The sequence below is a fragment of the Adiantum capillus-veneris genome, chromosome 6 (assembly GCF_014529385.1).
Source record: "Adiantum capillus-veneris isolate H3 chromosome 6, ASM1452938v2, whole genome shotgun sequence".
Classification (NCBI taxonomy): domain Eukaryota; kingdom Viridiplantae; phylum Streptophyta; class Polypodiopsida; order Polypodiales; family Pteridaceae; genus Adiantum; species Adiantum capillus-veneris.
In genome coordinates, this window is record NC_140936.1 from 152,534,162 (window position 1) to 152,606,250 (window position 72,089).

At 43.8% G+C, this 72,089-nt stretch overlaps 2 protein-coding genes across 2 annotated transcripts; one reads left to right on the forward strand and one right to left on the reverse strand.

Moving 5' to 3' along the window:
• The first annotated feature begins 2,495 nt into the window (after window positions 1–2,495).
• On the forward strand, window positions 2,496–48,653 carry LOC147456498 (uncharacterized). Its single transcript, XM_086514958.1, has 10 exons — window positions 2,496–2,738; window positions 28,792–29,094; window positions 35,641–35,713; window positions 46,815–46,927; window positions 47,033–47,117; window positions 47,293–47,365; window positions 47,440–47,495; window positions 47,570–47,635; window positions 47,960–48,025; window positions 48,128–48,653. The coding sequence occupies exons 1-10, from the start codon at window positions 2,527–2,529 to the stop codon at window positions 48,248–48,250; spliced, it is 1,170 nt and encodes a 389-aa protein (XP_086371084.1). The 5' UTR covers window positions 2,496–2,526; the 3' UTR covers window positions 48,251–48,653.
• LOC147456499 (uncharacterized) lies at window positions 24,677–26,001 on the reverse strand. Its single transcript, XM_086515491.1, has one exon. It carries the CDS (start codon window positions 25,979–25,981, stop codon window positions 25,112–25,114), a length of 870 nt encoding a protein of 289 aa, XP_086371617.1. The 5' UTR covers window positions 25,982–26,001; the 3' UTR covers window positions 24,677–25,111.
• Window positions 48,654–72,089: the final 23,436 nt, after the last annotated feature.

Consider the following 72,089-nt stretch of genomic DNA (forward strand, 5'->3'; position numbering starts at 1 on the left):
CCGTTGAATTTTTCTATTCCCTTGTCCCCCATTTGTGCTGATAGAGGGGTCTTAGCTTAGGAGACTCTCCTAGCCAGTGTCTTCCTCTTTACACGGTGCACCAATTTACAAAAAACGATATTTATTTGCAAGTTATTGTGCTTGGCTGCAAGATTTCAATTTTAATGTCTTCTTAATAAAACTCTCTTAATGTGAAGTACCTCTTCACTTGAGGTGAAGTCACCCTTCACAGCCTTGAGTTCTTCTTTGATGAATGGAATGAGCCTTTGAAGTTGGCTTTGGATACCTTTGGAGGCTTTGAAAGCTTTGGTTTTATTTGCCTTGGAGAAGCCCTTGAAGCTTGGCAGGGTGCTTTGCTGTAGCTTGGTGGGAGCAAGCCCTTAAAGAGCCTCGGAGGCTTGAGGCAGCAAGCTCGTGAGACTGCCCCCTTGAGGGAGTTGGAAGTTGGCCGCGGGAAGGTGAGCTTGATTGGAGCTCTTGAGGCGCAGGAGCAGCGCGGGAAGGGGGCCCCAAGAAGGGCGGACCCGAAAATGGTATCAAAGGGTTGTTTGGCGCCTCGGTTGCGGTCCGCGATTGGACAGTGGGGGGCAGGCGCTTGCGGCCAGTTGCTGGTGAGCAGTCAACAAGGACCGTCGGACGGATGCATGCAGCCATCGGGTTTAGGCTTTGCAGCCGGCCGGTGGCGGACCCGCCTTCAAAAAGAAGTTTGGAATTTACCTCCTGCCAAGAATCCGCCGGCCTTGCTCTTTTGAAGAAGCCCTCGTTGAACCCACAACCCTCCAAAGCCACACCAAATATTGTGTTTAAGCTAAGCCAAGGGGCCCGTTGGGCTCCACATGAGTAATAGACCAAAAGGAGGATATTTGAAGCTCAGTTCCGCAGGGCTTCTCCCACAAAATACACACACACACACACACACACACACACACACACACACACCTTATTTTAGTAAGGTTTTAGGGGATGAGGCTTAGGGGGTTCTCGAGCTCGGATTTGAGTGCTTGAAAGCTCTATGAAAAGCTTGAAATGAGCACTTCGGGATGAGGTGAGCAATGCGAAAATAAAATGAGTTCAACGAATTTAATTGAAGAGGCAAATGACACAAAAATTGACACAAAAGGGTAATCTAAAATGCAATACAAAAGGATGCTAATCCTCTCCCTAATCAAGTCTACCTAGCCATGGAGGGTAGTGGCCTCTTGGGTGTGCCAAGGACATGCCCACACATAGCTAGATTAGTGCTTAATTAGTGAGAGATGCAACTAGTTATGAAAAAATCAATGGGCCGTAACAATAATTATGAAATGCTAATCAATCTAATGGTGATGCTAATAATTAACACACACTAATGCATAATGACAAATCTAGCTAGCATAACCTAAAGCTATGATACCAAATGTTGGGAATGGGATCGAGTTAGCTATGGTGGATGAAAGAGAAACATAGTGTCAATGTGTGTGTAAGCAAGGTTATCACTCAAGTGAATTAGGTTCCAAGATAGAATTAGCTTAGACTCATAAACATAATCTTGAGTATTGACTTAGCTTAGCACAAGCTCACCATAGACAAACATGTAGTGCAAAATAGAGTCGTGTTTATTCATTCATGAAATGAGCTTTAAGTAGCTCTACATCCTTGCTCCACAGCATGTGGGATAAATCCACTCTCCTCTCCTTGACTCACACTTTAGGACAAAGCTCACACTTTACAGTTGGTAGGTGTGCATGCATGAGAGAGAGAGAGAGAGAGAGAGAGAGAGAGAGAGAGGCCTTGGGTTACTCACCCAACACAAACACTTGTGCCCAACTGCCAATATGAGAAACACGGGAAAGAGAGAGAGAGAAGAAGAAGAAGAAGAAGAAGAATTTTAACGTCATAGGAAGCTATCCCAAGAGACCTCAAAGATCTATCCGACGAGAGAGAGAGATGTGGTCTTTCCATATTTAAAGAGTGTCACCCAACGCTTTCAATGTGATGTCCTTCATTTGAGAAATATCCAAAGTAGTATGATTTTTGATTGGTTAGTTCACAAAAGCAAAGATAATACTCACTTTTTTGTGAGTATGTAATGGTATCACTACAATTTAGGGTTTTGTTCCCTTGAATTTGCTCAAAAAAAAGCAATGAGTGTGACTGGGGTAAAGGGGCTAATAAAAAATCGGGTCCGTGTAAAGGGATCCCTAGCCGCCTAGCTTTATAAGCTTAAAAGTCCAAATTTGAGACACAAGAAGCCTCTTGGTGGCGTGGTTAGCTGAGTGCAACGTGCACTCTATGCCATTCGACAAGAGGTCAAACCTCGATGGCCGCAATGTCACATTACAACCCCTTGGTGTGGCCCTGGAGGATTCATGACCACTTTTATTACACGCAAATATTTTGTCGTCATCGTGTGTCGCCATTGGAGCTCTGTTCACAGCGTGGTGCTGGTCCAAAAACAATGTAGCGTGCAATTTGCCACCCAGTGGCCCTTAAGTTGGCCCGTTTAGTAGCACCGTTTCAATTAATCTCACTAATACTACAAATGTCATGCGGGACTCGGATCTTACTTGTGGTGGCAGTTTTGCTGGCGAATCGACCATGGCTGCTCCTTCGCCTTCGCTGGCATGGCACGAGGCACCTCTTCGTAGCAGCCGCCTCTGTTTCTCAAACTCAGCTATGGAGTGGAAGCTGAGCTCATTGAGATGGCATCACGTGCATCAACCCCCCTTAGTCATTCGCTTTGCTGTTCAGCATTCACGGTATGGAGGGAGAGAGAGAGAGAGAGAGAGAGAGAGAGAGAGAGAGAGATGCGTGTAGCTGATGGGTTTTCCTCTCTGAAAAGCGTGCGAGGTCCCACATTGAAAGGCTGGTATCGTCTATCTGTGTAACATTTTGCCCGGTCAAATGGCTCCCATTTGTTTCGATGAACTTGGGTTGGATGAGCTCGTGCGTGCTTTGAAGAGTTTGTGCTGGATGATACTTTCTCTCTTCTCTCTATTATCAAGCTCTGATCAGAAGCAACTAGAGCAGAATTACTAAACAACACGACTGGCTGTCTTTCATGTCTTGACTTCATCAGCTCTCATCCTGAGAACAATTTGGTGATGGTCATATAAACTTTGCAATTGCATACCTTCGAGGTACAGGGTCTCTGGGCAAAGGATCTCCACCGTTGAATCAGCTTCATGATTGTCCGGAAATTCGCAGAGGAGCCGGTGGATCATTGCCACCTCAGTATGCAGAATGTACAATTGCTCTGGCTGTGACACATCAGCACTCGGAATGGAAATGGTGTGTCCCAGGTTCGCCATCACAGGTTCGCCACCATTGGCACCCTTCAGCTTTTGCTCAGCTGTCGACACGTAAGCACTCGTAATAAAAAAATTGGCCCAGCTCCCCTGTACCTTGACGGTTGGGAATGGCCCCTCAGTGGCCATTCCGTGTAAAACTTCGCTCCCAGCATTGGCTCCCGGCCTCCGCCGGTCACCCAGCTGGTCGCAAGTTTTACATGGAATGGCCACTTAGGGACCATTCCCTACAGCTTATGCTCCTCACTCTCTACCTCCTCTGCACATTGTCTGTAAATCCTTTCTGCTCTCAGAGCGTGCAGCAGTCAGTCTCAATCTCTAACCTGTGTGATCAGATTTTAAGCTGTCTAATCATCACCCCACCCTGACACTATGTGACATCATTATCATAAAGTATATCATGGATTGAAGCACGTGAGATCTCCTCACCCGCGCCATCGGGGTGAAGGACGTACCTTGCAACCTCATCAATATAGAGACCAAAGAATGATGGGGATAGTGTGCATCGTTACTTCACACCTATGGCGCTAATAATATGTTTTGAATAAAATGTGGCTAGTCACGTGCACGTAGAGGGTATAGAATAGATGTCTTACACTGAGGGTGGGAAGGCCCGGGAAGAGTCTCTCACGGAGCTGTGGATAGGCACAATGGTGTCCATTGTCCACTCTTGTCATTGGCCTTGTGCAAGTGCTTTGTTGAATATATGTGCAATGAAAGGGGCTAGAGTGTTGATGACTTTCAAATTCACATGACCTCTCAGGTGCACCAAGACAAAATGCTGCAGACTTTTCATCTTAAACACATACTTAGACAATAGACATTATCCACTCTTGTCATAGGCCTTGTGCAAGTGCTTTGTTGAATGTATGTGCAATGAAATGGGCTAGAATGTTGGTGACTTTCAAATTCACATGACCTCTCAGGTGCACCAAGACAAAATGCTGCAGACATTTCATCTTAAACACATACTCAGTCAATAGACAAATGTAATTGTACATGAATTTCAAAAGCTACCGGGTTTCTTTCTTGTTTTAGAACTGGGCCAATGCATTTTCTGGAGGCATCACATTGTGCTTTAAATGGTTTTCGTAAGTCGGGAACAATTAATATAGGTCCATATGACTCCCGTATATAAAAGATATTGCTTTCTTAGTTAGGTCATGTAGAGGAGCAACTATATGAGGAACGGATTGGATAAAGCACTTGTAATAGGAACAAAGTCCTGAAAATCTTCGTACATCATGCATTGCAATGGGTTGTGGCTAATCCTTGATGGCTTGGACTTTGGCGGAATCCATTCTCACTTGATTGTGAGAGACAATTTGACCCAAGTAATGAATTTTAGAAATGAAAAATTCACTCTTCTTTGAATTATTTGAAGCTCTTCAAAAACAACTTGTAAGTGATGTCAATGTTCTTCTGTTGTCAGTTAGAAGACTAGGATGTCGTCAAAGAAGACCTCTGTAAAATTTCTATATGGCTGAAAGATTTGATCTATCATTTGATTAAAGGTTTCTCAAGCATTAGTAAGACCAAAAGGCATTACTAAAACTCATATCGTTGTTCGAAAGTCTATTTTATGGACATCTTTTGGAGCAATTCCTATCTCAAGCTAACCACTCTTAAGATCGATACGGCTGAAAATTTGTGCTTCTCGTAGTTTGTCTAAGATATCATCAATATGAGGGATTGGGAATCTTTTCTTGATTGTAATCTTATTCAAAGATCGGTAATCTATGCACATTTGAAAAGTGCCATCCTTTGTTAAGAACAAGCAATACTGACAAACTTTAAAGAGAAGTGCTAGGATCCTTTTCAAAAGTTCGTTAATTTGTTGCTTTAAGATCTTTTCCTGTTGTGCTAAGCTTACGCTACAAGGGAGCTGATTTGGAGGAGAGTTTCCAAGAATTAGATCAATCTTATGACCTTCAGGCCTCTCTGGAGGTAGCTTGTCAGTAGAGAGTCAATGAAGCAATCATGATAGTGCGCAAGAAACGACAAGCGACCTTTATCTAAGTTAGATAAAGAAATTTCATCACACATTTCTCTCTCTTGCCAAGATTAAGTAAGCAGAAACACACTTTTGCATTTCTTTCTTTACATTAATATGACTAGCAATGGGAACCAGCCATTGATCAGCTTCAGTATCTGTTTTGCCTTTATGCCTAAAGGTTATAGTTTTCTTTACATAGTCTAGGATTGGATGTATTTTGTAGTGTCACAAAGTGATGACGTGGTTGCCCGAAACCCTAACCCTAAAATCAGAAACCCTAATTCTGCTTGAAACCCTAATTCTATTGACACCCTAACCCTAAAATCACAAACCCTAATTTTGCCCTAACCCTAACCCTAACCCTGATTTGCTGACGTGGCGGGCTGACACGTGGCCTACCGTACGAACACCAACGTGATTTACGGAAAGCTGGGTAGATTTTGGCATTGCTTTCGCTTTTTGGCGCGGACTGTTTTTGTGTCCTATGCAAATGAAGCTTGTGAGAGAGAGAGAGAGAGAGAGAGAGAGAGAGAGAGAGAGAGAGAGAGAGAGAGAGAGTTAAAAAGCCCTGCTTTATTTATTAAAGAAAAGAGATAGAAAGAACTTTTGCTTTATTGCAAAAGCTTTTACTTGAAGCTTTTGATTTCAGCTTTTGGGACTCTGCTTTTGGCATCCCTTTACCTTTAAATTTGTGAGCAGGCCTCTCACAACTCAGAGCATCTGGACACAGAGTCTGAGTGTGAGCGCATGCCTGCACTCTTGTACTTTGAACTCAAATTAATACAAAAAGAATTACCGAAAGGGGCTCCAGTCTATTGGGCCAATATCTTGAGGCACGGAACTCCGTTGGCCAGTGTCGAATAAATTGTGAACTGTGAACTGTCTTGAAGTGGTTATTTGGTGCTGTCATAGTAGATTCTTGACTCGGAGTGTCCAAGTCTGTTACAGTGGTATCAGAGCACGGCCGATTTCTCTTCTACGGGAAATTCGATCCCTAATTTTTTTCCGCGGCACCTATGGCTTCAGGCAAAGATCAGTCGACTGTAACTATGTCAGACTTTGTAAATAATTAATGTATTTACAAGAAAAAGAATTATCTAATTAGTTGTGTACACATTAGAATAGATCTAGCAGTTCTGGGGCCTCAAGTTTGGGCCAGAGCACCTCAGGGAAACCCTAGCAGAAAATACCCTGAAGCCCTAGTGATTGGGAAATCGGGTCTTCAATGAAGGGGTAGATAGTAGCCTCAGATTTCAGACTCAGAAAATTATGCGATCTAGTGCAAGCACAGGAATGAGATGGGGTCCTTAGAACAACAGTAACCCTAAGGCCTGAAGTATTTTTACGGCCTTAGGATAAGTCAATTAAATTATTTTCTATTGTCTATGCTGGACCAAATGGCCGGACAAGTGCGAACAGGTAATGCCAGAGCAGTGCTGGTACGGCAATGCGTTGGGGAGTAGCTAACATTTTCATTTGTTGCATCTATGTGTGCAGTTGTGCACTTAATTGCACATTTTATTAATTAGCATAGGACTTTTGAAGTCAAAAGTTGAATTGTTTTTAAATTATTAAGTAAGTGTGCCACTTGGCACACTTACCCATGCAATCTCTCTCTCTCTCTCTCACACACACACACACACACACACACACACACACACACACACACTCCCTCTCTTCATGCTAGCGTCCCCTCTTCTGGTTGGCTATATGAGAGCAGTCCATCCCCCTCTTGCCAGGTTGGCAGTGCACTACCCCCCCAAGTTGATCATCCTCTACGCAGTGAAGCTCTCCATTGAAGCTTGAGAGCAGCACCTTGTGGTGTATGTGGAGCCTATGAGCACCCATCACCTAGAACAAGGCCTCTCATGGTTATAGGCAGCTGTGGGAGAAGTTTCATCGCGTAAAGTAGTAGAAAACTCTCTTTCTCCCTCGTCTAGCTGCTGCAAATTCTATGGTTTGAGCCCCTAATCACCTGTATTAGGATGAATTTCAGCAAAGTCTTAATAGAATCTTATTCCCCACTACCTACTCTACACATACACAAACTTTGGAGCGTTTCCATCGCGAAAAGGACCTCCATTTTGGCATTGGAACGCGCTCAGGTAACAATTTCTGGTTATGTGCAGAAAATTACAGCAAGCGTGTGTGCGTGTGTTTTGCATGTTTCTTTCGTGGGTTGATTGCAGGAATGATTATGTCCAAACTTCAAAGAGACACAGTTAGCGGAAGATAGACTCTCATTTGTGAGAGCTTCCGATGAGTTTTGTGGAATGTAAGACTCTCGCCTACGAGAGCTTTCCAAAATCTTACAGAAGAGGAAAGATCCTCTCAATAGTCAGAAGCAGAAAAAGGACAAGAAAGAATAGAGGACGGGCTTTTGCCCAGTTCATGTGCTTGTAAAGATTCTCCCTTAGTAATAAAGATATTCTCTTTATGGGGGGGGACCAGCCCATCTTCTGGTCCCCAATGTTGTGTCAAGCTTTCTCTCTTTCTCTCCAAAGTCTCTTGAGTATATAAATTGCATTTAACAGTCAGCTTTCATTTCCGTATTTTTGTGACAGTGGTATCAGAGCAAGGTCATCTCTCTCTTCCTTAAGGGATTGACGACTCTTGGCAGACTGTAGAAATGGGAGGACGCGAGATAGAGTTCACTCTCCATCAATAGCAGGTGGTAGAGTTGCAAAAAGCTCTCTCCCATCCAGAAGTCCAAAAGATTCTCCATACTCTTGAGAAAGGGAAGGAGAAAGTGCCGATGGGGTCGGGATAAATCCTGCAGAACCCAAAGGCGCCAGAACCAAGGAAAGATCCTTTAATTGGAACCTCCCGCATGCACGAGAGACAGAGGAAACCTCCAGAACGTCATGTGCGGTTTAACCCAAAGGTTCAAGAGCAGGATCCTCCTGATTCTCCTCAGTTTTCTTTCATGAAGGATCTGGATGACATAGTCGCTCCAAAAGAAATGTTTCTTGACGATCCGTCGCAGCAAGAAGTGCATTCGAGGGAAAGGAGTCAGGACTCGTGTACACAAGGAGTCTAAGCATAGAAAGAAGGAGCACCATAAGAAGAAGCACCACAGGCAGAAAACATTCAAGTCGGGAGACAAAAATGTAAAATTCGACACCTACAATGGACGGCGTGATAATGACAAAGCTTTGGCTTTCATCCGCCAATTTGAAGTTGCATTTGCATAAGGGAACTTTAAAGAAAGATCCAAGCTTCGCCACGTCAGTATGCACCTGAAAGGCACCGCCAGCAGTTGGTGGTTAACCCTGATCTTGGAAAATTGCAAACCCCAAGATTGGACTATTTTCAAGGAGTTCTACGCACAGTTCCTTCCTCCAGACTATGAGGAAGAGGTAAAAAAAGAATGGGATCAACTCTCACAGTCAGAGAACGAAACTGTTCCACGCTATGTGGATAGGTTTTGGGACATTCTCTTGAAAGTCACTCCATTCAAGAAGATTGACCATTCGGAGAAGATGCGCAAGTTTGAAGCAGGATTGCATGAAGCCTTGCAAAAGGCTATGAAGCTTTACCCCTTGGGGTAACTTGCAGATACTAATGGAATCAGATCGCATAGCTAATGGAATACATGACAAGGGTACTCCCAGGAAGATGGAGCAAAGCACCTATCATGTGAAGCAGAACGCTCTCCATGAGCAGCCTACCTCTACTTCTTCTTCTCAAAAGAAGAAAAGAACCGCCTCCGAAGCAGAAGCAAAGCCAAATCAGCCCAAGAAAGGGAAATATCTCTCTCCTGCTGAATTGAGAACCTACATCAGCGAAGGAAGATGCTTCAAGTGTGGATAAATTGGACATATGAAGGGTGATTGTCCTACCAAAACTTCGCAACCACCCTCTTCCAATGCAGTCCCAGATGTGCCGGGGAATACAACCAAGGATGGAAAAGAAAGAGCTCTTCTCAAAGCATGGGGTAGCATCAACAACCAACGGGCTCTTATTCTGTTTGATTTTGGCAGTACATACAACTTCATCTCTACAAAGTTAGCCGATGATCTGAATTTACAGCCCAACCGTTTTGGAGTTTCTATTCAAGCACAATCTGCTTTCAAAGGGTAGAACTCTAACTCTACTCCAATCATAGGGAAGCTGAATTTAAAGGTCGACAACTAACTACAAAGATCAAGAGTCTTTCTTACTAGCCTCACTTGAAGGGTGTGATATTATCTTGAGAATGCCTTGGCACTACAAGATGCATCCCATTCCTGACTATGTTCAAAAAACTTTATCCTTTGATCATAAAGGAAAGGAATATCTTGTACTTGCAGATGCAGGTGATTGGCGCATCCATATCGCCAATCACATTGCCATCAAGAAAGTAATGAAAAGTGTGTTTTAGCGAACTTGATTTTTGCAAGAGAGAGAGATGTGTCTGCTTCACAACTTTCTTCCTCTTTAGAGCAAAAAAGACTTAAGTCATTAGAAACTTTTAAAGATTGTTTTGCAGATGAACTTCCAAATGAACTCCCACCTCCTCGACCTGAGGATCATACAATTGATTTGATCCCGGGAAGTTCTCCTCCAAATCAGCCCCCTTATCGAGTTAGTCTAATGCAGCAAGAGGAAATTCTCAAGCAGGTTAACGAACTTTTGGACAAGGGCTTAATAAGGCCTAGTACTTCTCCATATTGTTCACCTGTCTTGCTAGTACAGAAAAAGGATGGCACATTCTGCATGTGCATAGACTATAGATCTCTAAACAAGATCACAATCAAGAATCGATTTCCAATCCCTCGGATTGATGACATTCTTGACAAGTTACAAGGAGCAAGTGTCTTTAGTCGTATAGACTTGAAGAGCGGTTATCATCAAATCCGCATAGCTCCTCAGGATGTGCATAAGACTTCATTTAGAACAACCTTCGGGTTGTATGAATTCCTAGTGATGCCTTTTGGACTCACTAATGCACCAGCCACATTCAACAGAATGATGGATAGAATCTTCCACTCATATAGAAGCTTTACAGGCGTTTTCTTTGATGACGGAAGACGAACACTATAAGCATCTCGCATTAGTGTTTGAAGAATTACACAAACACAAATTATTTGTGAATGCTAAGAAGAGTGAGTTCTTTCTAAAAGAAATCCACTATTTGGGCCATATAGTATCTCACAATCAGGTGAGGATGGACCTGATAAGATTCAAGCAGTTGTAAAATGACCTACGCCAACTACAATACATGATGTACGAAGTTTCCTTGGCCTCTGTTCCTATTATCGGCGTTTCATTAGAGCCTTTGCCACGATAGCAGGTCCCCTCCATGATCTGTTCCGAATGGGAACAGTACTTACCGGTAGTTGAGTTTGCGTATAATAATACCATCCATTCCTCAACTGGTAAAGCTCCCTTCGAAATTATTTACGGGAAGCCACTTTTACTTCCTATTATGGTTACCAAAGAAAACATCTTCGCCGCAAATGAATTTGTGCGCAATATTGATATTGCCTATCAACAAGTAAAGCAAGCGATTCTTCGTACTCGAGAGCAACAGAAGAGAAAAGCAGACAGGCACAGAAGGAATTTCAATCTTGAAAAAGGACAATATATCCTGCTTCGGTTTGAGAAAGCTAGATTGAAAAAGCGGGTCAGGAAAGGGAGAGTTGTAAAACTTTCCCATAGATTTTACGGCCCTTTCAAAATTACAGATAAAGTCAATGACGTGACTTTCAGATTGGATTCACTGACGCAGCCATAATGCTTTTCATGTAAGTCTCCTCCGACCATATGTTGGACCTCCTCCAGTGGCGCCTGAACAAGAAGATCCTCCAGAAGTTGAAGAGATTGAGGAAATCCTTAAACCTGAATAGATAATACACCACTCTGAGAGACAACTAAAGTCGGGGAGCCTACATCGAAAGTATTTAGTCAAGTTCAAGAATTACACCCCTTTAGATGCAAAATGGACGACTGAGTCCGATCTCAAGGACTACCCAGACATCTTGCATAGTTATGTTGACGCTCTACAGTTGAGGTCAACTATTTAGAACCAAGAGGGATGTAACTATGTCAGACTTTGTAAATAATTAATGTACTTACGAGAAAAAGAATTATCTAATTAGTTGAGTACACATCAAAATAGATCTAGCAGTTCTGGGGCCTCAGGTGCACCTAAGTTTGGACCAGAGCACCTCAGGGAGACCCTAGCAGAAAATACTCTGAAGCCCTAGTGATTGGGAAATCGGGTCTTCAATGAAGGGGTAGATAGTAGCTTTAGATTTCAGGCTCAGAAAATTACGCGCGCTAGTGCAAGCACAGGAATGAGATGGGGTCCTTAGAATAACAGTAACCCTAAGGCCTGAAGTATTTTTACAGCCTTAGAATAAGTCAATTAAATTATTTTCTATTGTCTATGCTGGACCAAATGGTTGGACAAGTGCGAACAAGTAATGCCAGAGCAGTGCTGGTACGGCAATGCGCTGGGGAGCAGATAACATTTTCATTGTTGCATCTATGTGTGCAATTGTGCACCTAATTGAACATTTCATTAATTAGCATAGGACTTTTAAAGTCAAAAGTTGAATGGTTTTTAAATTATTAAGTAAGTGTGCCACTTGGCACACTTAACCATGCAATCTCTCTCTCTCTCTCTCTCTCTCTCTTCATGCTAGCTCCCCCTTTTTTGGTTGGCTATATGAGAGCAGCCCCTCCCTCTCTTGCCAGGTTGGCAGTGCACTACCCCCCCAAGTTGATCATCCTCTACGCAGTGAAGCTCTCCATTGAAGCTTGAGAGCAGCACCTTGTGGTGTATGTGGAGCCTCTGAGCACCCATCACCTAGAACAAGGCCTCTCATGGTTGTAGGCAGCTGTGGGAGAAGTTTCATCGTGTAAAGCAGTAGAAAACTCTCTTTCTCCCTCGTCTAACTGTTGCAAATTCTATGTTTTCAGCCCCTAATCACCTGTATTAGGGTGAATTTCAGCAAAGTCTTAATAGAATCTTATTCCCCACTACCTACTCTACACATACACAGTTTGGAGCGTTTCCATCGCGAAAAGGACCGACATTTTTGCATTGGAACGCGCTCAGGTAACAATGTCTGGTTATGTGCAGAAAATTACAGCAAGCGTATGTGTCACAAGACGGGCACCACATGCCAATAGAAAAGAACAGACTGAACAAACTTTTAGCACTTCAATAACAACTGAACTGAAAGAGAGAGAGACGACACGTGACACGGAGTGGCGGAATTCCACCCGAGAGAGTATTGGCCCCAAACCTTGGCGCCCCTTTCGGTATTTCTTTATATTACTGCCGATTCACAAAGTTCAACAGCCGAGGAGCACCTGCTCTGCAATCTGCCCGCTAAAAAGTGCCAGAGAGGGCCCCCAAGGCTCAAATTTAAAGGCCCAAAGCCTAAAAGCATCAAATATGAAAAGCTGACCCCAAAAAATCACTTTCCTAAAATTTCGGGATTTTCCTAAAAATCCGCCGCGAATGCCGGGACGTCCGTACAGGTGCCACATCATCATATTTTGATGTGCAAAGTCTTTTGAGTGTGTTCTGCTTTATTTTCAATGCCTTTATGTCACTTGGGGCCCCATCGGACGGGCTCCCCATAAGTTGGTAGGACTTCTTCTTTTGTTACTTGTTCTTCTTAGGGTTTCCAGAATTAGGGTTTGCAGGTTTTAGGGTTAGGGTTTTTAAAATTAGGGTTTCAACAGTTAGGGTTTTTGGTAAAAATTAGGGTTAGGGTTTTTGCTCTCAGGTAGCCACATCATCTGTAAGTTGGCTCCATTCTTTAGGCTGACACGTCAGCAGTTTGTTGCATCTTCCCTTCTTGAAAGAGAGTAATCGTCCGCGATTACAGCATATCTGTAAAACAACTCAAGTTAGCTCAAAAATTTCCGAGGGTCATTTCGAGGGACATTCCAAGGGACAATTAGTTTGCTCTTTTTATTTAGGAGTTAACTTCTCCTTTCTGCTCTTTTGATCAAGGAGTTAGCTGCTCCTATTGGTTGTTTTGATCAAGGAGTTAGCTTCTCCTTTCGTCCAGATCGGAACTCTTGATATTTCGGCGTAGTAAAATTAGCCATCACACCCAGACCGTACTGATCTTCCATGGGTGTCTTGATGCACTAAAATTACATACCCAAGCAATCTCATCCAATTAGGAATATTCAGTGGTTGGTACATCACAATGCAACACAAATGCTCACATATGCATGTTACAAGACATAGAAACATAAAGCCGCCGATGAACACTCCCCCCGCAAATAACCATCCAGGTGCGGGCCATGAGCTGTCCAACGACTCCCTCATCACTCCTCCCGCAAATAACCTAAAAAGGTTGGAGGTGCTGAGAGTAACCACTGCTCAGACTTCTTAATACTCCTCCCGCATAACCATCCAGGTCCGGGCCATGAGTAACAACAACAATACTCCCCCCATAAATAACCACAAGGGTCCGGGCCATGAGTAAAACAAAACAGCACTTTTCAATCATTCAATACTCCCCCTGTAAATAACCACAAGGATCCGGGCCATGAGTATGAACAAGCATTCTCAAACATCATTTCTCACTTCTCCACTCGGGAGTAAAATCACCAATAATTGAAACCAGTATCAAACCAGAGTCAAACAATTCAATTTGGCACCAAAACAGGTTCAAAACAGATACCATCCATTTCAAACAAATTCCAAATAGGATCACCAAACAAGATCAAACAGAATTCAAACAAAAAGCAATCTCGACATTAATCGAGCTCGAAAAGTCGACCGACTTTCCATCTTGAAACCTGCACCAGAAATTAGGGTTAGGTTCCTTCCATGAGGTCGTAGCTGAGCACAGCATGGTTCAACAACTCTTGGACAGACAATGTTTCTTTGGCGGCGATGGTAGTCCCAAGAAATAGCAATCACACCGAACCTCCAAGGTCATCTGCTCGTGAAGAGATATCTACTGGGAGATGGTCGAGAAACTTCAAGTTATAATCTGCTAGGGTTTCCATGGCAAGCATTTCAGGATACTCCACTCTGCCAGAAGCTGCACTCCGAAGGAAGATGTCAGAAACCATATAACTTCGGGCAAAAATTTTCTTGAAAGCTTGCCAAGTACTTGGAGTATGCTGCTTGATAGCTGTAGACATCAACATCTGCATGGCACTGCTTCTGAGAAAAACAGTGACTTGAAACAAATCTGGATCCTTCTCTTGCAAGGGATCTTAATTGGCTTATGCCCTGTAAGACATGAGCAGTGAAGACGGGAGCGCGCCCGATGCGCGATGAAGTAAGGGTGGGAGTGGCTAACAAGATCCCTCAAATAAAATTCCAATGATCCCTTGAATTTAATTCCAATAGCTCTGTCTGCTCTTTTGTAGGACCGGTATGCTTTCAGAAAAGCACACGCCTGATGCTCTGATATCACTGTCACAAGACGGGCACCACGTGCCAATAGAAAAGAACAGATTGAACAAACTTTTAGCACTTCAATAACAACTGAACTGAAAGAGAGAGACGACACGCGGCACGGAGTGGCGGAATTCCACCCCAGAGAGTATTGGCCCCAAACCTTGGCGCCCCTTTCGGTATTTCTTTATATTACTGCCGATTCACAAAGTACAACAGCCGAGGAGCACCTGCTCTGCAATCTGTGCGCTAAAAAGTGCCAGAGAGGGCCCCCAAGGCTCATATTTAAAGGCCCAAAGCCTAAAAGCATCAAATATGAAAAGCTGACCCCAAAAAATCACTTTTCTAAAATTTCGGGATTTTCCTAAAAATCCGCCGCGAATTCCGGGGCGCCCGTACAGGTGCCACATTATCATATTTTGATGTGCAAAGTCTTTTGAGTGTGTTCTGCTTTATTTTCAATGCCTTTATGTCACTTGGGGCCCCATCGGACGGGGTCCCCATAAGTTTGTAGGACTTCTTCTGTTACTTGTTCTTCTTAGGGTTTCTAAAATTAGGGTTTGCAGGTTTTAGGGTTAGAGTTTCCAGAATTAGGGTTTGCAAGTTTTAGGGTTAGGGTTTCCAAAATTAGGGTTTCAGCAGTTAGGGTTTTTGGCAAAAATTAGGGTTAGGGTTTCTGCTCTCGGGCAGCCACATCATCTGTAAGTTGGCTCCATTCTTTAGGCTTTGACACGTCAGCAGTTTGTTACAGTGTGTGCGTGTGTTTTGCATGTTTCTTTCGTGGGTTGATTGCAAGAATGATTATGTCCAAAGAGACACATTTAGCGGAAGATAGACTCTCATTTGTGAGAGCTTCCGATGAGTTTTGTGGAAGGTTGACTCTCGCCTACAAGAGCTTCCCAAAATCTCACAGAAGAGAAAAGATCCTCTCAGTAGTCAGAAGCAAAAAAAGGACAAGAAAGAATAGAGGACGGGATTTTGCCGCGTTCCTATGCTTGTAAAGATTCTCCCTTAGTAATAAAGATATTCTCTTTATGAGGGGGGACCAACCAACTTCTGGTCCCCAATGTTGTGTCAAGCTTTCTCTCTTTCTCTCCAAAGTCTCTTGAGGATATAAATTGCATTTAACAGTCAGCTTTCACTTCCGTATTGTTGTGACAAGACTCCCTCTGCATTCGGAGATGCGGGGAGGGATCACAATGAAGATTCCGGCAAGGAGTATGGCCCGCCTCGGCCTACTCAGGTGGAGCGTCGAGAGATGGAGCGTCGTTAATTGATTGGCGATGCAACAAAGATGATGCTCAATTTTGCGAAGGACCCAAAGTTTGCAAAATATATGAGCGAGACATCTTTCCAGGAAGTGCATGCGCAGTGGCAGAAAACCATACCACCACCCCCAAAACCCACTCTCAAGAAACCTCCTACTCCCAAGAAGTATACAGAGAAGGAATTAGAAGAGGTGGTTGATGCACGAATTGCTCAGCTTTTTGACGCACAAAACAAAGCTAAAAAGCACGGCAAAAAGCAGAAGAAGGGCACTGACTTCCCGGGTTATTTGGGTCGTCAGTCTACTTTTGAAAAGGCAAGAAAGCAGAAGAAGCGTGTTTGATTTGAAGGAGTACCCTGTTCTTCTTCTTCTTCTTCTTCTTCTTCTAGCTCATCTAACTCGAGCGAAGAAGACCGAAAAGGCAAAAAGCTGAGCAAGAAATAATGCTACGGAAAGGGCAAGAAAAATGCAAAGAAGTCTAAATCTCGCCCAATGACGGTTCTACAGAGGAATCGTCTACAGACAGTTCAGACTCTGATGAGAGCAACTTTTATGCAAAGAAGAAGAATTTTCACAAAGCCAACCAGTATGACTTTCTGGAAGACAAAAGCAAGAAAGTCGGAGAGTTTAAAGAAAGTGGACAATCAATCAAATTTGGCACGTTTTCGGGATGTAGAATGCTTCGAAGGCTTTGTCTTTTATACAGCAGTTTGACATCGCTTTCGCGGGAGGATGTTACTCAGAGCACTCTAAGATTCGGAGAGCTGCCTCTTACCTTGAAGGGAATGCTCGAACTTGGTGGTCCACGCTTCTATTAAGCAAGACTGCGCTAGTTAAATGACTGAAATTCAAGAGGCTTTATATTTCTTCTTGGTTGACTCGAGAGTAAGAACGGGATATTCGAACTGCTTGGAACCATCTTTGAATGACCAAGAAAGATACAGTGGACGCTTATTGCGAGAGATTCTGGAGCTCTTTTCTACCCGCCTCTTCATTCAAGAAGATCTCGTTCAAGGAACAAAATGAGCGGTTTACCTTGGGTCTACCTACAGAGATCCGAGATCACTGCTTGGAACAGAAGTGAGCTTCTATTTGGGAGTTGATGAGTCATGCGAAACGGGGTTGTGCCATCCACTTAGGCAGTCTGACTTACCCCACCGATGAGATCATGACACAAAGAGCTGAACAGACTTCGGAAAATGAAAGTAGAAAGAGAAAGAGCAACCCAGAACAGAAAGAAAAGGATGCACGACCCAAGCTTACTCCTCAAGAGAGGGTTCTCTACATAAAGGAGGGGAAGTGCTTTGAATGCGAGGAAACTGGGCATATCTCCGCGAAGTGCCCTAACAAGGCACGGAATGAACAGGATGAAGAAAGGCCAGAAAGTTCTACAGCAGCTGAGAGACGTGGCAGAAAAGGCAGATAAAAAGCAGAATTGGTGCCACATTGCGTGGGGCCTGAACCGAATCAAATGAATGAAAGTACAAACTTTGTCGGGCAAAGGGAAAGATCAGGAAGCTCTTTTGAAGGAGCCAAGGCAAACTTCTTGAATTGGCGGCTCGATTTGGAATTACGCCCGACAGGCTGAGGCCACAAGCGGAGGTAGTTCGAGTGGCACCCGGACGGGATGTTGCCATTACACCGAGCATTGGCAAACTTCGTTTGCAATGACAGGGGTGTTTAGGGCACGCGGAGTTTTACGTAATTGCCTTGGAAGGTTGTGACGTTCAACTCGAAATCCCTTGGTACCACAAGAACAACGCTGTGGTTGACTACCGGGCCGAGAAAGCGACTTTGTTACAGCCTTTACCCATACCCACCCGCCCTTGGGAAAGTATTACAATGGATTTCATCTCTCGAGAATACAGCGTGGGCACGATTGTTTATTGCCCAAGTCTTCAGATTACATGGCATGCCTGAGACGATTGTCTCTGACAGGACCCCGGGTTCACGAGTTTGTTTCGGACGGCTATTTGGGAGAACATAGGCACGCGGTTGTAGTTCTCGTTATCGTTCCACGCGCAGACTGATGGGCAATCAGAGATTGCTAATTCAGTGAAACACGATTAACTCTTTGATGGGGAAGGTGCCATTTGAGATTCGTGAATTTGCTACGAAGGTTTCACCCTTCCTTAGCATGAAAGATAAGATTTTTCTTTGAAGCCGACTAGTTCACGAGGGACTTGGTCCGGAAGGCTTTGCAGAAATTTCAGGAAAGACAGAAAAAGGTAGCAGATCCCCATCGTCGTGATTTGAAATTGAAGGAGAATGATTGGGTGCTCTAACATTATGGGAAGGCACGCTCGAGAAAGAAAACAAAAGGGAAAGGAGCGGCTTCTTTGTAAGCTTAGTATGACATAGTGTGGACCTTTCTAGGTTTTCCGAAAAGATAAATGATATCTCCTTTGGACTGAAGCTACCAGAATACTTGGAGGATTTACATTGTTTTTCATGTGAGTCTCTTGAAGCCTTTTGAAGGCGATGTGCCTGTTGATGAACGACCCAAAATGGACGAAAATGAGCAGATACTTGTTCCAAAACAGACATTGGCACAGAAAGAAAGAAAGACGGTAAAGCGAATTGACGGTTCTTGGATTAATTCAAGACCTACTTCGCCTTGGATGCGAAGCGAATGGAGGAGGAAGACCTAGCAGATATTCCTCGGAATGAGAATCTTTACCTTGAAGCTTTTGGTTTAGCATAGTCTATTCCAAATGGAACCCAAAATTCAGCTTGGCCGGAGATCTGGTGCAGTGGGTTTGCACAAGAGGGGAGTTACTCCGCTCCTTTGTCAACAGATGCCTCGATTTTTTGAATACTAGAGTCACTGATGTCTTTTTGAGCTTCAGGGATACTGAGAGCTGACAGTATTCTACTGGATGACTTTATGAAATGGAATTCCTGAATATGAAACTGATTTGTTCTTGACTTGTTTTAAGTGCAGGAACTGATAAACGAAATGACTGCAGCATTTTGGTCTAATTGATCTCGAATAGACATGGTTGCAATAGGGGTTAGTCAATCGGGCATCGATGAGGTCTCGACTGGATCTAGATGCGATTGCTAGCTACATTGGCGATAAATCATGGTCTAAGATCCGAATGAATGTTGAATGTCATGTGATGTCCTGTGAGGTCGTATGATGTGACTGTCGATTGGTACATGTGCTAGATGTGTGTTCCTAGTACGTAGGTACTAACAGTCAGTGTCTGCTAAGACGGTTTATGGCCTCTGTTTGTTTTGTAGGCGTAATCGAGGGCGATTACAATATTTTCAAGAGGGGGTATGTCACAAAGTGATGATGTGGCTGCCCGAAACCCTAATTCTGTTGAAACCCTAACCCTAAAATAAAAAACCCTAATTTTATTGAAACCCTAATCCTAAAATCAAAAACCCTAATTCTGTCCTAACTCTAACCGTAAACCTAACCTTGATTTGCTGACATGGCGGTCTGACACGTGGTCTGCTGTACGGACACCAGCGTGATTTACGGAAAGTTAAGGCAGATTTTGGCATTGCTTTTGCTTTTTGGCGTGGGCTGTTTTTGCGGCAGATTTGGGTTGTTTTCCTACGCAAATGAAGCTTGTGAGAGAGAGAGAGTTAAAAAGCCTTGCTTTATTTATTAAAGAAAAGAGATAGAAAGAACTTTTGCTTTATTGCCAAAGCTTTTACTTGAAGCTTTTGAGGCTTTTGATTTCAGCTTTTGGGGCTCTGCTTTTGGCATCCCTTGTACCTTTAAATTTGTGAGCCGGCCTCTCACAACTCAGAGCATCTGGACACAAAGTCTGAGTGTGAGCGCCTGTCCGCACTCTTGTACTTTGAACTCAGATTAATACAAAAAGAAATACCGAAAGGGGCGCCAGTCTTTGGGGCCAATATCTCTAGGCACGGAACTCCGCCGGGCGAGTGTCGAATAAATTGTGAACTATGAATTGTTTTGAAGTGGTTATTTGGTGCTGTCATGGTAGATTCTTGACTTGGAGTGTCCAAGTCTCTTACATGTAGTGCCACGGCATCCCCAAAATAACATCGCAACATGAAATGGGAGCCATAAGAAAAGGTTCTTTATCAGAGTATTTTTCAATCCTTAAATTTAATTCTCCTTGAACGGGGGTTAAATTTGTCGTCAATCCTTCAAAAGCCAATTTTGAATCAATTGGAGTACCCAATTGTTGAGAGTAAGATTAAGTCTTTCTACAGTGTGGAGAGAGAGAAAGTCATTGGTGGAGCTTGGATCATAGAGAATGAGGACTCCTTGTCTGTTCGAGGCTTCCCAACCCTTAATTAATTGCCGCTTCTGTGACAATTTGATGACATGGCAGCCCTGTACAGAATTTCGAAAATCGTGGCGGATTTTAAGGGATATTGACGTGGCAGATTTTTATGTCCTATTTTTTTTATTAGAAGCGTTTTGTATCAAATGCTTTTCGGCCAGTGGCCTTTTTATAAGAGCCTTGGGGAGGCTTTTCTCAATCTTGTAGTTGCAGATTTGAGAGTGCTCCTCCTGGCAATTGTACTCTATATTGAAGATAAACATAAAAGAATGTAATGTGCAGCGAAAGTGATTGATGGTGAATGCTCAGGATGAGTGCTTAGTGCGTACTCAAGGTTCCTTTTACTGAATGAGAGTTCCTTTCATGAATGAGAGATGTGCAAAGACTAGAGAGAGAAGAGAATGATACTGTAAATGAATGTTCTATGAGTGAAGGGAGAAGAGGAGACTAACACCAGATGGGGTCCCAAACCCCCTCCAAGGGCTGCCCTCTCCCCTCTCTATCGCTAGAGAGGTATGTTCTTTAGATTGCACAAATGCTAATACAATGGTCCTAGATGTTGGTGGGATCTTACTCTAGAATCTTGGATCTGCAAGGCTAAGGGTTGAAATGCAAAAACATTGGGGGAATTGATGGGATCTGCAAGTGTTGAGGAGGCTATGTGCTGAAAACTGAAAAACGCTGGCTGATCTGACGGCTGATTCTGAAAACGTTGGGACTATGGCTGAAATCCGCAATCTCTGAAAACGCTACGGCTGAAAACTGATGGCGATGCAAATGTGCTATTGTAGTCTATCATGACCTTGCTCTTCCTCAAGTTCACTGTCAATCCTCTGTGCGTACAAAACTCATCCAAGGCGCTAAAATGGCTCTGTAAGCCCTCTAGTGACGCTGAAATCAGAACAATGTTATCAACATATAGCATAATGTGGACTATAGAGAGAGAGAGAGAGAAAAGAAAGAAAGAAAGAAAGAAAGATTTTTAACGTCTATGTCAGGCCGAAATCGGCCTATGAGACAAATCAAATGTACATTGTGTGTATGTCATCCGTCTATCGGAAAGACAAATGAAACAAAATTGATACAAAACTGAACTGAATGTAGGTAGTGGAGTATCTGAGGAGGGATGGAGCTCTATCTCTAGGGGTATATGCATGTCTGTATGCTCAAGGTAGTACAATCATGAGAATGCATCAAGCTATCTAGCTCCATCCTGTACTAATGGGGGGATGTAAGATGTGGTACATGGGTGGGTCTGGTGCCAAGGCTACCCGGATGAAAGGTGTCGGGTCAGCCCTCATCTGAGCCACTCGCTCCTCAGTGGAACGGCGCTCCCGGGCTCGGATCTCCTCGATCTGTCAGTGGTGGGAGCTCGCGCCCCTGTAGCCTGTGACTCGTGGTCGTCGTCTAGCTCGGTTCACCTCCGCCTGTGGGAGTGTCACTCCCCTCTGAGTGTCTGGTGAGGGGGGGGCGGAAATCCTCTGAAAGAAGTCTGTGAGCTGCGACTGTCTCCCCTTTGTCTGTGTAGCTGTGTGTGGCTGTAGTAGTGTGTCCCGATGGCTCTGTATCTCTAGTAAGAAACGTCCGAGCTGTCTCTGATCTCGAGATTCCATGATCTCTCGGAGAGTGGGCTGTCCTCTAAATAGTGCCTCATACCTGCCTCTGATCTCAGTGTATGCTCTGCATCTACATACAAAGTGCTCCTCACTCTCCACCTCCTCTGTGCAGGCTCTGCAGATTCGCTCCCCCCTGGGAACACCAGTATGTCTCCCGATCTCAATCTCTAACCTGTGTGAAGCCACTCTCAGCTGACCAATCGCCACCCGTGAGCTATGTGGCATATATGTGTCCATGTAGCGTGGTCTCTGTATGAACCCCCCAGACAATATGGTGAGAAACTGGTCTCTGTAATCTGACATCCTCGTCCCCAAGCTAGGTGCCTCCCAGACTCTCCTAGTGTATAGCTGCCACAGATCCTGTCTCAATACCAAGTTCCTCTTACTGCGAGAGAGGTGAACATATGGTGAGTGGGGGTCGTACTGGAATGGTGGTAGGCTCTCCATGTCAAGACCGTGTCCCTCAAACCATGCTCTGACCTGTGAGTACCATGCTCTCTCATGCCCGCTCTCTGATAGCTGTATAGCTGCCTCAAATGCTCTACGGGTAAGTCTGTCAGGAGGTAGCTCTCTCATCCTCTGGATGAAGCAAACTGTCTGGAATAGTGCCTCTACAACCATAGGTGGTGTGGCGAGCTCGGCTCTAATAATGTCGTGTGGCACTGTCTTCTTGCTGCGGAGCAAGCGTGAGATCATATATACCTGTGGTCTCTCAAGTTGTGTCCACTGGTCAGCTGTCAATCATGGTGCCCATACTGCCGCCGAGTACATCAAGGCCGGGGTGACTAAGGTGTCGAAAAGCCACCCCTTCGTGCGGGGCTCCTGAAAGTGTGCCTGGTGGCACCTCCGCTCTAGCATGGCCAGAGCTGCGTATCCTCGGGTGAGCCTGTCAACAGCAGCCTGCCTCATAGTGAAGGGTCCTGGTAGGCTGGTGAATGTGATGCCAAGGTAGACATAGGAGGTGACTACATCAACCTGTCCTCCTGCTGCTGTGAAGGTGGCGGCGCTCCTCACTGCACTGGATGTGTGAAAGATCATAACCTTGGTTTTGCCAAGGTTCACAGTCAACCCCCTGTGTGTGCTGAATTCGTCCAAGGCCTCAAGATGGCGTTGCAAGCCCTCGGGTGACTCTGAAATCAACACAATATCATCAGCATATAACATGATGTGGACCGGAGTACCTGCCAAGTCGCTCCCCTCTCCCCCTGCTCGCAGTATGTAGTCGGAGATCTCGTCGATGTATAGCCCAAAGAGTGTCGGGGAGAGTGGGCATCCTTGCTTAACACCAATGGTGCTAGCAATGGTCTCTGAAAAACCGCCTGGGCAACGAACCCGACCCGTCACCCTCTCATAGAGAGCATATATGGCCCAAATCATCTCTGTTGGTACCCCAATGCTGTGAAGGCGCTGGAAGAGTCTCTCGCGTGGGACTGTGTCAAAGGCCTTGCGGAAGTCCACAGAGCAGCAGTAAAGCCTCTTCTTCCGTGCCTTTGCCCCATCAATGAGGCAGCGCAGAACGAAGATGTGGTCAATGGTGGAGAAGGCTCGTCTGAAACCTGCCTGGCCTGGAGCTCGTAAACCCTCGATCTCTGCGTAGCAGCTAAGCTGTGCCTCAAGTACTGCTCCATATAGCTTGGCCATTGTGTGGCCAATCATGATAGTCCTGTAGTTCCTTGGGTCCAGGGTGTCGCCAGATTTGTGGATAGGCACTATGGTGTGCTGTGTCCACTCCTCTGGGAAGCCCTCCCCTATAGCCCGGTTGAAGACATGTGCAATCAACGGGGCTATAGTGGAGGCCGCATAAATGATGTGCTCACTCTGTAATCCAGTATGGTCAGCTGATCGTCTGTGCTGCATGCGGCGTATGGCCCTCTCTACCATCTCTGCTGTAAAGAAGGAGGAGCACGTGGGGCGAGGCTCGTGTGGTTGTGGAATAGGAGGCTGCCCTGGCACTTCATAAAGTCGCTCTGCATAATCATGCCATATCTGTGGATCCTCAATAGCTGTAGTTGGACGTGGCTCGCGCAGGGTGCGCCATGCCGTCGCGCTATCCATGCTCATGAATAGGCGGTATAGCTCAAGCTCCTGTGCCTCTTCGAATGCTCGCCGCTTTTGGCGTGTCAGCGTCTTCATATGCCGTCTGGCCTCTCTCTCTGTGATCTCTCCTAAGGCTCGTCGTGCATGGAGGCGTCGGTATAGCTCTCTGCACTTATCATCATACCAGCGGTTCTGAGGCATAGCCCCGGGGGGGGGGAGTGCGTCCTGTGTGAGTGGTGTGTGGAAAAGAGCTAATAGCTGAAGTGTGGAGAACGGAAGAGATATGTGATGTGAGAACTGAGAGTGGTGTGGATGGGTGGAGGAGACATAGGCCATGTTCGACCTTGGCCGAGTAAATAGGGGCTAGCTCATGTGTGAAATGGATGGTGGTGTGTGGAGTGTGTGTTGTGGAGCTGTGTGTGATGGTATCTCCGGTAATGGATAAAGAGAGGTATGTGTGGTCGGCTCCGATGGGTATGGGTGGAATGGTGAAGGATGTGATAAGGTGTGTAGCCTCCCTGGGTCCCAGAATATAGTCGACTGTACTCCCCCCTCCTGCAACTCCATGTGGCATACAAGTCAGGCCCCCTGAGGTGGGCCACTGGACCATCCCGTTATAAATAACGAGACGGTGCTGGGAGCCAAGTCGAAGTAGATGTCGTCCGTAAGCTGTGACTGGAGCTCTGTCTGCTGTGTCTCTCATAGTAGCCTCCTCATCTAGAGTGTGTAGTGTCTCTGGGTCCTCATGGTCATATGTCTCACACTGCTCACTGTGTGTACGAGCATTGAAGTCTCCCATAAGGAAGACTTCACCCAGTGTGGAGTACTCCATAATCTCCTCCGTGAGGCATGCGTACGGTGACTCCTGCTCAATAGGGGCGAATCTGGAGCCTGTGGGAGCAAAGTAGCAAAGGGCAATGTAGACGATCCTGTCTCGTGAGAGCTCGAGGCGAATCCACATGTAGCGGGCCTGTGGGTCCCGGGCAACAATCTGTAGTCTGCTGTGAAGCCCCTGTCTAAAGAGTATGGCCACTCCTCCTGAGCCGCGAGTGGTGTGCTGGCGCATACATCCTCGATGTAGAGACTCCCACTGGAATCCATGTATCCGTGGTAACCCTCTCTCCGGGCTCTCGTGTGTCTGTGTAAGTAGAATGATGTCTCGACCTCTCATCACCTCCTCAAGTCTCTCTGGGTGTGTCGATAGGTCTCCATTGCAATTCCAAACCGTGACATGAATCTCCTCGTGTGTCCCACAGGCCGCGAGTCCCTATGCGATGGTCTTGCCATCAATGATAACCCTACCATCCCGATATACTGCCTTCTTCCCTTCTTTGCGGGCTTGGTGGACTCGAGGCATGCACGCGCGACGGTGATCTTGTTGCATCTTTGTGAGGTCATCATCAAGATAAATCGGGGGGCCGTCTATCCCTCTCAAGATGATCCTCTTTCGGAGGAAGGAAGTTCGAGACTCCTCGGAGGCGAATTGGAGGATGAGAGCTCTTTTCTTTGGATCTTTGCCGGCTCTCCAAACCTTGGAGAAAGGGATCTCTTCTTCCTTGTATCCCACTTTCTTGCATAAAGCTTTCCCATCGCTTTCGGGTGTAGACCCTTCTTCTTCTTTGATGCCGGTCACTCGCACATTGAGACGGCGAGCTTGTCGCATCTTCTCCTCTTCGATGGTTGTGTGTACGATGAGTACCTCATCTTTTTGGGCTTCCTCTCTTGCTACCTTCTTGATGTTCTTTTTGACCACTTCGACCCATCCTTCTTTGGTGGCCTCTAATTTGTCCTCAATGCTTGCGGTGAGGGCTTTGGTGATCTCCTCCTTGAGGGCTTCCTTAGCCTCCCCTTTAATCTCTCCTTCCTCGGGGGTGAGGGATGTGAGGGAAGCATGAAGGAGATCGATTTGTGCCTTCATCTCTTCTTGCTCTTTCCTCCATCTCTCCCTCTCCTTCTCGTTCTCCCGTTCCCTTCTCTCCTTCTCCTCTTTGAGATTTTGGATTTCCGCTCTCATGTCCTCCTTCTCTTCGTTCCATAGCTTGATGAAGTTGGCTTTCTCCTCCTTCCATATTTCTCTCTCCATCCGCCATTCCTTCATGTCCTTCTCCAATTGTGCAAGCCTCTTATTCGTGAGCATGAAGGACGTTGTCTTCGTTGTCGGTGTGGGCGTCTTGATGATGGGGAAAGACATGGTTGGCTTCGTAGCTACCCTCTCTTCATATTGTGAAGAAGAGGGGAGAAGGGGAAGAGAACACTCAGCTTGTGTGTATGCAGCGGGCAGGGGATGGGGATGGGGTGTGTGTGTTCAGTGGATGTGCTGGTCGTCTTGGCGTGAAGGAGCAGCGCACAGGGGGGGGGGGCAGCGCGCAGGAGGGAGCAGCACATAGGGGTGGGGCAGCGCGCAGGGGAGGCAGCGCGCAGGAGGGAGCCACGCGCAGGGAGCAGCGCACTGACCAGAGAGAGAGAGAGAGAGAGAGAGAGAGAGAGAGAGAGAGAGAGAGAGAGAGAGAGAGAGAGAGAGAGAGAGAGAGAGAGAGAGAGAGAGAAGACGAAGAAGAAGAAGAGAGTTTAAACGTTGTAGGAAACTATCCCAAGAGACCTTAAAGATCTAGCCGACGAGGAATTGAACTCGAGACCTATTATTCAAGAGGGAAATGGCATAACCAATCTACCACACTTGGGTGATAGAAAGGTTATTCCAATTTCCTATTCTTATTCAGAGACATAGACACCCACCCAGACACCCATGAGAAGAGAAAGTTTTAACAACGTAGGAACAATCCCAAGGAACTCCAAAGATCTATCCGAACTCAAGGCCTGTTATTTAGGAGGGAATTGGGATAACCAATCTGCCACACTTGGGTGATAGAAAGGTTATTCCAATTTCCTCTTCTTATTCAGAGACAAAAACACCCACATGCCTACTTATGAGAAGTTAAGTTTTTAATGTCGTAGGAACAATCCCGAGAGACTTCAAAGATCTATCCGTCAAGAGCCACCATGAGGCAATGGTTGTAAGGTGCAGCGGAAGTGAATGTTGAACTTTGCTCAAGATGAGTGCGCCGAACTGTGCTCAAGAATTCCTTTCTCTTAGGGAAGGGAGAGCCTATCGTTCTTTAATGAGAAAGTGCAATGGACACAAAAAAGTGAATGGACACTGTGCGTGAAAGTGCATGAGACTGAGAGATAGAGAGAAGAGAATACGACACCAGAATGTTGTCAAACCCTCCTCCGAGGGCCCCACTCTCTGTGGCGAGAGCGGTCTACTTATGATTGCACAAATCTCTACAATGCTTGGATTTTCCGACGATGTCGACGACGATGAGGACGACGACGAGACGGGCTGAAATCCGAAAACGCTAAGGGCTGAAAATCTGCAAATCTTCTATCTGCTGAATTCTGACTCTATGTCGGTGACGACGATGCGACGATGACGCGCTGAAAACGCAGATGCTGAAATCTGCGTTTTTTGGGCTGAAATTGTAAACCTTGCGGAAACTGACCGTGCGGCGAGGAACTGCTGCGGGAAGGTGAGATCTACGAGGTTCGGGACTTGATCTGAGGTGTCTAAGCGCTGAAAACTGAAAACACTGATGCTACTGTGGATTCCGTCGCGAAGATCTGCAAAACGCTGGCTTGTCTGGCAGATCCAAAAACGCTAGGCTGATCTTTGTGCTGATGCAAAAATGTTGGGGTTCTGCGGTGGGAAACTGCTATCGCTAGGGCTGATTTGTTCCTTGCTGTCGTTGGGTTGATGCAGATGCAAAAACGCTGGCTGATTCTAGTTCTTGTCCAAAAAACGCTAGCTGTGCTGCAGTGATGCAAAAACGCTAGGCCTCTTGGGTTCTGCTGAGAGTTGCTTATTGAGCTTGTGCTCCTGCTGCCTCTTCTGCCAGAAAGTGCTAGCGCTAGGTTTCTATTTATACAAACTTAGCAAAATTGCCCTACCTACTTTCTAACAAAAGTCACTTAAAAATAATAAGTGAAAAATAGGGAAAATAGGTCTATGCACTATAAAAATGCTCCTGATGGGTTCTGATGATCATGCTGTGTGCAACCAGAGGATATGCATCTAATCTAAGTGTCTGGGCATGCACGGTCTGCGAAGAGACTCACAAAAGTGCCAGATCAATTCCTATTCTAGACTGACTTGACTGAACTGAACCCTTGTCATGTTGTAGCTTGTCCACGGACACATAGGGTTGGATGTGTCACGTGAAAATGGTTGTATGGTAACGTCGTAGCATGGAACGGACCCAGTTGCAGCAAGCTACTCCAGCACTCCTTGTTTTAGAGCCATGTAGACAACACACTTGTTATCTTATATGGCTGGGCTAGGCACAGCGTATTGCTCTTTGCACTTAGTGGCTGATTTGCTGACCAGTCTTAGGATACCATTGCACAATTCTTACTCGTGTTTGGACCATACTACCTTGATTTAACAGAGATTCAGTATTGTGTTCTTTTAGTAGCATTGTGTGAGTGCTTCTATAAGGGCTAGTTGTTTTCCGGGATCTCAAACGTTCAATGTACTTAGTGGAATCTGCAGTAGAGGGAAGACCTTCGAGCTGCTTAAATGCTTGACAATTATGAGGGTAGCAAGATCTATGTGATCATGGGCAAGGAATCTCATGATGTATCAAGTTTCAACAGCATTTTTGTACTCCTTTCCTTGGAGCTTTGTATCACTCAGGCTTTGTTCATTTGATAAATTTCCGTTTACTGTGTTAGTTTTTCACACCTGTTAAAAAAGGGAAGACTGTTGACTCGTACAAAAGGCATCAAGCATTGATTTCTGACCTAATGAATGTATATTATACTCAAAAAGTTTGCATGATGTCAACATGCTGATTTATTTGGGGAGTTCTAGATGAATTAGACAGGCTATGTTGAATGACCTCATTGTGAGGCTTTTTTAAGCATTAATGCTGTGAACATTGTATGCAGGTATGCTTGTTTAAGGAGGTCGTTGTTTGAAGTTCGGGCAGAAAAGGACTCACAATGGAACAGCTGGATTCCAGAGGCAAATGAAAGGGGCTTGGAAAATAAAAGCAGTCAAATTAGCCATTCAAACTTGCTTTTGAAGCTTTTGATAGTGGCTGTGGTGGTAGCTGCTGTTTTCACCCTATTTGCAGCTTTCCAACCTCAATCAGGGTTTACAATGATGGGTACAAAGGTTGCAAGGATAGACCCTCATTATAAGATCAGGCTGCTTGGGAGAGAGCTGTTAATTGGCGAGCGTTCTCCTGGGTAAGCTGAGGGTTCTTGATAATAATTTCTTGTTGCCCTGATTTGACACTTTTTGAAATTATTTCTGTGAAAGAAAGACAAGTGTGTTTTGGCTCTGAATGGGTATTCCCAAAAGCCATAGGGGAGGTAACAAGAGGGGAGCCAGCATTGGATGAAGGGCATAAGAGCTACATCGGTTAGGGGCTGTCCTTAATCTCTGGGCCCGAAGGCCTTGCCAACCATAGTCACATGCAAACGCGTTTCGTCCCTTCGAAACGAAATGAAACCCTAAAGGCTCGAAACGTTTCAAAACAAACTCGAAACAGGGGGATGAAACGTGTTTCTCAAGTCGAAAAAAAGTAGCCTTATAGTGTATAATGTGCAACATATTGTACCACTTGTATGACCATATATATATATGCTTTTTATCTTGGCATTTCCAAACAAAACGCCTCGAAACGATGAAAGGACGAAACACACGAAAAGTTTCTTGTTATACTGTTGCATACACCAAAGTTCAAAATGCAACCTCAGAACTTTGAGGGACAAACGTGGAGGAAATATGATGCACTTCTGGAAACAAGGATGAGGGTGAACAAGCCACAAGGTGGAAGCTATGGAATCTGTAGAAAATGTCTTGCTGAAGTACTGCCAGAGGAGTACTAGGATGATAGAGAGCAAATTGTGGAATCATGTGGAAAGAGAAATTGCTACAGGCAGACCTGCTGGAGAAAATCTACCCCATCCCAAAGAAGATAGTAAACTTGAACAGAAAAGGCAAAAAGAAATACAAACTACAAAAGGCCCCTCAGCCAAAAGATTGACTATGCTTTGAAGGGGCACTGCCCAGTGGGTTAGACAATGTGGCTTTAGTCAGAGACTGAGAAATGGCATAGAATAAGCAGGAATACACGGCAGCAAACATGATGTAGCACTTCAGCATACAAGTGGGCTATGCAAATGGCACAGTAAGCTGCGAGAAAGAAGAGCAACAGAGGCAGCAACCACACACCCACATCTTGAACAAGGGACAGTTCGAGACAAACACAAGCGTGCGCGCGTGCGCGCACACACACTGAAGCCCCAAACTGCACGATATGCACCTATTCACACCCACCAACTAGAGCACACAAACCCACCCCCACCCCCACTCACACCTGATGCATACATACTCCACACACAAACAAAAGAACACTAACATATACCTCGTACACGGATTATTCTAAAAGGCTAGATGAGATTGAAAAGGCCCCTCGAAAGCTGAAATCTGTGGCCAACTTATGTGTGTATACACCTCAGATATTTAGAAAACCCCTTTTACCTTGAGATGTCTCATAGGTTTTTAAAGATTTTAAAACATTTCAGAAGTTTCATAAGTTAAAGAAACATGTTTTTGGCAACTATGGCATGTGTGTAGTGTGTGCGCGTGCATGTGTGTAGGTATGTACTTATTTGTATGTGTGTTATGATGTTAGTGCTTTTTTGAACGGAAATTTAACACCCCCCCCCCCCCCCCCCCTCCCCCGCCCCTCCCTGCCATACACACACACACACACTTTTTTTTTGGTAATCTATTTTGATTAATTTACAAGTGGGAAACCTCAAAATGAGGAAAACCCATCAGAAAGATAAGATACGAAGGGAGGAACACAGAAGTGTTCTGTGATGTGAAAGCTCTAAAAGTTTACAAGATTTCTAGGGATATGGCCCCAATATCAAAGGCAAAATGTAAAGATTGCCTAAGCGAAATCTTGAACGAAGGAAAAGGATCTGCCTCATGCTGATGGAACATGCAAAAATTGCATTGGTGCCTCAAAGACCATAGTGACCAAAATCTGACCCCATGTGAAGAAGATCGCAAATTGTTGAAGGGAAGTCGGGAGAATGCCAAAAACCCAGAAACGTTTGTGGAAAACTGCCGAGGGAAATCGAAGGTGCATACATGCAGATATGCGGTCAAGGAACGCCTTGGTGAAGCGACAATCTCAAGGCAGATGTCTGACAGTGTTATCACTGGTGGAGCATCCAACAACACAAGAAGAGTTGATGCGACGTGCCGCAAGGAGAGTTCCAACGGGGAGAACTCCTAACAAACAGCGCCAAAGAAACAGACACTCCTTAAGAGGCAAGTGGCACTTCTTGATTGCAGTAAGAGCCTTTCTCCACCATTGATCAGATTATGTAAAGACCAAATCACATTATAGTGATTAGCCAGCCAAGAGTCCTGCAGAAGAGAAGCATAAATGGCATTACGATGAGTGTCCCATAAAGTCCAATCATGCATATGGCATCTACTGGCTAGTGGCAGAATGGGGAGGAAAACAGCCAGCATATGCTCAAGCACACTCCAAATCTGACTATAATGCATGCTTTGTGCGAGAAAAAGGAAGCAAATTCCTAGATGAATCCACCACATCATCCATTGTGCGTATGGCTTGGCAAGAAAGGAAGTAAGCTTGGCAAAGCGACTGGTCAACAAGAGTAAGAAAGAATGCCCTACTCCTGTGAATGCTTCCCAAATGCAATGAATTTCCATCTCTTTGCTATTTGCCATGCCAAGAGAGATGACCCGTAACGACTTCCCAAGCAAAGAGCAAACTAGAGGTGACCGAGCAACCAGGAATATGGCCGAGCATCTCGCCAAACACAATCTCCCAAAGGGAAGTCTACCAATGGCCAAAAGCGGGAGTGTGAGCATGCTAACATAGTGCAGCAATTATAACTACTCATGGTTGAGACTGCTGTGCAAGAGTAGGCAATAACATGGCCTTCCTCGCTAGTGCGTGGCGGCAAAGGTTCAAAATATTCAGCCCCCCAAAACGTTTCGGAGTGCAAAGTTTCTCCATTGATAACAAACGGAGGCCTTTCTTGTGAGAACTAGTGCGCCACAAGTGAGATACAATCTCAGACACAAGCGACGAGAGGCGAGAATGAGGCCAAATCGACAATGGCAAGTAAAATTGAACATATGTCATCATGAGGCTCTGGACAATATGGAGGTGAAGATGTAACAGCCATGTAGATAGTTTCCAATAGTGCAATTTGACATTTAGGTGTCGCATGACCCAATCCACTTGCTGAGTATTGGCTACTTGCTATCCCGAGTGTTTGACAACCACATGCGAATCATAAATTTTGCCAAGCCACAAGTGATGATGCCAGTCACATGCACCAAGGGGCATGAGTTTGGATTTCTAGAAATTAACCTTAAGGTCTGCTGCCAAGATGGAATGTATCCAATGCTTGCATCATCTCTCGCACATCATCCTGGTTATTGCGGGGCATGAGCGAGTCATCAGCATAGGCCTGCCCAATAAAATCATTCTCATAGGGTAATTTCAACCCATGAAGTCGACCAAGCGAAGTCAAGTGATCCAAATGCAACAACAAGGGGTGAGTGGCAATGTCATACAACAAGGCACTGAGTGGGAAGCCCTACTTGACAGAGCATCCAAGAGGCCAAGATTCAGTCAGCTCACCATCAAGAAGGCCTGAAGACGTACTGTGAGCATACAAGAAATATACAACATTGGCTAACTTTGGACCAAATCCAAGGGCCTGCATTGTAGCGGCAATGAAATCCCACTGTATTGTATCAAAGGCCTTTTCAATGTCTACTTGCATTACGAGTACATCCTGCTGGGTATTCCATTCCAATCAATACATACATTGGCCAAATTATCCAAAATTTGGCGACGAGGGATTAAGCCGTACTAATCCGAATGGATACCTGCAACAAGAGGTTTCTCAATACGATTTACAATCATTTTAGCCAAGATTTTATATATAACGGGCATAAGAGTAATCGGCCGCCAATTTGAGAACTGGTCACAAAGCGCGTGTTTAGGCAACAAATTCAACAAACCCACTTTCCAAGATATCGGTAAATTTTGTTTAGACCATGTAGCATTTATGATGTAGATAGAGCAAGGGATCTTTTAGAGGCTCCCAAAAGGAGATAAAAAATTCCACAGTGAGCCCATCCTAACCAGGGGAATGCCATCGGCCGAGATAAAGTGATGCTGAGTGCAAGTCGTTTGCTATAAAATGCGCCTCCATTGCTAGAGCATCTTGAGGCGAGAGAATTGAATGCACCATAAATAACAAAAGTTGGCGTGCACGAAGAACTTCAGCAGATGCTAGAGGAGGAGCAACAATGACATTCCCAAAATGGGATACTAGGGCATCTGCAAGCTCACGCTTTGAGGCTATCCAAGCGCCTGATCGGGGCATAACCCTCTTAATGGTTTGAGAAACCCTTGAATGGTGCAAGTGCTTTAAAAATTGTTTCGAGGCACATCCCTTATCCACAAACGCTCGATGACGAGTGCGAGTTTGCCATTTGTCCAATTTGCGTTTATCATTATGCGGCAGACACACTTGGGCTTGGCAAAGAGCTGTCGATTCACTTTCAGACAATAAATATGTGTCAGCTAAGAGTTGGAAGTGTTGATACACATGTTTGGCATCCTCGACATCACCACATAATTGAAACATATAATGCTTGCCATAATCTTGAATTACACTTTGCACACGTGCAACAAAGTGAAACCAAGCAATATCAGGATCAAGATGCAGTTGGATGAATAGAGGGGGAATAACATCATAAATCATCTCGCAGAACACCTCATGTGAAAGATAAGCATTATTGATGTGCAACAGACGTTTCCTAGAGAGAGGTTGATCACACTGTAGTCACCCAAAGCGCAATAGCATCACAATGGGGACATTAATGCTCATTTCGCGTACAAACTCATCAAATTGTTGCATGTTGAGAACATACCACCGATCTAATCTTGCACAATATGAAGAATGAGCACTATGTTGAAAAGTGTACCCAAAAACATTTGGATGCAAAAGGCTCCACAAATCTGACATCCGTGTCCGTGCAATGAGATTTGTCCAAGCTTGCAGTTCCATACTCAACATGGGCAAGTGTCTTGTGGTGTTATCAAATAAAGCAGGTGCATTGTTAAAATCACCACAAAGCAGTGCATTGGAAAGCTGTGGATAAGAAGATATTGTATGCTTTTGAGTAGCTTGTTGTCCCAAGGTTGTATGTGCATAAACACCACCAAATTCATGAGTTTGGCCATTGATTGTACATTGAACCACCATCCAACAATCTGTTGGATCATTGTACGCCAGAATTGGCTGCAACTCATGCCTAACCATAATCAAAACACGTGAAATGCCCAATAAACCAACACATCTATCCAGTAGTCCACAAAATACAAGCATTGCCCAACAACTTCATGCTGATTATGCTCTTGCAAAACCACAATGTTTGCCTTACATGTATGCACATAATGCCAGGTTAATCTCCTTTTGTCAGGGTTGCATAACCCGCGCACCATTATATGAAATGCATTTAACACAACTATGCATTCGAGAAATATGTACAGAGGCAAGGAAGAAGGGACTAAGTTGACGTGCCCATAAGCACATCAACATCAGCAGACCGCGACTCAACTACAGCATCTTGCATACCTGCCTCAAAGCCTGCAGGTGATGGAGAAGCCCCATGAATCATTGCATCTCTGTAAGAGTGCAACACCTTATTCCATGCATTTGCAAGAGTGCGATTGTCATTACAAGGAAGAGGTTTTTCTTTGTAGATTTTATTTCAAGAGGTACATAATTGTGAGAAGAGAGCTGTGGGCGTATTTTAATGGTTTTCTCGAGGGTCACCCAAGGAGATCCTTCCCCCTAATCCACATTTTCCTGGTCTCATGTGCAGATACAGACTTTGCTTTACTCTGAGGGTTTGAGGAAGTAACAAATTTGACCTTGCCTTTATCCAATGGTGGAGTATTAGGGAATGTAGTAGCCCCAATGGTGGTGGATCTAGGGTTGGCTTCTTTCTGGAAACCGCAAGTTGAGGCACAACTGAAGGAGGAGGTTGCAAAATAGGCTCAGGACATTCAGATTGCATGTGTCCAAATTTCGCACAACGAAAATAGGAATTTGCAAATTTCCCCCATTTGAGCTTAAAAAGGGCGTTTCCCAATGAGAGGGTCCCCGGAGTTGACAATAATACCTTCACGGGTGGGAACATTTGTGTCCCAAAGCACACAAAAACAATTCATATTGGCATCAAGTTTGGGCGGCCATATCACCTTCCCCAAATGAGAAGCAAGCATAGGAAGAAAGTGTCACCAAGTGTGCGGAAAGTCAACTACTTCCACCCATATATAGGGCAATTGTGACGGATGAGGCTTTGGAAGTCTTTGGTAAGAACCCATGGCAATACATGTCCCTCCCCCCCCCCCCCCCCCCCCCCCCCCCCCCCCACACACACACACACACACACACACACACACACACACACACCATCCACCCATCATATTTTTTGTACAAACATTTATGGATTACGGTTTTTTTTCTGGTATGGCTGGTAAGGTTCCTGCTATCAGTATACTGTTCCTATTTATGCACCATTCGGTTTTTTTTCTGGTATGGCTGGTAAGGTTCCTGCTATCAGTATACTGTTCCTATTTATGCACCATTCGGTTTGTGCCTCATAAATGCAATAATCATTTAACCGTTTTCTTACTCATTTTTCAGATGGATTTATTTTTGGCTGTTGATGGCAGCTGGGTTTGGGCTCTTTGTGAGTGAGGAAGCACTCAATGTTTGGGTCAGTGCCTTATTCCTTTCGGTTTGATCTTTTGTACGGGGAGGAAGCAACACAATCAGTATTGTGGTCATGTGGGCACAAGTGTGGTCATGTGCACACATGTGCACGCACGCACACATGTACATTTATGTGTAAAGAGAGAGATGCGTTCGTGCATGTGTGTACAAATTTTTGCATATAAAGTCCCATGTACACATTTGCAATATTATCAAGAAGTTGATGTCTAGGTGCAAAACCATGTTGAGAAAATGCAGTAAATTGCCTCTATGCGACGTGCTGTGAGATCTCACTCTCAGATAAAAGGTACACAAAATAAACAGCCAACGTACATAAAGTAAAGTGGATGCCAGTAGATAGGTACACTAATACATTAAATACAGGTTTATGAAGGACACCAGAAGACACGTAGATAGGTACACCAACAAGCTCTGATTAGAGAGCACCAAGACAATACAGTGGCGAGGCTAAACAAAGCTTACTGTCCTAGATATTACCAAATGACTCCCCAACGCGGACCCAAAGAAGACACCAGTGACTTGGCTGGCAGCACACCCAGCCTGAGACCAAGGATCAGACTAAGATACAAGGGGGGTGTAGAGGCTCAAGGTGCAGGGTAGTATTGCAGTGAGCTGTAGACTGACGCTAGACACGACACACTTAACTAGTGATGATGGTATGCGAGGGGGTCCCCATATCTCCACTCCATATAGCATGTCAGAAGTTACTAGAGTGTCAAAGAGCTTTGTTCGAGGTTCTTGGAACTGAACTTGTGTGAACACATCCTCTCCAATCTCCCCAATTCTGCGTACGCTCTGGTCAATGCTGCGCAAGCTGACCTCCTGACCCACTGTGCCGTGGTGTTAAACACCATTACCTTGGTCTTACCAAGGTTCACTGACAATCCACTATCCTAGGCAAACACATGCAATGCATCCTAATGACGCTGCATCCCCTGTGGAGAGTCTGGAATCAGCACATTATCATCAGCGTATAACAACAGCGGAATTCATGTCCCTGCTAGCTGAGCACCTCTGTCTCCCTCTCGCTCTACATAGTCTAAAATCTCATCCACATACATCCCAAAAAGAGTCGGAGACATCCCTGCTTCACACCAATAGTGGAATGAACCATGTCAGTGAGCAGTACATACCCGCCCCACAATTGTCCTTTATAAAGCCAAGATCCCCCATATCAGCTCTATGGGCACACCCAAGTCCCGTAGTCTGTGTATAAGTCTGGGTCTCAGCACTGTGTCAAAAGCTTTGCAAAAATCCACAAACCTACAATAGATCCTCCTGCCATGGTATCTACCCTCCTCAATAATAGCTGAGTGTTAGAATCTGGTCAAGAGTGGAGAAAGTTGAAACCTCTCTTGAACCCTACCTGCCCTGATGTCTGTACGCCTTCTCTCTTTGCCCATCCACTCAACTCGTGCTCAAGAATAGATGCATACAACCTAGCCAATGATGGTGCGATAATTCCTGGGAAGCAGGGGATATCCTGACTTGAAGATTGGCACAGTCGTGGACATACTCCAAGTCTTAGGAAAACCCTTATACTTGGCTCGATTAATCATCATAGCAAGAGGCTCTGCAAGCATATCACTGGTATCAATGAAGTGCTCTGCTACCCAACCATCATGATCTTGTGCTCTTCCTGCTTCATCCTGTCAATGGCTTTCCTTACCCTCTCAGTAAGTAAAGAAAGTACATGTCTCTAGGCATGTCTCTGGTGGGTTAGGCAAGGGTGGCTGCCTTGACGTTGTGTATAGAGATGTGGCATATTCCCCCCATGTCTCTACGGAGGTGATGGCGGGTGGCGGTGAGTGCTCATAAAATAACCTCCATGCCTCGCGTGAATCGTGACTCATAAATAGCCAGTACAAATCCTGATCTAAATGATATAGGTAGGCCCTCTTCTTTCGTTGCACTAGGCGGCGCAAGATAATCCTTGATTGTTTGTGTGGTGATACCCATCAACACCTCTCTTTGAAGTTTGATCCTGGTCTCTCTACAATCCTCATCATACCAACTGTTTTGGGGTATGCTCCCAGATCGACTCCGTGTCGGCTAACTATGGGGATATGCCTCCGATGCTGCATCATGAAGGGTCTCTATCAGTATATGAGTGAGCTCATCTAATGATCGCCCTGGCTGCTGAGTACATAGGTGTCTGTAAATCTCGTTTGTGTATACAGAGTCCGTCTCCCTTGTGAAGGTATACCAAGTGTGTGTGGATACCTCTCCTAAGGGAGCTGTACTGAATTAAAACGTGAGAGTGAAGGATAGGATATCATGATCAATTGCTACTCCAACTGGTCTATGGCCCACCATGAAATCATGAAAAGATGGAATGAGACCTAGCTGGGCCATGACATAATCCATTGTACTAGCACCATGTCGATGTGGAAAGCAAGTAAAACCTCTCGCTACCGGGAATCTTTGTAGGCCATTCTAAATGGCTAATCCATGCGCACTCCCCATGTCTATCAGGTATTGTCCATACTCATTGTGCTCCTTATCCTGTGAGAGTCTACATAGGCCCATCTCTATGACATCAAGCTCCCTCAGCATCTCCTCTAAAGTATCATGGAATATTGTATGGTGATGGGCAGTCCGAGCATTTAAGTCCCCCAAGATGATAATGTTACCATCTTTGGAGAACTCCCATATGTCATCATCCAAAATAGAAAAGGGGGACTGTCCTCTAGGTGATGCATATATTGACATACTAGGAGGAAAATAACAAATAGCAATGTAGAGGTATTTGCCTCTCTTTGCCCTCAGTCTCACCCACATCTACCTAGCATGTTCATCCCTGCGGGCTAAATGTACAACAGGGCCGTAACTCCTCTCTAAATAAAATCGACACTCCTCGTGAGCCCCGTGCTCTATGCTCTGATAAAGTCTCCTGTCTGCAAGCTGTTTCCCATGCGTATTAGCGAACGTGTGGCATGGACTGCCCAGGGGCCTGATGCGCTTCAGAGTAGAAGATGATGTCCCTTCCAATGAAATCACCTACATCAAGGGGTAGAGATCATTACAATTCCAAGTAGCAACTTTGAGTGTGGTCCCATAGGTCTCGTGCTGTCATGCGGAGCGTCTCTCCATAATAACCACTCTTCCATCTCTGTAGAAGGCCAATTTCCCTTTCTCTCGAGCTATCCTTATCTCGGGCATAACTTCGTTCATATGAGCAAGCTGTGAGAGTGTTCCCCGTTCTCTTCAGTGTAGAACACCTCTTCAAGATGTCCTTCGCTTCCATGAAGGGGAAACGAATGATCAATGCTCTCTCCTTTGAAGTCTCCCCATTTCCTTCTCTCTTCTTCCCCACCCTCCATGCCTTTGTGTGAGTAGCCTCATTACCCATCATAAAGAGAAGTTCCTTGACTTCCCCCTCCACATCTGTCACAAAACGGGAGCGTACACGAGCACTTAGAAAATCTGAAAATTATAATTCTTTGAAAACATGAGAGAAGGGAGAAGATCGACACAGTATTGGGGACCAGAAGATGGGCTGGTCCCCCCCCGTAAAGAGTATTCTTTTGTTCAGGGAGAATTCTTATACAAGCACGAGAACCCGAGGAAACCCCTCCGTTTTGTAATCTTAGACCCGAAGGTCGTGCTTTCCCGTAAAGGGGCTTGGGCACAAGGCCATTCCTTCCCGTAAGGGACTTCGGCGCGAAGCCGTACTTTCCCGTAAGGGACTTAGGCGTGAAGCCGTACTTCCCGTAAAGGGCCTTCCCGTAAGACGGGAGATTCCTGCAAAACAAACCACACAAACACGCGACAACAATTCGTATGACGAATCCACAATAGATACCTGTCACTCTTGCGCGGGAAAAGCGACTCCCGTGCTTCGTAGTCTCGCGATCTCTTGCGGCAGTCTTCTCTTGCTGATGTTGGTACCTACCGTGAGTGAGGGCATGTGGTGCTTTTATAGCTCCCTGGCCACGGCACGAATAACTGCTCGCGTAGAGATCGCGGCCGTTTTTTTTTTTTTTTGGGCGCTGTTCTACCCGAAATAGGGATAGAGAATTCGCTGGCTGGTTTTGTTGCTTTATCCTCTAAGTGGCTGCTTTATTTTATTAATAAAGAGGCCGGTCACTTCGTTAGTGAAAACAATGCTACACGGACACATTCCAGGCGTCCCCGGGTGCAGGACACGACACAGATGCAATGCACACACAAACTCCTCGTGGGAAAACATCTGTCCTCCCGCGACTCTTCCTGCTTTTCGTAAAAAGCTTCATTGAACCCATCTTTATTCTTGTGCTTGCGTTCTTACGCGTACTTTCTTACTCAGTTCGGATTTCCTCCTTAGCCTACGGGATGCCCCCTTACTGATGCACCCGTCACCCATCATGTGACGCATCAGAGGCACTCGTAACCCGGCCCTTTCCACCGAACTTACGGAAACTCCTTCGCGATGTTTACCGTCACCCATCAAATGACACATCAGAGTTGTCCGTTCCTGATGGCATTTCTTGTAGCTACAATCTTTTAACAGTTCTTAGTGTACATATTAAAATATCCTAATTTCATAAAAAGAAATTAATCATTAAAAATAAGAAATAGTCCAATTAGTAACATCCCTCTGGCTTCTAAACAGTTGACCTTCAACTGTAGTGCTTGGACATATACCTCCAATATCTCGGGATAAGCTACTAATTCCTCTTGAGTCATCCACTGAGCATCTAAGTTCGAATAATTCTTGAACTTAACCAAATACTTCCGTGTTATCTTTCCGGACTTAAGGGGCCGCTCCTGATGACTTACAATCTGCTCCGGTTGGAGTATTTCTTCTGTTTCCTCAACCTCAGGAGGTTCCTCAGCACTTGGCTGACTCGGAGGCGGTCCCACATACGGCCGGAGTAAACTGACATGGAAAGCATTGTGGATCCTCCAATTAGGCGGTAGCTCTAATCGGAATGTAACATCATTCACTTGCTCAGTGATCTTAAACGGCCCATAATAACGGGTAGAAAGTTTTACCACCTTCCCCTTATGAGACGCTTGTTTCTTAAGTCTTGCTTTCTCAAACTTTAGTAAGACTAACTGCCCGACCGTTAAGTCGAGATTCCTCCTGTGCTTGTCTGTAGCTTTCTTATGCTTTTCTTGAGAGCGTAGAATAGCTCTCCTCACTTGCCCGTAGGCGGTGTCCAAATCCCGGACAAATTCGTCAGCTGCGAAAATCTTATCCTTAGTTAAAAGGATAGGTGGAAGCAAAGGCTTACCATAAAGTATCTCAAAAAGTGCTTTCCCCGTCGATGAGTGTATGGTATTGTTATACGCATACTCGACAAGAGGCAAATATTTCTCCCTGTCAGATTGCCGATCTGACACATAAGCTTTTAACATATCCAATACTGTGGAATTGGCTATCTCACTTTGCCCGTCCGTTCAAGGATGGTAGGCAGATGAAAAATTCAGCTTTGTACCGAGATTAGCCATCAAGGCACGCCAAAAATTTCCTGTCATGCGAGGATCTCGATCACTCACAATAGACTTAGGCATTCCATGATGCTTAAAGATCTGTGCCAGGAAGACCCTAGCCATATGATCTGCTTTGATCGTTTTCTTGACTGGTATGAAGTGTGCTTGCTTGCTAAACCTGTCCACAATGGTCCAGATCGCGTCATTTCCAGTCTGAGTTCTAGGGAGGTCCATGATGAAGTCCATGGCAATACTTTCCCAAGGTTCATTAGGCACAGGTAAAGGTTGTAGCAACCCAGGCGTCTTATGCCGATCATACTTCACTTTTTGGCAAACCAAGCATTCCCTGACATACTTATCAATGTCTGCTTTAAGGCTAGGCCAAAAGAAATATCTTTCCATTGCTAAGGTTGTAGGGAGAATACCCCGATGACCCGCATAAGGCGAAGCGTGTGCTTCATCCATGATCTTCTTTCTTAATGGTTCCGCCACACATATTGCCTGATGGTGGTAGAGGTAACCGTCCCGAATGGAATAGGGAAATTCATTCTCTCCACGATGTAGCTTTCCCCAAATGGTGGAGAAGTCTGTATCATTCGGATACAAATCCGGTAGTGCTTCTAATTCTTGGTGATACACCGAAGTGATAGTGTTCACCCTTGGCCGCCTAGACAATGCGTCTGCGACCACATTCTTACTCCCAGCCGTGTGAAGGATCTGGAAGTGAAACATAGACAAAAAGTTTGCCCATCTCATCTGCTTTTCAGATAGTTTCCTTTGCGTAAGAAAATACCGCAAACTCTGGTGATCAGTCTTGATCACAAAATCCGCTCCTAGAAGATAGTGCTTCCAGTTGGATAAGGCGTCAATCACAGCCGAGAGTTCCTTTTCGTAGATTGATGCATGCAACTCTGCATCCTTAAGCCGTTTGCTTTCATATGCCACTACATGGCCTTCTTGGTTTAACACTGCTCCGATGCAATCGCCTGAAGCATCGCAGTGAACCTCAAATGGTTTCCTTAAGTCAGGCACTATCAAAATAGGTCCATGGCTTAGTAAGTACTTGAGCCGATCAAAGGCTCCTTGTTGTCTCGATCCCCATCTGAAAGGAATCTTCTTCTTTGTCAAATCATGAAGTGGTCCCGCTACATGAGCAAATCCTCGGACAAACCTTCGATAATATGAACATAATCCCAGAAAGCTACGTACATCATGTACCGTAGTAGGAATAGGCCAATCTTCGACCACTCGGATCTTGGCAGGATCCATACTCACTTGATTGTGAGAGACTATATGGCCGAGATAGTGTATCTCAGAGAGAAAGAACTCGCTCTTCTTTGGATTCACATGCAACTCATGCTTTCGCAATTCTTGAAACACTAAGTCCAAGTGCTTCTGATGTTCCTCTTCTGACTTAGAGAAGATGAGTATGTCGTCAAAGAATACTCCCGTAAAAGCTCGATACGGGCTGAAAATGCGGTCCATCATGCGATTGAACGTTGCAAGAGCATTGGTCAAGCCGAAAGGCATTACCAAAAATTCATACAGTCCAAAGGTCATGCGGAAAGCAGTCTTATGGACATCTTCAGGGGCGATCCGTATCTGATGATACCCACTCTTTAAGTCTATGCGACTAAAGACACTTGCACCCTGCAACTTATCAAGTATATCACCAATCCGGGGGATCGGAAAGCGATTCTTGATTGTGATCTTGTTTAAAGACCAATAGTCTATGCACATTCGAAACGTGCCATCTTTCTTCTGCACCAGTAGAACTGGAGAGCAGTAGGGTGAAGCACTGGGCCGTACTAACCCTTTCTCTAGAAGCTCGTTGACTTGCTTCAGAATTTCCTCTTGCTAAGCAAGACTTACCCGATAAGGGGGTTGATTGGGAGGCGAGCTACCCGGTATGAGATCTGTGCGGTGATCTTCCGGGCTTACCGGAGGGAGTTCATTAGGAAGTGTTTCCGTGAAACAATCCTTGTACTTTTCAATAAATTGAAGATGCTTAGTTTCTAGACTAGAGAGAGAGTCTCTACTAGTTTTATCCTTTGCAAAAATTAAGTAAGCAGAAACACACTTCTTCATTTCTTTCTTAATGGAGATATGGCTTACAATTGGGAACTGCCAATCTCCTGCATCAGCTTGAATCTTTATTTTCTTACCCCCATGATCAAAAGTGAGGGTCTTTTCCACATAATCGGGAATAGGTGTCATGTGAAAGTGCCATGGCATACCCAAGATGATATCACATCCCTCGATGGGTGCCATCAAAAATGATTCGCGGTCCTTGTACTCGCCAATCCGAAGATTGAGGTGTCCTTGCATGGGAGTTGCATTGGTTGTCAACCCCTCGAATGCTGATCCGGATGTAACTGGTGTGCCAAGCTGAGCCGGTATAAGGCACAAACGTTCTGCAGTATCTAGGGAGATGAAGTTATCAGTGGATCCTGGATCATAGAGAATCAGTACTCGCTGGTTGTTCAAAGACCCCCAGCCCTTCAGAAGTTGACGCTTCCCTTTCTCCGATTCTGTGTTTCCTTGAACATTTGGGATTGAGTTCGAACTTGGTGGTGCGGGTTCCTTCCTTGCTTTCTCTTGCCTCGTAGAGGCTTGCTCTTGCCGTTGCTGCTTTAGAGGGCAGTCCGGTTTCATATGTCCTTTCTTGCCACAGTAGAAGCATCTTCCTTCCTCTCTGAAAGTTTGAAGTTGAGTAGGAGAAAGATACTTAGTTCGCTTGCCAGTGCCCTCTGGCTTCTTAGAATGATCATCGTCTCTAGATGGAGGACGTTTTCTTCCTTGGCCCCCTTGGTCATCGTAGACCCCTCTTTGTCTTGCACGGTAAGTGCTATGCTCCATCTTTCTGGGCGTCCCAGTTGAGTGCAAATCCTCAGCAATGATTGCTGACTCCATCATCCTTTGAAGAGTATCATGCGGATACACCTTCATACTCTTTCGAAGCTGCGGTTGGAGACCCGCTTCGAATTTTCTTTTCTTTTCCTCGTCGGCAATCTTCATGAAGGGAGTGACCTTCAGAAGAACCGACCAATACTTGTCCACATAAGTCGTTACTCTTTCATGTTCCTTCTGGGCAAGCCAGTCCCATTCCTTCCGTATGTCCTGCTCGAAGTCAGGTGGAAGAAATTGTTCATAAAATTCAGATTTGAAGCTCTCCCAAGTTCTGGCCTGAGAACCTTCCAGAATCTTGGCTAACCACCAATTACTTGCCGTTTCCTTGAGGTGCATCCCCACATGGCGTAATTTGGATTTTTCTGTGAAGTGCCCATTGGTAAAGGCGACTTCAAACTGTCTGATGAAGGACAGTGCTTTGGAGATGTCTCTCCGTCTGTTGTAGGTTTCGAACTTGATGTCCTTGTCGCCTGATTTGAAGACTCTCATGCGATGTTGAGACTTGCGACCTTGCTTCTTGAATCGAGGCTTATCTTTAGGTTGATGTAGGGTAGTGGCAGTAGCGGCTTCCTTCTTCTGACGAGATGATCGAGAAGTAGAAGTATAATAAGGAGAGTAAGATGGAGATGAGATAGAGATGTCCTTGCTCTCGTCTAGCAGAGAGAGCGCTTTTTCATGGCCTTTCCTTGAAGTAGGCCGTTCATTCCGATCCGAAGATCCTTTGTGCACCTCGGCACGTTCTTCTTCTCTTGCCTCCTGTGGTCTCACGCCAACAATGTTGTCTGGATGCTTGACTGCATCAGTTCCATTCGTTTTCTTCATTCCGCCCAAAAGCTTTTGGACGTCTGGCAACAGTAAGATTTGTTGCAACTCCGCAAGCTGAGCTTGCACTTGTTGAAGCTCCTCTTCAACGCTTCTCCCTTGGCTCGACATGGTTCTTCCCGTTCTTCCCGGAATCGTCCTTCTTTGCAGAGAAAGAGAGGAGTCCGAGCTCTGATACCACTGTCACAAAACGGGAGCGTAAACGAGCACTTAGAAAATCTGAAAATTATAATTCTTTGAAAACATGAGAGAAGGGAGAAGATCGACACAGTATTGGGGACCAGGAGATGGGCTGGTCCCCCCCCGTAAAGAGTATTCTTTTATTCAGGGAGAATTCTTATACAAGCACGAGAACCCGAGGAAACTGCTCCGTTCTGTAATCTTAGACCCGAAGGTCGTGCTTTCCCGTAAAGGGGCTTGGGCACAGGCCGTTCCTTCCTGTAAGGGACTTAGGCGCGAAGCCGTGCTTTCGCGTAAGGGACTTAGGCGTGAAGCCGTACTTTCCCGTAAGGGACTTAGGCGTGAAGCCGTACTTCCCGTAAAGGGCCTTCCCGTAAGACGGGAGATTCCTGCAAAACAAACCACACAAACACGTGACAACAATTCATATGACGAATCCACAATAGATACCTGTCACTCTTGCGCGGGAAAAGCGACTCTTGCGGCAGAGTCTTCTCTTGCTGATGTTGGTACCTACCGTGAGTGAGGGCATGTGGTGCTTTTATAGCTCCCTAGCCACGGCACGAATAACTGCTCGCGTAGGGATCGCGGCCGTTTTTTTTTTTTTTTTTTTTTTTGGCGCTGTTCTACCCGAAATAGGGATAGAGAATTCGCTGGCTGGTTTTGTTGCTTTATCTTCTAAGTGGCTGCTGTATTTTATTAATAAAGAGGCCGGTCACTTAAAAGTGACCGGTCACTTTATAAAATAAAGTGTGAATCTGTTCAAACTTTAAAAACTCACTCCGTTAGTGAAAACAATGCTACACGGACACGTTCCAGGCGTCCCCGGGTGCAGGATACGACACAGATGCAATGCAGACACAGACTCCTCGCGGGAAAACATCTGTCCTCTCGCGACTCTTCCTGCTTTTCGTAAAAAGCTTCATTGAACCCATCTTTATTCTTGTGCTTGCGTTCTTACGCGTACTTTCTTACTCAGTTCGGATTTCCTCCTTAGCCTACGGGATGCCCCCTTACTGATGCACCCGTCACCCATCATGTGACGCATCAGAGGCACTCGTAACCCGGCCCTTTCCACCGAACTTACGGAAACTCCTTCGCGATGTTTACCGTCACCCATCAAATGACACATCAGAGTTGTCCGTTCCTGATGGCATTTCCTGTAGCTACAATCTTTTAACAGTTCTTAGTGTACACATTAAAATATCCTAATTTCATAAAAAGAAATTAATCATTAAAAATAAGAAATAGTCCAATTAGCAACAACATCATCCTTGTCTTTTAGACCGGTTACTCGTACATGTAAAGCTCTAGTCTTCTTCCTCTGCTCTTCTTCTAAGGTCATGTTGATGATTGTGGGAGTGGGGATGGTTGTTGTTTCTTACCCTTCCCTTTCTTGGCGACTTCTATCCATTTCTCGGCCTCATCCACCTTCTTCTGTGTCTTCATGATCACATCCACCCACGATGACTTTTTTGCCTCATGTTGCTTCTCTTCCTCCTTGATCTTTTGTACATGTTCCTTGATGACATTAAGTTTTCTATCATCGAAGGCTGGATTTCTCCTTCAAGTCCACCCCTTGCTCTAGTCTCGGCAAGCTCTCGCTCGAGGGCTAAAACCTCCTCTTTAAGTGCTTGAGAGAGAGAGAGAGAGAGGAACAGAGAGAGATTTAATTATCGTCCTCGGAGGTCCGAAGTAGAGAGAGAGAGAGAGAGAGAGAGAGAGAGAGAGAGAGAGAGAGAGAATCTCTCTAGGTTGGAGCTGTTCTTGCACGCACATTGATATTTGATAGTTCATGGAGGGCTTTTTCCACCTCTGTCTTCGAAAATGGGCTCTACATTTTCTCGACCGTGTTTTGGGTTTATTGGTAAGTAGCCGTTTTTCTTGTTTGTTGTTCATCTCTATTCTGCATGCACATGTGATGATAGGCCTGTTTTGATGGGCTTCGTTTGATATTTCAAATTGGGCACAGGGGAGTATGCATTAGTGATATGATACCATTCTATGCAGGCCGTTTCGCTGCTCAAACAAAGGCAGGGGATACACTGAGGAAGAAGGTATGAGAACTTGCAAAGTACAGTGGGCTGTAAAGAGTATGTTGGATGTAAAGTAACTTTTATGTTTACCAAAAAAAAAAACACATTGCTGCATTGAAGGCATTGCAGCTGAACTCCTAGGACTTCTAGTGACTAAATTATCTTTTTGTGTTGTATTATTCTATGCTTTTGACAGGTAGGAGTGAGTGAGGAGAAGTTAAAGAGCATCTCACAAAGCGTGCAACGCTATGGAAACCTCATTGGGTTTGGTGAGTTCGTCTTCTGTATTGATCAGCTGGCAAGCTTCTGTTGGCACCCATCTTAACATTGAATAGATCTGTAGTGGAGCGTTTCTCCGTTGGTGTGCGGAATCCAACTGCTTTCATGGCCGGGGCTATGGTAGGCGTCCTTTTCCATAACTTTCTTCTCTAACCAATTTGATTGTCCAAACATTCGTTTTTTGTGGTGCACAGGGGGTTTCTCCGGACAAGTTCTTTGCTGGTGTATGCTTGGGAGCACTCATCACATTGCCTCTTCAGGTTTCAAGCTTACCGCTCAGTTTAATTTTCCATCTTATAAAGAAGAAATTTTATGAAGAAAACAACAGTTGGGTTAGGACAAAATGTGATTGTTCATGTAGGCTCCAGTATTCAACTCTCAAACACTTTTTAGTAAGCGAGTAGATTAAATGAGACTGCTTAAGAGTTGGCTCTCAACAATTCTGATCGTCCTTTAAGGAAAACATGTTTAAACTTTAATTATGGGGTTTGTACTATCATACCATGCAACATGTATCTTCAGCTTTGTAACAAGCAAAATATCTATCTTTATGGCACATCATAAGAAGGCTCCTTTTGTTTTAGATGGGCGTGGGCTGCATTTTGCGAGAGCACCCGGTGAGAGCATTGGCTGGAGTTGCAACAGCTGTGGTATTATTTTCTTTCCCCATTTTTGGTTCGTTAGTTTACTAACAAAAGATGGCACTTTGTTCTTGTATTCTTTGATGATTACGCTTATGTCATGTTTAACAGGCTGCATGGACGGTGTTTCCTTATATAGCTGCAGCAATAGCATCGATTGCCTTCGTGGTTTGGAACAAGATGCCTCTTCAAAATCGTGGAAGGTCGTCACCGTCAAGGAACATGGAGGAATGAGAGAAGCGGTCTTGTGACTTTGGCAGATAATGCTAGTTTGCGGTTGCTGGTTTGGTTTCCAAGTTATGGAGATTGTTGTCTCCATAACTACTGTTGTATGTATGTATAATGATTATGTTCTCTTGTCAAGCAGGCAGGAGGAGCAAACTACATTTTGTTGCTTGGCCAGATACACCAATTGTCGAACCATGTACCTACTGGGTGGTGGGAACTCTTTAAAAAAAAATCAAATACTCTCTCCCCCGTCATCTGTACACCTTCTTGGCCTCCACTGCTAGCACTTTTCTAAGAGAGCAAGAGAGCAATCACAAGTAGAAGCTAGATAGAGGAAGGAAAATAGTATCATGCATCATTATCATACATTATTATTTTTGTAATGCAAGGAGTTGTCTAGTGTACTTCATTAATTGCATTGAAATTGAGATAGTATTTGTGTATGTGTGCACGGTTTAAAAAAAAACGGAAGACTTGAGGCATCTTATTGAGATGCTCTCTTTGGCAGGTGGGAAGTCTCTCTCTCTCTCTCTCTCTCTCTCTCTCTCTCTAACTCTAAGAAGTCTTCTTCTCGCTCCTTCTCGAATATTGTGGTAGTTGGCGGTCGCCATCCAATCTTATGTGGATGCAAAGTGGCCACAAGTAGGGTGCGACGTGGAGAGCTCTTTCTCTCTCTCTCTCTCTCTCTGGAAGCTAGCCGGTGCATGAAGGTGGTGGGCGGTTCTTTCCATTGTTTTGCTTGCAAGGACGTCTATCTCCCCGTCTCTCTCTGTTTGGCATGGCGAGCAGCCCATATCTCTCTCTCTCTCTCTCTCCCTCTCTCTCTCTCTCTGTTGCGTGGCCCGCTGTACGATTCAAGCGAGCTTGGTTGTGGGGTGGCTGTCTTCGCAAGGGAGCAAAGGGGGCTAGGAGGAGGGAGATCGGTAGGGGTGGGGGCAAGTGTCTCTTGCCTCTCACACAGTGCAACATTTCTGTACAGTCCAGGGTTTGAGAGGGAGGAAGGAGGCAAGGCAGAAGACGGAGACATGCTTTGATGATGTGGCGGCGTAGTGCAAGGAGGCGGCGGCGCAAGGTAGGAGAGTAGAGAGAGGGTGAAAGAGAGAAAAGAGGATGGGGGGATACCCCAAAGAAATCTTTGAACTCTCTCTTGGGCAGTTTGCAGGTGGGCCAGGGAAGTAGGCAGAGCTCTCTCTCTCTCTCTCTCTCTCTCTCTCTCTCTCTCTCTGTACCACGTCGGCATTCTTGCAGAGCGCGCAGGTTCGACGAGACGAGAGGAAGCAGGGCGAGGCGAAGGGATGACGTGGATTTTTAGGGAGAGGGAGAGCAAGGGGAGAGAGAATATCCTAAAGGTATCTCTCTCTCCTAAAGGTATCCTAGTTGGAAGTTTTAATTTAGACTGAGCCAGTATGCAGTATGGAAGAATAAATGCAATTGAGTCAAATTCCTAGTGTATGTTTTATTTGGAGACAATTCTGTGTCTAGATTCTCTCGTCAAATGCACATCCTTACATTAATGCAATCTTGCACCATGGACAAGCTCGAGGACTTTCTTGCACTCAATGAAGTGCTAGACCATACCTTGAGTATACAAAATTATTTTGTTTTAAAAAAGACACCATAGTATACGTAAATGTTGATCGAACCATCACCCAACAAGACTGTCTTTCAACAATCTTCGATTAACAAGCTCGTTAAGAATTTGTTTGCTTATGATAGACAGTGTCAAATAATTTTGAAATGCAAGCAAAATGCAACCAATTCATTGCCATGTATGTTGTTTTATATTTAAGAGCCCCTAGACAAAGTGCTTAATTACCTATATATGTCTTGATTTGTTGTCAAACCAAATGAATTCTTAAAGAGCATGTCTAAATTTTTTCAACGAGCAAGTCCAAATGATATTGTAGAGAGCATGTATAAATTTGCTTCCATTTAGTAATGTCTCTTTGACTCAAATTTTTCCAACGAGCATGTCCAAATGAATTTGTAGAGAGCATGTATAAATTTGCTTCCGGATAGTAATGTCTCTTTGACTCAAATCTTCTCTATTATGTGCATTCTTGTTGATTGCTTAAGAATGTGCTTAGTAATTTGTGATAGTGTTGTTTCAACATTAAACACAAATATACATCCCATAATAAGAAGCTTGGCACAATTTATTGTGTATATTTTTTTCATTTGTATAAGAATGGGTTATTAATTTTTGGTTGTCATTTGAAGATTCAGTAAGAATATACATCCCGAAAGAAGGAAATGGAGAGAGAACGAGAGTGAGAGAAAGAGATAGAGAGAGAAATCTTGTTACCTTTCATTAAAGCATGATTTTTAGTACCACCTCTAGTATGATACTTTCCAATTTCAATCCATGTGTCTCGCAAGAGGACCATGAGAATTATAGTTTATTAGCAATCTCAATGTGAATTCTATTCCCCATGTGAAGATCTTGCAAAGTCAGAGGCCTTGAAGGTGCAAGCTTAGGAGATTGCATTTAGAGAGAGGCCTTCCCTTCGCATATGGTGAAAACAACCTAGCCTTCCTTGCCACATCCATGTTCATGTTGGGCATATCTTGTGCCTTTTGAGAAGTACCCCACAACACAGGCTTTTAGTTTGGATGAAAGAAATGAAAAACTTGTTGCTATGGAACCCTCCTCCTCCTCCTCATGTCTATGCTCGACTTGTGTAGCGAATATTGCTTCTTTCCTAGATCATGCCACAACCATGTTGCAAATATTTCTGTTCTCTTTAATCATGTCATAATCATGTTGCAAGGGCATGAGGATTAACTGCCTTGTGGACCCAAATCGATGATGCTTACAAGATATTCATCATCCATACATATTGACGTGTCTAAAGTTTCTTGCATGCGGGCTTGTTGCTACGAGTGTGCCTGGGTTTTGGCTCTTGTATTATCCATGCTGAGTTTTCTGTGCTTTGTGTTGCTTTAATCTTGTACGAGTTGCTCTAGAGTTTCGAATCTTTCTCTAATAACCCCTAACTTGTAATCTCCTCGTGAATTCTCTCACCCATGACATGTTGCATGAGACCACAAGCTTTCAAGGTGTAGTCATAACATCTAATAAAAGTAGCACACTGCTTCCTTGCCACAACAATAATGGGCATCTTGCAATCAAATCACTCTAAAAAGGTTGCCCATCAAGAACTTTTGCACTTTTGTGAGGGCACCACATTTGGCATAGGCATTCAAGGTACAAGCATATGTGATTGCATGTAGAGAGAGGCCTTTCCCCTCACATTTGTTGAACCATAGCGTAGAGCTTCCTTGTCCCGCGGAAGGGCACATGCCTTTAAGTTGAAAGCATAGGTAGTGTCCTTTGACTATAAATCTCATCGTGAATTCTCTCACCTATGTCAAGGTCTTCGTAAAGCCAATGTAGGTGATTGCATTTGGAGAGTTCCCTTTGCATCTACGAACCACAATTGGCATACGTATTGATGAACGCACAGCCAAGATCCAACAGCCCTTGACAGGCAATTTGATCATCATGAATTCTTTGCCTAACAAAAGGTCACTAATATGCCTCCTAAATATGTGTCTTTGTGAAGTAACCCATTTTTGTGGACATGAGTGTGTCTCCTATTGACTTGGTACAAATCCTTCTTACGAGAATACGCTTTGAATTTTGTCAAAAAACAAACTTGTTGCTTTTGAGGTCTCACCATGCTTTTTGGATTTCTAAAAGAAACCCTTAGTGTTGTGTTGGGTTAGGGAGACTTTCATTGTTTTCAGTGCATTATGGAGACATACTTTTCACTTCACATCCTGACATGTCTTTACTTTTCTTGCACTCTATTGTTTAAGAATGCTAAAGTGAAGCTTCACCTTGCATAATTCTAATAAATTCTATACACACACATATATTAATTAGTTCTTTTTATTTCACCTTTCATTTCACAACTTCACATGGATTTACATTTCTTGTATTTTATAGCTTGATTCCAGTCAATGTTAACGTTTGAGAAGTCTCTTTTATTAAGCGGCTGTTGATCGAGTTTCCTTCTCACAAAGAAGAAAACCGAAAATACTAGCAAAATTTTTGAGATTTGCAAAATTTTTGGACGACTTTCTCACATATTTCATTGGTTTTTCTTTCGTTTACCAAGGTTTGCAGCTAGCTAGTCTCGATTTTCAATCGGCTCAAGACTAAGCTGAGGCAATCCTTTCCCAAACACCGATACGAGTTTAATTCTTCCTAACAATTTTATCACTTTCTTATTTTTTTTGAAAGCCGTCGTGACCCTTTCGATTGTTTGTCTATGCACTTGTCCATCAAGTGATTTGCCGCTACAATGTGGACATGAAACTATGTTGGAAGGGCTACGTTGCACCTAGACACCGTTGAATCATTGATGTTAAAAAAATAAGTTGTGCAAAGCAACGGGCATGTGCCACATGAAAGAAGGAGGAGCCCATTTTTTGAATTGAGATCTATCTCTAACGAATTAATGAAGTGCTCTCCTAAATTTATTGGTTGACTTTGAATGCCTTGTTTTTCTAAATATGTAGGGCATCCATAAGCACTAGTATGGTCGACAACTCCATCGCCTCTCTCTCTAAGCGCACTGAGCGCTGGGCTGCACAGTGCAGAGCACACCACTGGAGCTGGCCGGAGCAAGGAGAACACGCCACATGTAAGGGGGAGGGAGAGGGAATCCCTCCTCCCGCTAAAATTGTCGTAAAAGGTCTCACTCATATTCACATGACATTCATCCCTTGCTCATGGGTATCATTTTAATTTGTGAATTCTAAACAAAGTCCTACAGGAGACATACAGACCAAGTCATCCCAGCCAATAGGCTTGAACAAAGCACCAATATGAACGGTGGTGACATGTTTATGTCTATTAGGACTTCTCACTTGTCAGATACCCATACTTAATGCACCATGCACATACTAAATTTTCTCTCCTCTCGGGTTTAAGGAGCAAACAATTTAGAAGTTACAGACAAGCATGAGCCTTCCCCATTGCCCTATGTTGTATAAATGCCGACTTCATGACTTTTCTAGGTTATTTTTTGACATTTAAGTTGTAATGAGTCTTACCTGAAAAGATGGATAATTATTGATTTTGTACATCCTGTGGTGATAGGCCTTTGAGAATCTCCAAAGGTCTCTTTTGTACACAATGTACAACCACTCCCCCCCCCCCCCCCCCACACACACACACACACACACACACACACACAAACACACACTAGTTTTTTTGCTTGGTTGAAAAGAGAGATGAGGGTGGTTTTCACCACCCATCAAACCCCCTGGGGTTGTTAATTTTTGACTTGGCTGCTTGGTATATACTGCCCCTTGGGAGCACACCTTGGATAGTTTTTTAGCACTAGGATATTGCTTAGTGGAATTGAAGCCTTATAGAGGGTCTACTAACCAATCACGTGGAACCATTCCCCTTATAGAGTGCATGCCTTGCCATTTAGTAAACTCTCAATTTGTGTATAGCTTTATGACCTGTCTGTAGTGCATCATGGCGTATCACGCTCTATATTCATCCAATAGATGCTTCTCTGTGTGTGTGTGTGTGTGTGTGTGTGTGTGTGTGTGTGTGTGTGTGCACGTGTCCTTACTGCTTGTAACAAACCACCACATGTCTAACCTAACCTCTTGTAGAGGGTGATCACTTAGGCCACCTCGCTTGTTCCTAGAATGATGTGCTGAGCAGATCGTGCTGATCAAAAGGATTCTCCTCACATGGCATCCCGGAACACCTCCACCTGTGGGACCTTCTATTTGAAGAGGTGACGGTTGCCTTGCCCCGCACTTAGCCTTGATTTTGTGTTTTTGCATGTGTATGTGAAGGTTCCAAGAGAGCCTTTTTTACCTTCTCACTGTGGTGCTATGGTGTTGGTTGAACATGCTGCACCATCTCAGGTCGGTAACTTATCGTGATATGCCTATTATGTAAAATATCATTTAAGTTTGACCTTTTTTGGATTGACTAAATGGAGTTCCATTTTATGGAGTAATTTGTTGTTTTTTAAACCCCTGCTCGTTTTTAGCATCTTACTAACAACACACAAGCTTGTTCTTACAATATGAAGTTGTTGATAACAGTGTTATCTCTTGGAAATATTGGGTATTTTTTTAAGGAACCATTTTTAATTGACTCAACACTTGCTCATGAGGTGGTAGGCCGCTGAACTAACTCTGTACTGCATAACTACGTTATATACGAGTTTTTTTTTTCACTAGCTCAAAAATGTGGTTTCATGTTTTTGGAACTATGTACCATTATTGGTTTAACATAATCTTTTAAACACTTCAGTGTTTTCTGCAGCATACGATCTGCTTCATAGCTATTGTTGGAACTATTGAATGTTGGTATCTCATGGGTATACTAGGTTGTTTTCCCATGAAGCCTCTGTGCAATTAGAGGACGAATTCACTTTCTTACCTAGCTAAGTAGGTTGCCAATCGTCATTAGTGCACTATGCCACTACACAATAGCTTAAGATAGTAATTAGGATCTGGTCAAACGCTGAGGTGGTGGATATTTGATATTTTAGTTGTTGGGTTTATGCTACCTCGATCACATGTTAGGTCCTTTTGATTGGTTTAATACATTATATGCTAGGATTTGTACATAGATCGAGCATGCTGTTAAAGTGGTTTTTTCTTAGCTGGTTGTTATGTCTAGCTTATGGGGATGTGCTACTAGCTACCTAAAAGGTTTTTTCTTAGATATTGTGTTCTTTCCGAACTATGGATGGGACACTACATTCAATTTTTGGGTTCTAATTACAAAAGAGAAAAATAGAGGCATGTTACCTCATTCACTCGATTGGTTTTGATAAATTCTTAGATATAGAAGTTTAGGGCTACATTTGTTTTACATTCAATAGAAAAATTGGGACTAAATTGGGGGTAAGACACTTGGATGAGGGGGGGATGGTGGCCTTTTGATTGGAATGGTATGTATTTAAATACTTAAGGCCTTATAAAAAATTGGGTACATAATAACCTTATCTATAACTACAATAAAAAACTTGGATCTCAAAGGAGTGATGACCTTTTTTAATCTCAAGTTATACAATGAACTTTTAAAGGAACAAAATTACACCTTGCATTTGGCAAAACTAGAATTCATGATTACTTTGGACAATGGTTTTAAGTTAAAAAGATTGTAAGATGGTGGACATGGATAACAATTGATATAGTTCGTTGACACCTGTAAAACACATTCAAAGCTAACATATTTGTTGTCTTGTTTGAATGGATGCAAGTGAGGACTCTTTCTTGGATTCTCTTTGGCTTTGCTGTTGTCCATCCTTCATGTACCAAACTAATCCCACTTTTTCAAGCAAAAAATACAAAAGTTCCTTTCTACTTTTACACTAGAATGAGACCTCATTCTTATTACAATGTACATAATAATTCTAAGATCGAGTTGTTTTTGTGCTATCCCTGGTCACTTGTCTAAAGTTAGCTATGTTTTGAACTGTTTGGTTCTTTTGTGCTTATATATTTAAGTAAAATAACTACATACATGTACTACTCACAAGGCTTTCCCAGGTTTTTGGGAAAGCTAGGACGCTGGCTTTAGAGACTAGTTGGGATTATAGGGCTAAGTTGGATCCATTGTCAATAATTGCTATTTTGGGTGCTAGGTGGTCCCTCTTAGACTATAATTCTGGATTCCTGCTCTCATGGCTATCATAGTCCCTGGACTTAGCTGGTCTAAAGGTTGCAAAGATACTAACCTTTATTTATATACAAAATTTTCGGAACACACTCAATACAAATTGACGGCTCGTATGAGAGTTATCCAGGATCCAGAGAAGCATGGGAAATTTTTAAGCAAATTAGAATTTACTTAAAAGACCACCCCCCACAAAAAACCCTTACCCATAGAACTAGTCTCTTTCTTGCCAGAAAGGACGAAAAATTAGTTGCCCCCTACCCTATGTAATCTCTTTCTAACCCTACATTTTTTTTTTTTACAAGCCCTTTCCCTTTCACAAGGCCTGAAGTTATCCTTTGAATGCCTTTCTGTGGCAACCTCCCTTGTCCTAGGATGTATTAATAGTTTAGAAGCATCACAACTACTCCATGAATCAGCCTTAGCTTTGAATAAAAAGTCTTCTATTTTACATATGTTGTCTTTTAATGATTGGGTCGAAATCTTGGCCACTTTAGACAAAGATGGCAAAGAGGGTGTAGCTATGATTTACCAATATATTGCTCAATTGCTTATACTATCTTTACAATATAACCAAGAAGTAGCACATTTTTCTTCATCCAAGGCAAAATTATCCAATTTCTCAAGAATCTTTGTGGCCTCAATCCCACTTTTATTTGTTAGGTTTTTTCAAGCACAGTATTAGCCGTGGGAACATCCTTTTGTGATAAAGAGTTATGCACTCATGCTTTTTTTTTTTTTGGTGCATGCAACAACTCTACTTAGTGGCTTTATATCATGTAAAAGAGGTTTTCAAAATAATTAACATAGCGTGTTTCTTTTGGGCTTGCTGTACCGAATTCTCTCTCTCTCTCTCTCTCTCTCTCTCTCTCTCTCTCTCTCTCTCGTCCTGCACCTCGCCTTGCTTGCTATGAGTCCTGAAGACCGTCAACCACCATAGCCGCATCTCTTATCAAATGGTGTCAGAGCCCTTGAGGCTTGTGCTCGAGAAGCTTGGCGGGAACGGCCGCTTGCAGAAGGGGACACCATCACGACGACATGCAGCAAATCAACCATAGTCTACATCATGCTGTTCGCCTTGGCCTAAGTAGTAACTCTTGACACTTCAGCCCTTGCCGGTTCATCATCTACAAGCCACGTTGAAGCTCGTTCGCCATCGCGCTGTAAGCTCATATTGCTTCGCCGATGCACTACAGTTTTGCACCTATTTTTAGAGTTGCATCTCAGAAATTGTTACCAAAGTTGCTTCTCGAAAATTCGACTGCTGCAAATTGACTCTTGAATTAAATTCAATTGTTGCCGACTCTTCGACGGACATCTTCACTAGCATAAAGCTATCATTTGCATATCAAATATGGCATCAAAGGTGGATAAATTTAACGGATCCGTTTTCCACACTTGGCAAATTAAGGTAAAAGGCTATCTGATGCGAAAAAACCTATGGAACGTGGTCTCTCACAACTGACGAAGCAGGCACTACAAGTGCAATAACTCGAGCCCTCTCTGTCGAGCAACAAAGGAAAGACGAACAAGCTTTTGGTATCATTCTAACTTCCTTAGAAGACGACTTTATTCATTATTGGGATGATGTTGATTCTTCAAGTGCTACCTGGATAGAGTTAGAGAAGCTTTTCGGTGCCAAAGCTAAGTATTCCAAAATGAGTTTAAAAATGGAATTATATTCTCTTCGCATGCGTGAAGATGAAAACATTGCAGCTTTAGCTAATAGACTGAAGAGCATCAAAACACAGCTCATTTATGTTGAAGCCCTTGTGCCAGATGAAGATCTGATAGCCGTTTTTTTGAATATTCCCGACAGAATTTTGTCAAATTGTCACTATTTTAAAGGAAAAAGATCTGCCTCCTTGGATGGTATCATCAATTCATTCCAGGAGGAAGAACGAAGGGTACCTAGTACCAATTCTACTATTTCCCCCAGTGCATATACAGTCTCCAATGCAGTATCCCCCATGTTCTTCTAATACTTCCAGTGCCTATGCAGTCACTAAATGTGCTGCTACCTCAGCTTCATCTCAACCATTTAGTGGAACCAGATATTGTGCCATTTGTGGGCGCAACAATCATCAGACGAAAGACTGTTTCAAGAAGAATCCTTGTGTTCTCTGTGGTAAAACAAATCATCCATCAAACAGATGCTTTCAAAAGGGTCAAAATCAAATTCATATGATTGAGGGAGACACCAAGCATGCAACATATTTTGTTGATAATGATGTTCTTTAGTTAAACTTTTTTCATGTTTTTAGTCAAAATAAATCGTAAGGGCTCTAGACACTGCCACACATGAGTGGTAAGACCTCCCAAATTATCAATTTTTGTTCTCACTTCTCATGAGGTTACTGGGTATACCTTAAACCCAAGGTTTGACAGTGAACCAAAAACTCCATTTTTGGTAGCTAATTTTTTGACCTACACCCTATCTGTTCAAGGGGGGGTTACTGATCTAGCACCAGGTTAAGGATACACCAAAAATCCTTGGTTGTGAGAGAACCTAAAACTCACGGTTGACAAGTACACCAAAAACTCGAAATATCATGAGTTGCCTGTTTAGTTCGAGTTTGAGGGGGGGGATTGTTAGGTTTTTTCAAGCCCAGTATTAGCCGTGGGAACATCCTTTTGTGATAAAGACTTATGCACCAGTGCTTTTTTTTTGTGCATGCAACAACTCTAGTTAGTGGCTTTATATCATGTAAAAGAGGTTTTCAAAATAATTAACATAACGTGTTTTTTTTGGCTTGCTGTACCAAATTCTCTCTCTCTCTCTCTCTCTCTCTCTCTCTCTCTCTCTCTCTCTCTCTCTCTCTCTCTCTCGTACTTGCACATTGCCTTGCTTGCCATGAGTCCTGCCGATTGTCAACCACCATAGCCGGCAGCTCCTATCATTATCAATGCTCCTTCTACCCCTTCTATCCCACAAACAGGAGGTATCTTTTGCAGAGATAATGCTACTTTGGAAGCTGTCAATGAGAATCAAAACAATCTTTGTTCCCTCAATGAATCTAACCTTTTGGAGATGGTGCATGAAGTTTCTAAAAGTTTTTCCTTTTTTACCTGCTAGATAGATTAAGGTGGAATCTTTTGGTGTGGACCATCAACTTTGGATCCTCCCTAACAAAGCCTTCTTAGCACCTATCCTTAGTGAAACATGGGTTTACCTAGCCAACCTACTTGCTTTCCACAGTTGAGGATTGCAAGCTCAAGGTTTTAAAAGGATGTTCTTGGACTAGGGAGAACTTATCAAAGCCCTCTTTAGCCTCAACTTTGTTGACTGTTCTAAATGTTCCTCTAATGCTGGCTTATACATTCGAACAAACGGAAATGTAGAGTTCGCTAAAACAAAACCCGGCCTTCTACACTAAATCTATTTGGAATGTATTTTGGCCATTTTTAAAGTGTGCATGTAGATTTTTGGACCCCAAAGCCCCTGTGAATCTAGTATTTGACCATGCTATCTGGTATATTCCCAATCATCTAGAACAACTCTTTTTGGAGAAACCTATTGATTTTCATCTTTCCCTCATTTTCTCTTGGTTGGGTGGGTAAGCCAAGCAGCTTGTTATAGCTCAAATTTCTTTCACTTCCTTTGGGGTCTTATGCCGGATATTCTCTCAAAGAACTCAAATCAAATGAACCAGGTACTTATCTTACCACTTATGCCAATTACACAGGTGTCAAAATCATCACTGCATTGCTCAAGCCATGAATTGAGTATGACGATTCTCCCTCTTTGAAAAGACTAAAATCTTTAACTACCCCCAATCACCCTTTCACATCCTTCCTTGCACCTAATTCTTCTTCTAGCTTTAATAGAGGAAAATATCACAGATTTACTAGAGGTAGAGCTTGAGTGACCCCTATTTGCCACTTCCTTGACTTGTAACCATCTATACCTTGCAGGTACTTTTTGGCCCTTGTGGAAGGAAGCAGCTCCCAAAAAGGATTGCAGCATCAAAATTTATCTACATACACTGTCTATTCCAGAACGAACTTCTGGATATGGTTTTCTCCAAAGGCAATATTTTGTGAGTGTTTTGACTTACTTGTTGGTAACCATAAACTACTAGAAAATGTTGTAGTCGACTGGACATATTAGCAGCCGATTAAAATCTAGTATACAACAATGATTTCTAAGACACAATAATATGCCGGATTGTGCTTGTAGTAAATACAATACTTTTTGTAAGGACTTTGGTGATTTAGGAAAACATATTTGCACTTGTGATCTAAATGTGGCTAATGACTCCACCATTCAAATCTTTTTAATCAAAATGACTGAATCACATCCCTATTGTTTTTAAAAACCCATACTTAGCAGTCTCAGCTTTACTTAGCTTCCCAACTGACAAGAACTGACCTTGTCAGTGCTCTCTGACTAGAGAAGACATTCCTACTAGACTTAAGAAATTTAGTAAATCATTGTTTCTTTCAAAAAGTTTCTCTCTTGCCTCAAAATTGGTTGTCTACAAAGTGCTCTTGGATCACACAAGAATTGGGAGTGAAATTCCAAAAACTCGCACAAAATTGGTTTGTTGTTGGACTGGATAAAAGCGCAAAATCTCCCACTCTTATTTGGAAAAACCTTGCATGGAAAGCTGCTCACTCTCACCTTTCTAGTGAAGAATTTACTTTGCTTAACCTCTATCGTTTGGAGGTTACTAATAACATTACTAAACACCTAAATAATATGGGTTAATCTCCATAGTTGGTCAAGCTTCCTGTTTTGTTTCCCAAATACAAACATCACAAACATAAGTTCCACTGGATTTTGGATGCCTCTAATGGGATATTCACCCAGATTACTAGAGACATCACAAGATGCCTTCACCTTGTCCTTCAGGAGTTTGAGACAATTTCTGATGTTAAACAAAAAATTTCCTAAGATTTTTCTTAAAATTAATTGTAACCCCTTTTGGCTAGTACTTAAAAACTTCACTGAGGTCACTCTCCACTTTCTCGATCAGATATTTCACCTTGCATCTGTAGATATCACTCGATGTTATGAAAAAATACCCCTAAATGGGGATAAAGGATTGAAGAATGTTCTAAAGACAATTTTTAGGATTGCGTTTGTAAATGCTCGTTTAAAAGGTTTTACCTATATCTCTATGATAAATAAGCCTAGATGGATTAAAAAAGCCACCTCTGCTCTTGACTTCCACTTTGGACTATTTTGAATACAAGTGGTTTCTCAAAATTGTAAAAAATAAACAAAACTCTGTTTTAAACATACATCCAAATATATGGACAATATTTTGAGCATCAATAAACAAATCCTTTTTTGAAGAGTTAGACTTCATTTACCCTAACCGCCTTTTGATTGAGCCTACAAACAGAGAGGGATTCAATAAACCTTTTGGATTCTTCTCCTCCTCTTTACAATTCCTCAATATCAATATTATATCACGCAATCCCTGTAATGCTGACTTGACTATCGGTTCTTCTAGAAAAGGGACCAACTTAACATTTATTCTATAGAATTTGTCAAGAAAAGTAATAGAAATTGGCTCTTAATACGTATATTATTCTTCTTCGTATGATCATGCGTTTCTCTTCTAATTGCTTCATTGCTTGGGAAGGCATTAGACTTCTTATTCAAAAATTTTGCCTCAATGGGTGCAAAAGAAATGAACTAATTTTTACCATCATCAAGGCTATCTTGTTGACCCGTTGGCTTGGTCTAAATCTTAATCGGACTATTCTTATCTCTTTAATTAGGCAGTAGGCCCATACACAATGGGCCTACTGCCGGCCCATTGTGTATGGCGCCTGGGAAAGGGTGAGTACACACACACACACACACACACACACACACACACACACACACACACACACACACACACACACACACACACACACACACACACACACACATTGTGGTACTTAAGAGCTCCTAGCTTATTTATTTATAAACTCCTAAATATTCACTTTAATAAGGTCCACACCACCATGGGACTTGGCTCATCTAATATACTGGCAAATACGATTTTTTCTTAAGTGGTTTACTACCCTATAGCAAAAACCTACCATGAAGACACTAGGGTTTTTTCTCTGCAACATAGGCGGCCTCGCTATCTCAGAAGGGAGTCGCTCCAATTATGCCGATTTTGTTCATTGCTAGGATTTGGCGGCCCACCTCCCTCCTCTATACAAAGAGGTGAGGGTGCTTCTTTGCCCCTCACTTAGCTTTGTTTATTGTTCTGCTTAGAAAGAATTGCGTTTTGTTTTACACTGAAGTATGGAGCTCGCTACAACAGTCATTCAAATTGGCCACTCTGCTCATGCATATTTCTTTGCAGTTTTTTTTTAAAAAAAGGGGGCATTTTTACTTTGTTAATACTGCTGTAAATAGTGTTTGATATTGTGGGTTTGCATGAGGTTTTCGCTCTGAACCTGGTTATGGTCCTCCATGGATGGTGAGTATGTATGATAATGATATTATGACATGGCTTTTTACCCTTCCACTGGGTCTCATGTGACTGTTGTACTTTGTGGTTACTGAGAAAGGTAAAGATGTTTTGGGTACCAATAGCTGCCATTCATACTCAATGTTTCCTAAAGGCATGAGGTTTACGTTGGCTTTTTAAAGCGGGCTTTTTTGCTACCGCTCTACTAAGCCTGACTTTACTCTGTTGGCAGTAACCGAGCCTACCTTGGTGGCTTAATGAGCAAGGAATGGGCATCAGAATGCTACATAGGTTGCTTAATACTATCTCTTTTTTCACTTAGTTACTGATCTCAAGCATGTTATGATGTTCCGGGTATGGTATACCAACTGCTAATCGTTTGTTCATTTTCTACAAGAACTGGTTTCATTGGGGGACTACTCTACATTAACAATGGTTTGTTATGGGGTTTGCTGCTGCGTAACTTAACTTGGCAAATCCTTTTTGATGGTAATCAGACACATTATGGGGGCTTACGGATGCTCTTTAGTACATAGACTTTGTTGCCCTCTTGGGTATAGGTACATACTTGGGGGGGTGGTGTTTTCTGTCCTACTATGCACTGGTTCTTAAAGGGGATTGAACCCGGTTGCACCATTTTGCTGTACTTACACCTTTATTGATTGGGATAGGCTATACATTGCACTGCCTACAATCACATAGGCAGTTGGCTGGTTGTGATGTTCTCTATCCAGCTGTGCAATGATTTAGAATGGTTTGAGGTGTTGGACCCTATTACATACCATTGCAATACTTGGTATGTACTCTATTCAGTTACAATGTATTCACTTGGATGGATGGTGCTCCTTTTATAAGCTTTGAGTGTTGAGGTGAAACTAACACTATAAAGCATGACATATACTTTTTCAAAAACGTCATGGTTCGGCTTATAACCTGGCCTTTTATCAGAGTTCCTTGTTACTTGGTTGGCTAAAAAGAGAAATATGAGTCCATTTTACCATAACGGACGTCTGACCTGAGAAACAATTTTAATCTGAGCTTATTACTCTATGAGAACTTTAAATGGAAATTTTGAAGAAAAACTTCTTAAATAAACTTCATTTGATTGGGTTTTTTAGGAATTGATAAAAATGATTCTTGGATTCAAACACTTGGATTAGAAGGGGTGATGGCCTTCTAATCAAAATGATAATCTTTTTACTTTAAACTCTAGGATTTCGTAAGAAAAAGAAAAGTGATAACATCTACTTAAAAGCTATGAACTATGCTTGTAAAGGTTTAAAAAAAGTTTGTAAGATGGACATGGATAACAACTGGTGTAGTCCATTGATACCTGTAAAACACATCCAAGGCCGACTGAATTGTTGTCTTGTTTGGATGGATGCAGGTAAGGACTCTATCTTATCTTGGAAGGTTTTATTTAACTTTGGCAAGCTGTCCTACACTGAATTACACTCTCAGTTACTATTTGGGAAGTTCATTTGTTATTTGTATACTGGAATGAGACCTCATTCTTACAAACATTGTACAAAAGTAATTCTAAGACTGAGTTGTTATTGTACTTATCTTTTCATTTTTCTAAAGCCAGTTGTCTTTTGAATGTAAAAAGTTCAATTATGTCTTATTATTTATGGTAAAACAACTACACACACATCCTATACATAAGGTTTTTCTTTCTAGAAAAACCGGGATGCTGGCTTTGGAAACTAATTCCGAAATTTAGCTCTAGGATGGACCCACAGTCTATAATCCCTTGACTGGTTGACTGGTGTTAGGTGGTCCTTCACAGAATTTATTTCTGGTCTTCTGCTCATGGCTATTATAGTCTTTGACTTTGCCAGTTTAGGGTTTGCACGCCCAAGCTACTGTAACTAAACTTATTCATGTTTAAATTTTTCCTTTTCAGGACCACAAACCCTTTAGAATGACAGCCCGCATGAATATTAAACACAGCCCTGCGAATCATATAAGATTCTTGAACATATTAAGTTGTACCTTAAAGACCGTAAACCAAAGAATGCTTTGGCAGTTAGAACCAGATTTTTCCTTGCTAGAAAGGCCAAGGATTGTATTACTTACTACAGTAAGGAAATGTAACCTCACTATACTTTTTTAAACTATTGTAGACTCTTCCTGTCTCACAAGGATTGGAATTGACCTCTTAGCCCCTCTCGGTGGCCATGTCTCTTGTCCTTAGATGTATTAACAGCTTGGATGCCTCTCAACTAATATATGACTCGGCTCTTACCTTAGACAAGAAAATGTCTATCTTGCACATGTTGTCTTTTAATGATTGGGTTAAAGTTTTGGCTATCCTGGACAAGGACTCCAAGGAAGGGGTAATTTTGATTGCCCAATACATAGCCCAACTTCCCATACTTTCTTCACAATAACAACAAGAGTTTTCCCTATTCTCTTCCTCTGGTGTTGACCTGTCTAACTTTTTAAGGAAGTTGTGCAACATCAATCCATCTTTTGTTTGTACACATGCTACCCTGACTATCCCTCAAATTGGTGGTATCTTTTGTAAGGATAGTGCAGCTCTTGAAGCCGCCAAATAATTTCAGAGTAATCTTTTTTCCCTCAATGACTCTAATCTCTTGGAAATGGGGCCAAAAATCTCTAAAGTTTTTCCTGTCTTACGTGTTAGACAAATTGAAATTGAATCTTTTGGGATTGACCATCTTCTTTGGGTCCTGCCCAACAAGGTGTTCTTAGCACTCATTATGAGTGAAACCTGGGTATACCTCGCCAACCTCCCTTCCTCTACTGTGGAAGACTGCAGACTCAAGATCTTAAAAGGTGGACAATTTCTTGACAAAGGGGATCTCATCAAAGCACCCTTCAACCTCAATCTCATTGACCATTCTAAATGCCCTTCCAATAATAGCCTCTACATCAGTACTAAAGGAAACATGGAATTTGCTAAAAGTAACACGGACTTTTACATAGAATCCATCTGGATGTTTTTCGGCCTTATGTAAAATGTGCCTGCAGATTTCTTGACCCTAAAGCCTCTTGCAAATCTAGCATCATGTGGTTTGATCATGCCATTTGGTTCATTCTCAACCATCTTCTACTCTTCCCAGAAAAACCCATGGATTTTCACCTCTCTCTTATTTGCTCTTGGTTGGGTAGCCAAGCTAAACAAATAGTAATTGCTCAGATTGCCTTTAACATCTTTTGTGGATTAATGTTGGATATCTTAAAAGAATTAATATTTGATGAACCAGGGATCTACCTAACTACTTATGCTAGCTACAAAGGCATTAAGATCATCACTAGCTTACTCAAACCATGTATTGATGAGGATGATTTCCATACTCTAAAAAGACCCAACTCTCTTACTACCCCCAACTCCTTTACTTCTTTTTTAGCTCCTAGCTCTTCCTCTAACTGGGGGAAGGCTTGTAGCTACACCAGAGGAAGAGGTAGAAACTCCCCGATCAGAAATTTCCTTGAATTGTAATCCTTGGTGATATTGCAGGTTACTACAAGCCCTTGCGGGCGGTCGAAGAACTCTCAACAAGGTTTCTTTGAAGTAAGGTTATATCTACATACACTGTCTCTTCCACAATGTACTTCTCGATTGGATACAATCTAAAGCCCTTTTTTGTGAGTGCTTTGACCTTCTTTTTGGCAATCACAAATTACTCGATAATATACTCATTGGATGGAAGTATCAACAACCCGTAAAAAACTTGGTCTATACTAATGATTTTCTTCGGAATGAATCTGTTCCCGAATGTACATGCTATCAATTTACCACATTCTACAAGAACTTTGATACATATGATAGGAATGTTTGTACTTGTGATCTTAGCATTATTGAAAATATTAAAGTAAGTAGAATCTTGGTCAATGGGCTCAATCGCATACCTAACTCCCCCAAAAACCCTTACCTTGCTCTATCAACTCTACTAAGTTGCCTCACTGACCTTGTCAGTGCTCTCCGACTGGAGATGACAATCCTACCGGATTTAACTAAAGTAGTGAAAGAATGTTTCTTTCAGAAAATATCACAAATTCCTAGAAAATGGTTATCCAATGATGACTCCTAGCTTACATCACATCTTGCTCTTGATTTTCAAACTATTTCTAATAAATGGTTCATAGTCAAGGTTGACAAAAGCTCTAAGTGTCCCACTCTTATCTGCAAAAACCTAGCTTGGAATGCTGCCTGCGATCGGGTGTCTGGAAAAGATTTTGTAGAATTAACTCTCATTACAAATAGTTACCAGTAACATCTCAAAACACTTAGGGAATCTAGGCTATTTTGTACAAAATTCTAAACTACCAGTATTGTTTCCCATCTATAAAATACATAAGCATAAGTTCAAATGGATTTCTGATGCTTCCAATGGTATCTTTACAGATATCACTAAGGATATCAGTCTTTGCCTTGACCTAATACTAACTGAGTTAAAACTTATTTGTGCCACTAAACAAAAAATCGATCACGACTTCCTACAAATACATTACAACCCCTTTTGGCTAACAAAAAACTCTACGGAGGTCTCACTTAACCTCCCTCAACAAATCTTCCACATTTTTTTAGCAGATATCACACAATGTTATGAAAACATCCCCCTTGATGGGGATCTTGGCCTTAAGAATATTGTAGCCAAGGAGATTAAGATGGCTTTCTCCAATGCAAGAAAGAAGTATCTTTTCTACATTTCCCTTTCCAAAAAACCTAGGTGGTTAAAAAAGACTTACTTTGTACACCCCTTACACTTCAATGAAGAGAAGCTTTGTCTCTACATCTCATGGTTTCTTAATAACTATACTATAGTTTATGGTGGGTTAACTATACTATAGTTTATAGTGGACTTTGTTTCAACCAATGCCTAGGCATCCCCATGGGATTCTCATGTTCTTCGGTTGTGTGTAATATATTTTTTCACCGAGAAAAAAATCCTTCTATTAGTTAATGAAATTGCCCATAGGGCTACAACCTCCTCTTCAAGAGAGGGCTACAACAACCATGATGGGGAGACTCTCCCAATGAAAAAACAACATCAGGTGGACGATAGTGCCATTTGAGTACACCCTAGACCATGGTGAAAAAAGGCCTAGCATCCCAGAGTCAAAGGAATGCCTCTCTGCACTCCTGCATGCAATCGGAGCTGCCATGGAGTCTCTTGAGCTATTCTCTGAGTGTATGGATTATCTCTAGCTAAAGATCGTGAATAGTCTTTGTTGGTGGTACAGGGTGAGCCTCAAAGATGCGGATGAGCTCCCAGCACTCCCTCTCTCTGCACTGCTCGTGTGGAGTAAGCTCTATGGAAGGCTGGAGTGTAGGTCGCCCCCCCTACATCACTATCATCTTGCTGGTGGAAGATAGCTCAAACTCAAGTGCCGGGCCCATGAGAGTGGACCAAGCAGCTGCCCCCCAAGTGTACTGCCGAGCCGTGGAAAGAGTAGGCATCAGTCGTAGAACACAAAGCGACACCTGCTGTGCCAAAGGACAGTCCCAAAAACAGTGATGCTGACTCTCTACAAGATGGTCACAAGTTGCACATGCGGCCGAGACCACTGTGTACAAGCCAGCTCCCAACTGCTGTAGCTCTTTGTGCGACCTGCCACTGAAACAAAGTGACTCACCTCGGTTGTCTAGAGTCCGACAACCTCTCCCAAAAAGTTTCCAAGAACTCAACTGTGAGACCCTCCTCCTACCAATGAGGTGCTACAGCAGGGCAAGCCTCTCTCTATGCTGCTAGTATGTGAAGTCTGAGTCGAACAGTGTACTAAAATAAAGGGACACATGGGTGGTCTGCAGAAGAGAAAGGGTCCCTCCAAAGACACTCTCTAGGATCCCATTGTACTCGTGCCAGTGGTGGACAACTCTCCCAAGCCCACAATCTCCAGTGCCCAGTCTCAAGACCTGCTGGGTCAGGATTGATGACACAAGTCCTCTCATAGAGTGAGCCACTTAGCGGGTACTGTCTCTGAGATGTCGTGGCATATGCTCTGCACCCCTTGCATGCCTTGTAGCTGACAGACCTGCAGCTCCTGTGACAAGCCTGAAAACTGTAACCAGTCACCTAAAGAGCATGCTGGACCCGTTTCCATGGGGCCCCAGGAAGCGTGAGGCTCCGACTACCAACCAAGTGGCATCTCTAAGTGCTAACCATGGGGTTCCAAACAAGGGACTGTCTCAGGCGCTCCTCCGTGCAAGTAGGCTAACACTACTCCAGGCCTCAACGCAAGTGCTCCCAAGATCGAAGCAAAGTCACAGCAAAGCGGTCCTCCAGTCTCCTGCTCAAGCCAAATGTGTGCATATTTGTGAAGATCCATCTGGTCGAAGGTTTCCAGGGGCCTCCAGCCTAAGGCACCCTAGCACAAAGCTAGTGTAGCAAGAACTCCTTCCAGGCTCCTCACTTGGAAGAAGTACTCTAACGATGAACTTCCCAAGAAGGGCTCTACTCTACTGTGCTGGGCCTATGATCCCAAGCCCTCCCTGAGAATAAGGAAGAGTGATGACCTACCAAGCCACTTTGGCCCAGGCTATCTGAGTGTCACACCTTGATCAAAGGAAGTTCCTGATTAGCCTCTCTACCAGGCTAATACAAGAACTCAAGAAGATCTAGCAAGAAGTGATGTACCACATAGTAGCCAACAACACCTGGTTGGCCACTACAACTCTGCTTGCCAGAGAGAGTCGTACGGAGCTCCAATGTAACAACTTTCTCCTTACAGACAAGAGGAGGGGAGCAATCTATTGCTCGGGTCCAATCCAACTTGACAACACAAGTACCGAACTGAAGTCCCTCGGGGAATCCACTTGAAACCCTCACCTGGCATCCAATCGGGCAAAGGAGCACTACCAATCGAGAAAGCCATTGTCTTTCTCCAGTTGATCAGTGTGCTAGATGCACAAAAAAGGGTCTCTAGAGCTTGCTCACACTTGTGAAGGTTGGCCTCCTGGCCATCCAAGTACAAGGCTGAGTCATTTGCAAACTCAGTGTCCAATAGCTCATCTCCTCAAATAGGAAGTGCTAAGCCCCGTCAACCAACCTGCTGCGACACCAAAAACCTGCTCATCACCTCAGTATAGAACAGAAAGAGGAAGGGGGCAATAGGGCAGTCCTGTCTGACCAAATGTGTGAGCATGAAACGATCACCTCCACCTCCTCACAAAAGTACCTGACTGTGTGCTCGTCTGTACAAAGATGAAACCCCTTTGATCCAAGCATCTGAGAAGCCCATCCTGCATAGAGTGTCCTCCAGAAAGTCCCAGTCAACTCTGTCGTAGGCCTTCTCAAAATTGAGAAGAAGAATCACCAGATCCTCACCACGGAGCCATGCTAGGGCAGAAGCCTCTCAAAAAGTAAAGGTGTTGTCAAGGATACTATGCTCCTTGACAAAACGTGTCTGACCAAATGTGTGAGCATGAAACGATCACCTCTACCTCCTCACAAAAGTACCTGACTATGTGCTCGTCTGTACAAAGATGACACCCCTTTGATCCAAGAATCTAAGAAGCCCATCCTGCGTAGAGTGTCCTCCAAAAAGTCCTAGTCAACTCTGTCGTAGGCCTTCTCAAAATCGAGAAGAAGAATCACCAGATCCTCACCACGGAGCCACGCTAGGGCATAAGCCTCTCAAAAAGTAAAGATGTTGTCAAGGATACTATGCTCCTTGACAAAAAGTGTATGAGTCCCATGTATAAGTCTCTCTAGAAGTGACCGAATCCTCAAACTCAGAGCCTTGGCAAGAATTTTGTAGGCTGAGTTGAGGATGGTGATGCGGCACCACTGTCGCATCTCATCCAAGGAGCCACCCTCCTTGGGAATGAGGTAGATCAGGTCCTCACTCATACTATCAGGAATCTCTCTCGTGTGCAAGATGTACTGAAAAGCACTACAGAGATCTGGGCCAAGCAAGTCCCAGTAATCCAAGAAAAAACTGGGAGTCAAGCCATCCTCACCTGGACAGCTGCCCATGGGGGAGTGCACTCAGAGCCGTGTGCAACTCTTCAAGATGATGTGGCAGCTCAAGCCTCTGGCGCATCTCCTCAGTCACAACACAAGGCATCTGTGCCCACACCTACTCTGTGCATTCATCCTGACGCTCTGACTGAGGCTCTACTGATAGTAACTCATAATAAAAGTCTGTAGCAATTGCACGCATGTCCTCTGGCTCATAAGCAACTGACCCATCGGGCTCCTCAACTGACTGACCTTGGCATGTGTATGCCGAGGTCCCACTGCCTCAAAGAAAGCACCAGTCACTCTGTCGCCCACCCTGCGTCCACTGAGATGCCTGTCGATGGAAAGCAAACTCATGGCACCGCTCCTCTGTGGTGCTAACAAGCTCCTTGCGAGTCTGCTGTAATTGCTCCTCCAACCAAGGATTGTCTGGTTGCTGCTCCTGCATCCTCTACAAGGAAGCAACACCCCATCGGAGATGTTGCTCCTCCTCTCTCACTGCAGCCAGGCGAGGCAAAGACTCCTGAAAAAAGAATCAACTAAGCTGAGCTAGTGCTGAGGCCACTCTATCAGCAGGAGAATCCTACATGTCTAAGCTCTCTGTCCAAAGAGCCTCCATGTGCTCTCTGAGTGTAGAGTCTAGCAAGACCCTCTCAGGGATGCGAAGGATCATGCTCCCCCTCCTCTGCCTATCTGCCACTGTGAGGATCACTGGTGCATTGTCCGAGAAGAAAGTCCCTGCCAGAATGCCAATTGTCCCACCCAAATCACAGAAGTGGTCACTAGTGTAGAAGCGATCTATTGATGATAGATTCACTCCTCCCACTTTGCGGTCCAAACGAGAGAAGGACAGACTGTCTGGGGGCCTCAGAAAGCTAGAATGCTGCCACACATCTGAAACCCTCAGGGTCATACAAAACCTCTCCCAAGCTGCCAGCTCAACTCCATGCATAGTAGCATGGCTACCACCAATCCTGTCAGAGGGGTCCTCCAACATGTTGAAGTCACCCCCTATGCACCACGACTGTGCCTACGGTAGAGACTCAACAATCTTTGACCAAAACTCTGCTCGTGCACTCGCCACATTGGGCGGATAGATGTTCAAGAAGCCCACAAGGCAACCCTGAACCTGCATGGTGATCCACTGAGCCCTGCCTGACACAATAATCCCTCTCCCCACAATATCCTACTGCAAAGAATCCGTAATAGTCATACCTACCCCACCCTGGATGCCTCCAGGTATAAAAGAAGCCGAGCAAAAAGTATCATATCGTCCACGCAAAAGCTGAATACAATGTCTAATGCGGCTCTCACAAAGATGATGCTCCTGTAGCATAAGGAAGTCAATCTCTCCTCCCACAAGGCATCACTGAAGCTCCTGACACAGTCGGCCCCTCTGACGGTGAAACTGGGGCCCACCTAATCCCTGCATGTTCGATGAGATGATCGTCATGGGGAGTGAGAGAGAACAGATGCTGCCGCAACAACTAAACATGCTATCATTGAGGCTGACTTGGATGGGGAGTAATCCGCATCCAAGCATCCTCTAGATAGGCGTGACTGCAAAGAGTGCCTGGCCCAAGCCCAAGTAGACCAAGATGTGCATAAAGAAACCTCCTCTATGTAGGAGTCCTCATGAAAGTGTACATAGCGTGGCAAGCACTACGTATCAGCAAAGAAGTGAACCACAATGTGTCTAAATCCTGCTGCATCTGGAGGGGTCACAACAAACTTGGCCAATGGTCAAAGAATTTGAAGCATGTCTGTAACTCCTAGGTCTCCCAAATGGTGAGAGACCTCTAGGGCCTGTGTCTGTAGCC

Excerpts from the sequence above, each read along its gene's own strand:
- LOC147456498 (XM_086514958.1), top strand. The coding sequence starts at position 2,527 with ATGCGGGACTCGGATCTTACTTGTGGTGGCAGTTTTGCTGGCGAATCG. Across the intron at positions 35,714-46,814 it reads AGGAAGCACTCAATGTTTGG|GTTGGAGCTGTTCTTGCACG; the intron begins GTCAGTGCCTTA and ends GAATCTCTCTAG. Across the intron at positions 47,636-47,959 it reads TCATCACATTGCCTCTTCAG|ATGGGCGTGGGCTGCATTTT; the intron begins GTTTCAAGCTTA and ends CTTTTGTTTTAG.
- LOC147456499 (XM_086515491.1), bottom strand. The coding sequence starts at position 25,981 with ATGCTCACGAATAAGAGGCTTGCACAATTGGAGAAGGACATGAAGGAA.